This window comes from Panthera pardus, unplaced genomic scaffold (genome assembly GCF_024362965.1).
Source record: "Panthera pardus isolate Hobbes unplaced genomic scaffold, ASM2436296v1 HiC_scaffold_16, whole genome shotgun sequence".
NCBI classification, from domain to species: Eukaryota; Metazoa; Chordata; class Mammalia; order Carnivora; family Felidae; genus Panthera; species Panthera pardus.
In genome coordinates this window covers 110,798,964-110,859,911 of record NW_026526721.1, presented here as the reverse complement: position 1 = coordinate 110,859,911, position 60,948 = coordinate 110,798,964, and the positions used below count along the sequence as shown (strand labels likewise).

At 38.6% G+C, this 60,948-nt stretch overlaps 1 pseudogene; it reads right to left on the bottom strand.

Annotated features, from left to right (window-relative positions):
- Positions 1-565: 565 nt before the first annotated feature.
- On the bottom strand, positions 566-33,273 carry LOC109258023 (peptidyl-prolyl cis-trans isomerase FKBP8-like; annotated as a pseudogene).
- Between the last annotated feature and the right edge of the window lie 27,675 nt (positions 33,274-60,948).

Here is a 60,948-nt window from a genome sequence, read left to right as displayed (position 1 = left end):
CATGATAGACGAAACCTGCAAAAGCAGATGCCATGATGGATGAAACCTGCAAAAAAACGTGTGGGGAGAAAGCTAGAGAAGGTGGGTAGGCCCGCAGATTGTTCTGTTATCTGACACCTGTGGAGAAAAAGGGGAGGGAAGGGGGAGAGGGTAAGAAGAGTTTCAGACTACAGCACAGTTACTGGAAAGTTTCAGCCAGGTTAACCAAGAGACTCCAAACCAAAGGGACCTATTAAAGAAGCCCCGTATTTTGCTATTATGCATCTGCATTTTGTGTGGGGGGCAGGGAGTGTGGGAGAGAGAGGCTTTATTTTACTATTTGGTGGGGGTGGGGTCGGGTGGGGGAACCTGGTCAGAAGGTAGAAGGAGACCCAGGAGGGATTGGCATTTATACTGGGACTGGGCAGGGGAAGGGCTGCCTCAGGGCCTGTTGGGAAGAGAAACTGAGGCCAGCCCCTACTGAGACCTACCTAGAGAGGTGGGGATGGGAATTGGGCCTGGAGGAATGAGGGGCCACCCTGTCTCCAGGCTGAACATGAGGCCCTGGCCCTGCCTCATTTTCCCCTTACAGGACCTCAATCCTGCCTGCTCCCTGGGCCCTATGGACTCCAAACCTTCGTGCCCTGTTGCAGAGGAGAGGGCTAGGCATGTGAAGGCAGTGGACAGGGAGCCTAGGGAAGTTAGGGAGCACAGGGTAGGACCCAAGGTGTGGAGAAGGTGGCAGCCACCTGGGCAGTTGGTTCCTGGAAGCGAAGACCACAGACAGAGCCACACCTCCCAGGGCACCCGCAGGGCCCCAAACGGCCACTTCCAGCAGATGGGCCGGGCACCCCTGCAAGGCATTCACTGGGCACTGGGCTGGGGAGGGGGCAGCATTTTCCAGCACAGGGCAGTCTCCGAGCTCTGCTGGTCCATGTGCTTCTTCCTCAGCCTGGAGGACTCTCTCTGTTCACTGTCCTGTTGGAACGTTCCGGCTTTGAGACCACCCTCAGATGCCAAGCTGCCAGTTTGTTCATACGCTTCACCCCGAGCTGCAAGAGCTGTTCTTCCTCCTCAAATGTCACATCTACTTTGGCACTGGAGGTCATGGCCTTGATGGTGGGGTCATAAGAGTTGGCTGCCAGCACCAAGTTGGCCCGTAGGTAGTTGACATCGCTCCTCTTCTTCCAGTTTGCCAGGGCGACGCGCTGCTCCGTGAGCATCTCCTTGTCAGGCTCGACAATGGAATCCTCAGGATTATCTCTAGGCACAGGGCCACTTTGGGGGGAACGGTTGTGGAGGATGGTGTCTGAGGCCTTGGAGTCCCAGTGACCACTTGGAGTCCGCAGTGACCATAACCATCTCTCCCACATCCGTGACTTGTACACTGTGGTCGAGGGCCTCGATGACATCATAAGAGCTCAGTTTAACACCAGCTCTGGCTCCTCCTGAACCTGCCTGCTGTTCTCCAGTGAGGGCTGCAGTTGCAGTGACTGGGCCCTTGGCTGGGTGGCTCCAGCAGGGTGGGCCTGGGACCAATGTCTGCTTCCTAAATAGCAGATTCCCCAGGATGTCCAGGCATTCCTCCAGGCCAAGTTGGGCTTGGGCTCAGGCTCCAGGGTGACCAGGAACTCTCCAGTTGGGGCCAGGGTCTGATAAGCCTCCTCCAGAGGGGGCTTCCCAGGAACCGGAATGGTGGTAATTTGCTCAGGTCTTCTTATCCTACTGGTCTTTGTGCCCCCCTTCCCCTCCCCCTCCCATCCCCCTCCTCCTCCTCCTCCTTCCCCTCTGTCACTTTGCATCTTCCACCCTCCTCAGCATCTTGAAGTCCTCAAGTGTCAAGATGCCGTTAGATAAGGGGTTAATTCATATCCAGAAATACATAAAGAACCCATACAACTTGACAAAAAAATCCAGCTAAAAAGTGAGCAGAGGATCTGAATAGGCATGCTTCCAAAGAAAGCACAGATGGCCAACAGGTACATGAAAAGGTGCCCAACATCACTAGTCATCAGGGAAATGCAAATCAAGACCACAGGGAGATAACATCACACAGGTGTTACAATGGCTATTATCAAAAAGAGAAGGAATAACAAACGTTGTGAGGATGTGGAGGAAAGGGAATCGTTGTGCCCTGCTGCTGAGGGTACAAATTGGCACAACCCCTGCAGAAAACATTATGGAGTTTCCTGAAAAAATTGAAAATAGAACTACCACACAATATAGCAAAATGAGTGAAGGTGGTCAAAAGATAGAAACTTCCACTTATAAAAAAAATAAATCCTGGGGAGACAATGTACAACACAGTGACTATGGTTAATAGCCAGTAACCATTCTGTAAGTTTTGCCTGTGTTGTTACTTGTGGCTATGACTTAACTTCACTGATCAATATTATTCCGTTTTATGAATATATCACCATTTGTTCATCTGACCTATCACTGATGGCTATTGAGGTCACTTCTAGTCTTGTGCTGTTTATAGTTCTAATGCATATTTTTGAAAGTTAAAGAGTAGATCTTAAAAGTTCTTATAACACGAAAAAATATAATTCTGTGTGGTGATGGATGGTAACTAGATTTGTTATGGTGATCACTTTACATTGTATGCAAATGTTGAATCATTATGTTGTTCATCTGAAACTAATGTTATATGTCAATTATATCTCCATTAAAAACAGTGATAAAAAGAATAAAAATTAAAAGATCTTTATTTTCCCATTAGTCTGTGGTTCCCCAAAAAAGTGAAGAAGCTCAGAGGAAACATAGCCTTGGCATGAATGCGGCAGGGGATTGAGAGAGGAAGAAACTAGGATTGTCAGGCAACTGTGATACCTGCACAGCTGGAGATCTAAGAGGTACATATTCATGGCTGCTACAGGGATAGGAAAGAACATATAAAGTATAGAAGTCTGGAGAAGTGTGGTTTGTGATTGGATATGGAAGGAAAAGAAAAAGAGGAAGGACTCAGGGTGGCTCTGAAGTTTCCGTGCGACCTAGTGCAAAACAATACAATTGATGGCAAAAGAATGGGGTATTTAATAGGGATGGAGATAAACGCCTTATCAGATTGAATCTTAAGTGTTTATGGAATATCTATGTGGACACAACTGGGAAAATATGTCTGAAGACACATGGGTTCCCAATGGGCCTTATGTTTATTCTCATCCTCAACTCTGTCTCTGTCTCTGTCTCTCTCTCTATTTATGTATATATATATATATGTATATATATGTGTGTGTGTGTGTGTGTGTGTACATATACATATATATGTATACATGTATATATATATATGTATATGTATATATATATTATATATACAGATGCCCATAAAGATGAAGCTATTTGCTTCCCAGAATATCAGATTTAACAAGCATTCAGTCTGGGGTGTCTGAGTGGCTCAGGTGGTTGTTGAGTGGCCAACTCTTGATTTCAGCTCAGGTCATGATTCTGGCTGGGGTCATGGGACCCAGTGCTGCATCTGGATCTGTGCTGAGCGTGGAAACTGCCTGGGAATCTCTCTCTCTCTCTCTCTCTCTCCTGCTGGGATTCTTTCTCTCTCCCTCTGCTTTTCCCCCTGTTTGTGTGCTCTCTCCTCTCTCTAAAAATGAAAAAAAAAATTTTAATAAAAAAAACCCTTTCAGTCTGAAGTCATTTATGTAATGCAACTTTATAAAACTGTATTAAAGCAATTCTGTTCAACAAAAGATAATATTAAGAAACTGAATAGGCAAGCTCAAAAAAGTCAGATACATGGATTTTTTTTAATTTTAGAAATTAATAAGAAAAAGACTGACAACCCATTAGGAAAATGAGCAAGTGACTTTCTTGGGTACCTTATAAAAGAGGATATTCAATGCAAGATAAAAACACAATGAGATATTACCACAAATCCACCCCATTTTCTGAAATGAAAAAGTGTGACCATACCAGGTGTTGGCAAGGATGTGAAGTAAATGAAACACTCACATAGGACTGCAGAGAGTACAATTGGTACAACCTCGTCATGACAAGTTTGGTGACCTTGAAAGCCCATATAACTGATGGCCCAGTGTGAGCTTATATCTAACAGAAATGCCTGTAAATGTGCCAGAAGACGTGCACAGAATGCTTGTAGAAGCATTAGAACTATAAACAGCACAAGACTGGAAGTGACCTGAATAGCCATCAGTGATAGATCAGATGAACAAATGGTGATATATTCATAAAATGGAATAATATTGATCAGTGAAGATAAGTCACAGCCACAAGTAACAATACAGACAAAATTTACAGAATGGTTACTGAATGAAGCCAAATCTAAAAGAAAACATGCACTATGATCCCATCGATCTAAAATTAAAATTCCAGCAACACTATAGTATTTCGATATGTATACTTACAGGTTAAAATGCAAGGAAAGCAAGGGTGTGGATTGTCACTGAGAATGAGCAACGAGGGCTTTTGTGAGCACACCTGCCATGTTTTCTTTCTCGATCTGAGTGATGGTTACGGAGTGGCGGTTATAACATGGTGCTCGTGTTATTAAAATACATTAAGCTGTCCATTTGTGTTTGAGATATAGGCATGCCACATTTTATTGTACTTCACGGATACTTTTTATTTATTTATTTTTTTTAACAAACTGACATTTTGTAATAAGCCTGCATGAAACAGGTTTATCAATCAATGCCATTTTTCCAAAAGTATCTGCTCACTTTGTGTCTTTATGTCACCTTTTGGGTAATTTTCATAATATGTCAAACTTCTTCATGATTATCGCATTTGTTACAGTCATCTATGGTCAGCAATTATGACTCATTGAAAACTCAGGTGATGGTGAGTATTTTTTAGCAACACTTTAAAATTAAGGTATACACATTGTGTTTTTAGATATAATGCTATTGCATACTCCTTGACCTACAGTATTGTATAAACATAATTTTTATATGCACTGGGAAAGCAAAGAATTCATTTGACTCACTTTATTGTGATATATGCTTTATTTCAGTGTGCTCGAACAAAACCTACAAAACCTCCGAGGTATATGTCTACTTTTCTGCTTACTTGTTGTGTTTAACAATAAAGATAAAAAACTGAAAAGCAAAAAGAGAAAACCATAAATACCTTATTTCTTCAAGAAAGAAAACTTATGAGGTAAGTTTAGAAGAAAATAGGAACATCTCTTAACAAATGAAGAGTTACGATAGGAAGGTAGGAGCTGATGTTTACAGGTAACAATTTTATTTTATTATTATTTTATTTTTAATTTTTTAATGTTTATTTATTTTTGAGAGAGAGACAGAGTGCAAGCAGGGGAGGAGCAGAGAGAGGGAGACAAAGGATCTGAAGCAGGCCATTCACTGTCAGTGCAGAGCCTGATGCGGGGCTGGAACTCACTGTGAGATCATGACCTGAGCCGAAGTCAGACGCTCAGCAGACTGAGTCACCCAAGTGACTCAGTACCCCTAAAAATAACAATTTTAAATATACAAGTTTGGTAGATTTGTTTTAAAAAATAAAATAGTTTCCGTGAGTCACAGAATTTTTCTCTTTTACCAAAAGTTTCAGTAACTAGGAGAAATAAATGTAGAAAATATATTTTACATCTGATTATCCTTAACATTTATAAATAAACAAATGGAGGAAAGTATATTCTTCAGTTTGACTATTTCCCAAATACCTAAGTAGTATCACAAGTGAGACAGCAGAAGGTAAACATAGGAAAATGGGAGAATACAAGTCACAGAAACACACCATTTCATTTGTCAAGACTCTGTCCTTCATACCCGTAAAAACTTCAGCCCAAAAATGAGTTAGTGGTTTCTAAAAACCAGAGAGCACAACCCATGCTATTTATGAAATGTGCAGTAGAGATTAACTGAATCCCTCATATACAGAGATACGTATCTTATTTTGCTTTTGAAAAACAGCAAATATATTTTGGGGGCCATGCTAAGGGTTACTTACAAAAGAATTAGTGATTCAGAATCCTAAATCTATGGCCATGCTTATCACCAAAAGCATGATATTGTTTGCCAAGATTATATTCTCAATGAAAGAAATGCCCCGGATTGCTCAAGCTCACATTCCCTTGATATATTAGTTCTTGGTTTGGGCTCAGAAATAGTTTTTAGGTAGTTTCTTATCATCTTGCACTTTTTTTTCCCCCTTTTTAACCAAGTGCAGAAAATGTGGCCAGTGTGCATTTCCAGCAGATGTCAGTGTTGGTGTTTGATGTGATCTAGGAAGGCCTCAAACCGGGGGCCCTACCTTGAGGATGAACAGGGTTCTGTGCAGATCCTCACTTCTTGTGAAGTGTGGAAAGATAGAGAATTCTGTTCTTTTGCAGGATATTTTCTTCAGAAGTCTATTGCTGTGAGTTGGGAAATAGAGTTTCGACAGATTTGTCCATCTCTTTCAGACTTAGCTTGTTCTAGTTGTACATAAATTGTATGAATTTATTCTTCCTCTTGCTCCAAAAAGGATATTTGCTATCTATTTCTCTCTCTGAATTTCTTCCCAGAATGATGATTTTTTGGCTTGAGGAATTTCAATGTGTTTGTCTCAGAAAAATATATTTAGCACCTACCAGGTACCCAGGAAATAGAACATTCTAGCTGGCTTGAAGGAAGACTTTTAATTATGGCAGTAAGTTCTATCACAAGATATGAACAAGTTATTAAGAGAGGACAGAAGACAGGGTAACAAATACTGCCTAGAGGAGAGAGGTAGACTTCATTGAAGAAGGGATCTGGAGCCTTGAAGGATGAATATGTGCTTCAGAAATGAAGAAATGAAATGATGTGCAAAATCCTGACGAATGCTGTTCATGCCGATAACTTCCATACAAGTTATTTTAGATCATAGTCCTGATTCTTTGGAGGCTACTTGAAGTATATTCAAGTATTTAATAGTTTGAGACTGGAGGCCATTTACAAAGTAGTTAAAAACACAGAGTTTAGATTCTACCTAGATTCAAATTCTTGCTTTCCAATTATTAGATCCTGATATGGGGGTAAAAAAGTAATTTTCTTGTGCATCAGTTTCTTTATCTGAAAAGGAGATGGAAACGACATCAAGACTTTATAAGATTGTCAAGAAGACTAAGTGAAATAAATATAAAGTGCTTAGTACGGTGTGTGGTGCATAGTAAGTACTCAAAATGATAGCTATTATTTATAGCTATTTTATCTCATTAGGAATCATGAAGAAACATTCAAGAAAGTTGACACTGAGTAGAGGTACTCAGATTTTAATGAGGAAAATACGTGAACCAACCATTTTTTTAACTGATAGTTCACCAGTGTTTGGTATTTATGCCGAATTTGCTCTGTCCTTTAAGAAAGAGATCACATCGAGACAGGCACTTTAAGCATTTGTCTGTTCTGCACGTCTTGCTGTGTGGTTTTGGATCATATTCACATGCTGTCAGTGAAGGACCTACTCAGGTTCAAGAGCACACCCAGAAAAAGACAGGCTTAAAGAGCAGAACATGAGAAATCTCTTCAGTGCAACAACTGTGCTCAAGCAGAGAAAATCAGGGTTATTGAGGACTTTGTCAATAGGATCTTGGAAGCCAACATTCTACGTGAAAGTCTGATCACCCAGCAGTCTGCTTTCCCTCTTGTCCTATGAAGAATCATGACTTGTTTCATTAGTCACAACTAAGAATGAAATGCATTAGTTGGAAGAGAGAATGGGAATGATATCCTTATCTTCCAGATTTATTGATGAGATCTCCATCTCTGTGAGGCAGGTGAATGGTGGGCTCATTCAATTTGGATTGACTGTTTATGAATGGTTCATGTTTAGATTTACTTTATCCAAGGGATATGATTCAGAAGATGAAATTAAATAAAAGTGGAGAAAACAAGACTTAAAAAAGAGAATCAAATTTGGGGCACCTGGGTTGCTCAGTTGCTTAACCAACTGACTTTGGCTTAGGTCATGATGTCATGGTTCATGAATTTGAGCCCTGACAGGGCAGAGCCTGCCTGGGATTCTCTCTCTCCCTCTCTTTCCACTTCTCCCTTACTTGCTGTCTTTCTTTCTCTCTCTCAAAATAAAGAAATACTTAAAAAAGAGAAAGAAAATAAAAATTCCCAACTATAAGCACGAACAGCATTCCAGTGCCTGGGCAGATACATCTCACACTGATTTTGCAGGGAGCCAAAGTGAGAAAACATTGACTGAGTTGAACCTCTCACAGGAAAAGAGAAATATATATTGACAACCTGATTTAAAGTTTTATGGAGAAACAAACATCCCAGAATTGCCAGCATGAGATTGGAGGAGAAGAGCAAGGTGGAAGACTGGTGCTGCCCAACTTCAAGACTTACCATGAAGCTACAGTCAAGACAGAGAAATAGACCAATGGAAGAGGATAGAGAGCCCAGACATAGGCCCACATAAATATAGCCAAGTGGCCCTTGGTAATACAATGGAGCAAAGATAATTTCGTCAATAAGTGGCACTGAAACTGGACATCTACATACAAAAAAAAAAAAAAAAAATCTAGGCACAGAGCTTATACCCTCCACAAAAATTAACTAAAGATGGATCATAAACCTAAATATAAGATATGAAACCATAAAACACCTAGAAATAGGGCGCCTGGGTGGCTCAGTTGGTTGAGCATCTAACTTCGGCTCAGGTCATGATCTCACAGTTTGTGGGTTCGAACCCCATGTCAGGCTCTGTGATGCCTGGAGCCTGCTTTGGATTTTGGATTCTCTCTCTCTCTCTTTCTCTCTCTCTCCCTCTCTCAAAAGTAAATAAACATTAAAAAGTTAAAAAAAAAAAAAAGAGTGCCCAAAGTCCAGAAAGGTGACAACACCAAATTCTACTGAGGCTATGGAACAACAGCAACTCCCATACACTGCTGATGGGACTGCAAAATGTTACATCTGTACATTTTGGAAGATGGTTTGGAGGTTTCTTACAAAACTAACTATACCCTTACTATATGATCCAGTGATCATGTCTCTTGGTATTTATCCAAAATGAAATGACAAACTTATATCCACACAAACACCTGCACACGGATGTATATGGCTTTGCTCAAAATTGCCAAAACTCCAAAGCAACCAAGGTGTCCTTCGGGAGGTGAAGGGGTAGATAAACTGTGGTACATCCATACATTAGAATATTATTCAACATGAGGGGCGCCTGGGTGGCGCAGTCGGTTAAGCGTCCGACTTCAGCCAGGTCACGATCTCGCGGTCCGTGAGTTCGAGCCCCGCGTCAGGCTCTGGGCTGATGGCTCAGAGCCTGGAGCCTGTTTCCGATTCTGTGTCTCCCTCTCTCTCTGCCCCTCCCCCGTTCATGCTCTGTCTCTCTCTGTCCCAAAAATAAATAAACGTTGAAAAAAAAAATTAAAAAAAAAAAAAAAGAATATTATTCAACATGAAAAATAAATGAGCTATCGAGCCACGAAAAGTCAAAGAAGACATTACTAGTAAAAGAAGCCAATCTGAAAAGGCTACATACTATATTATTCCAATACATGACATTATGGAAAAGGCAAAAGTACGAAGATAATAAAAAGTTCAGTGATTACCAGGGATGGACTGTGGGGAAGGATGGATAAGCAGAGCACAGAGGATTTCTTTAGAGCAGCGAAAATACTCTGCATAACATTTAATGATGGATACATGCCATTATACATTTGTCCAAACCCAAAGAATATATAACATCAAGAGTGAGCCCTCAAATAAACTCTGGACTTTGGTGATTGTGATGTGTCATTGTGGGTTCATCTATAGTAACAAATGTAACACTCTCTGGTAAATAAGGTTGATAATGGGAAGGCGAGGCATGTGTGGGGTAGAGGGCATATGGGGAATCTCTGTACCTTTCTCTCAATTTTGTTGTGAACCTCCAACTGCGCTAAAGAATTCAAGTCTTAAAAAGCGAGAGAAACATCAAGCCACCTGGGTGGCTCACTTGGTTAAGCGTCTGACTCTTGGTTTCAGCTCAGATCATGATCTCATGGTTTGTGGGTTCGAGCCCCACATTGGGCTCCATGCTGACAGAGTAGAGCCTGCTGGAGATTCTCTCCCTCTCTGTCTGCTTCTCCCCCTGCTCACTCTCTCTCTCTCTCAAAAATAAACTTAGAGAGAGAGAGAAACATATCAGTCTCTCAAAGAAATCCAAGTTTTTACCAAAGAGAAATTTTGTCTCACCAAGGAACTGCATTCACAACCAGCCCCGGGCAAGGACAGAGCAGCACATCTGTTGCCACATTTGTTGCTCGTCTCAGCTGAAGGAACCAACTCCAGGCTTGCCCTAACCATTCCCTCTCTCATCCAAATTCTGTACCCTTTCTTTTGGACAGTGAGAAGTCTTGGCTGCCCTTGCACAGCCCTCTATGGTGCCTAGAAGCTACAATTCATGTTTCTAACACCCCCTACAGGCTTTTTGAGGCTAGCTTTCACACCATTTGGTGGGAGGACCTCAGCAAGGCTGGTAATCACTGGAATACAGAGGCGCTGGTGGTCTTCTCCGTTCCTGAACCATCCTCAAAATTGTTCTGAGGAGTTCTACTGTTACTCCAAAGTCCACCCAGATGCATTGTGGGGTGAAGGTAAGATACAGGACAGAGAAAAACCAATGCCGAGATACTCTCAGTTCGCTCCTTGAATTTATAGGAGGTTTACCTGGTTTGGAGCTGAGTGGAAGTAGGAAAAACTAGTTCTGGCTAACTGATCACTCCTAAATTACCCTGTCTTAAACCTTGATGGTGGGTTGAATCAAAAAGCTAAGAAGTTTCTGGGGCACCTGGGTGGCTCAGTCAGTTAAGCATCTGACTCTTGGTTTTAGCTCAGGTCATGATCTCGTTTGTGGGTTCAAGGCTTGCATCGGACTCTGTGTTCGCAGTGAGGAGCCTGCTTGGGATTCTCTCTCTCACTCTCTCCCTGCCTCTCTCCCCACTCAAGCTTTGTCTGGCTCTCTCAAACAAATAAATAAACTTAAAAAAAAATCTGGGAAGTTTCTATCTTTTATCTCTCCTCTTTCTCTGACGCCTCTTAGCCCAAAAGAGCATCTCAAATTATTATCCCATCACATTATTTTTTTTAAAAAAATGGGCCTAGAAACCGGTGAAGTTGTAAGAATAACCTCTGTCACATTAGCCAGTTAAACATTTGCAGGTGCTTTTGTAAGAAGGAAGCTTTCTTCAGCTCAATTGTATTTGGCATAAAGCTTGGGATAAAAGCTTTGTATTTTATACATAAAAGAAAGTCTTCATACAATATTGTATTTCCTGCAGTATAAACATCTTCAGAACAGGAAGAAGAGAGATAATTTTCCGTGTGTGTGTGTGTGTGTGTGTGTGTGTGTGACAGTTTCTTTGTATCATGTGCACCTGAGCAAGTATAAATGATACACTTGAGACATGCACAGGCCAGACAGACTTAAAACTCACCTTGCTGTGGAGCTGACATACTAGTTCAGAGGAATATATATTTTCAGAAGGGAAGAAAAAAATATTCAGAATATGCAGTATGAAATTAGTTACTCTAATCCTAGGTGCCACTCTGAACAAGTCCCCAGGCTCTGCTTTTTTTCTGAAAAGCATTTCATTTACATCAGTTCTCACAACTAGCCTATTGAGGCAGGTAGTTTTATCTCCATTTGGAAGATGCAGAAACTGAGGCACAAAGAGGACAAGTGCCTTGCCAAAAACAGCATGATTAGTTAACTGAGAACTCAAATGAGGCTTTTCTGGCTCCAGAGAGCTTGGTAAAACCTTGGTATTTTCAAGAGAAATATCACTGGTCTTGATCACTTTCAAATTCTAATTAGCCTGATTTAAAACTGTTTGATTATTAATATAAATTTGTTCACAAAGATTTAAATCCAAAAATAGATTATAGAAATTATACAGCTGATTTCCTCAGTCAGCATTAGTTTGGGCCAAAGGCTATATCAGGATGTATCATCTGTTTTAAAACCAATTTCTCTGTTTTAGAGAGAAAGCAAGTGAAATGTTTAAGTATAAAGATTCATTGATTCATTTGGATCCTTGAGAACATTTTATAAGAAACCACTTTGAGTCATTTGAATTATATCAATCAAGAAAATTACTTGCAAAAAAAATAATTGAATGAGAAAATAGGTACATTATTAATTGTAGGTATCTAATATCATAAGCTTAACGTAATAGTTTTGATTTTTATATTTGACATATGTAGAACTGAACATGTGTAATTTTTCCCCTATAAAATCACCTCCTAATATTTTAGCAAATTTGGGTGAGGCAAGCGTCTCTTAATCTTGAATATTTTCTAGTATTGGGTAGCCCTATGGAACTCTTCATTATGCAAAATATTGATTTGCTTCCATAAAAGATGGATAAACTGTTTCTAAAACTATATGTCCCAGAACTGGGGAAAAATACACCTTGAAATTTATATTTGAATCATCCAAATTATTCGTATTCTAATACAAAGATCAAGCCAGTACATTCATCAGATTGTCCTCTCGAGGAGGAATCTTGCTGGGGGTTCGATTGGGAAGGAAGCAGCCCACGGTAGCTTGCAGACCCAACTCTCTCAGGAAATACCATGACGTCATTACAAGCGAGCAAAAGAGCCTTGACGTTCACACACAAATTCAACTCATGATGCCAAGTTGACCCTCAAAGTAATTCACCTCTAGTCCCACATTTCATTAGGGGAGGTGAGGTGTGACTATATATCTTAGGAAGAAACAGAAGTGGTTCTAGTCCTTTTTTTTTTCTGAGGAATATTTTCAGTGGAAGAAAAAGAGGAAAAATGAATTTGGATACTTTCTGTAAGAGTTCCACTTTATGAATTTTATACAAATGATACAATTTGATTTAAAAGCTCTTTTGTGATCTTCAGTTTCATTTTCCAGAGGGAATATCAGAATTTCTGAGTCTCCTGAGTCTAGGACAAGTTTGTGTGAAGTTTCCTCATTCAGTATCAAGGGAGTCACCGAGATCAACAAACCACATATCAGCATTCTTTTGCATTGGGTAGGGGTGTGTGTGTGTGTGTGTGTGTGTGTGTGTCAGTGCTCACACATGCACACTTGCTAGATTACTTAGATTTAAAATCTTATGTAATCACAGGGGAATGGCTTTATTTATGTCATAAATAAAAAAAACCACTTCTAATTATTTAAAGTTCAAACTTAAGTAGGCACTTCTGCCTTCTAAGAGATGTGGCAAATTCCTGTCGTTGGGGATAATAATCTCCCTATTGCGCTCTCCCCTTGGGTGATCAAACATTTAGAGTAGCCTGCCACAAATACAAGTGTCTTGTGTAAGTGAGATATTTTTGTTTTAGTTGATTTTTCAGTCACGTACCAGGACTGAATTCTGCATGTTGATCAACCCAAATGCAAAGACACAAGCCCCCTTGGGAGATGAAATGCAAGTGAGAGTCACAAAGGAGCAGGAATTAGGAGCCGGGGTGACAAGGAACCTAAGTCCTTGCACAGAAGTCTTATTGGAAGATTTGATAAAGGAGGCAGCATGGGTAGGTGGGTGTATTCAGGTGTGGTATTGTATTGAGAGTCTGACTCTGGTTTTTGATACTTGTTTACTGATAGTTTTTAAACCTCTCTGCTTCTTTTCCCCACATCTGGGCAAGCTGATAAGAAAGGCTGGTACTTCCTCCTTGGGCTCACACAGGAAGTTCAAGCCACATGCAGGAGCCTCGCTGCAGCCCCAGCCCTAAATAGAATAAAAAGCCCCAACCCTGAACTAGTCTCCTTTCCCTGCTCTCCCAAATCACTTTTGGACCTGCTGAGGAGGCAGCCTGCTCCCTCCAAAAGCCTCATTATATAACAAACCTTTTCCTACTCTCTTGGTGTGTGTGGCTTCAGGAGTCTTAACATTTTTTTTTTAATGTTTATTTCTTTATTTTGAGATTGAGGGAGAGAAAGCGTGTTCGCATGCAAGTGGGGAGGGGCAGAGAGAGAGGGAGAGAGAGAATCCTAAGCAGTCTCTGAGCTGTCAGTGCAGAGCCTGGTGTGGGGCTTGATCTCATAAACTGTGACATCATGACCTGAGCTGAAATCAAGGGTCGGACGCTCTACTGACTGAGCCACCCAGGCGGCCCAGCAGTCTTAACATTTAAACCAAATGCTGGGTATAGGTTCATCTACTTCTGTGGAGTGACCAAAACAAATATGCATGTACATTTGATATACATATAATTAGATTTTAGATTGAGATTGAATTTCTTGTAAACTTACTATCAGAAAGAAATGTCAAAACTCACAGAAGGAAAGAATAAAACTGAGCCATGCAAATATTTGTCCAACATCCATGTTCAAAACATACGCTGAGTGAACAGTACATAGTCAAGCCACTAAAAAGTCATTTTAGGAATTAAGGAGCTTCTGACAAGAGAGAGAATCACTATTAAAGCACCACCCAGCACACACATTTTTCTTCTAAAATTTCTTCTAAATGTCAGTGAGATTTTAAAACCCTACCCATAGTTACAGAGGATAAAGTGGAAACTTAGATGACTGTGGCAGGCAGAGATGTAGATTAATATAAGTTCTTACATTTGCATGGCTCTGGCCAGAATCAAATCAAGAACAGAAATAGATAAACCAAATGTGAACTATACACAGAAAGGAAACTTGGCATTATTACATAGAAATTGTAAGGATTACCCCTGTCAACTCTGGTGCATAGTAGCTAGGTTTTTATGTGCAAAATATTATGATCAGATGTGCTGAATGGCATTTAATCATACCATGGCCAAGAGAAGAGTCATGTATTTTGTGAAGTGGTAAGTGAGGAAATTCAGGGAAGTCAAACGTTTAATATATGGCAGTCAAGAAAGGAATATTCCAACCATATTCCAACCATATTTATGTTATTGGCCTCAATACAATTTCTTTAGAAAAGATGAAATTTTCAAAGCCTATCCAAAATGGCTTTTCTGGATCATTCTACTTCTAGAGAAGTCTCTGAGGTTGAAGACCCTGGATAGACTATCCAATTTAAATCTTGGGGCCTCTGAGAAATAATTGTTCCTTCTAAAATATAGTACAATCCAGCCAACTCTCTTAGGAGTTATTAACATTTCATTGCTATATAAATGTTCAGCAGCAGAAGAAAGAAGAACTGTATTCAGGGACTAGTTCTGACAGATTACAGTGTGAGGTCTTGATAAAGGTTGTGAAGGGTTATGTCCTCCAAATGATTTATCCATCATAGTAGGAATAGAAATACCACGCAGCCTGAATAAGAGTTAACAGTGTCATTTTAATTAGGTGAGCACTGGATTGTTAAAGCCCAAACAGACAATAATTATAATATAGGAGGTACTGCAAAGCAGTTTAAAACAATGAAACCTTTGTGTCATTCACAGTCAGACTTAAATATCTAGCTAACCTATTTATTCTCTGCATACTCCAAATATTCTTTCCACCGCCTTTACTGAGTGAAGGAAATTAGATACAGTGGCCCCAGCTCCTAAGTGAGACATACTTTGGAAATTGTACTTCTCTTGAATTTAATAAAGCCAATAACCCTAGTTATTCCAAGAGAAAGACTGTGATCGTGTGAGAAAGGCCAAATAGCTTACCATCCCCCTGCAGAAAGCAATATGATATGAGCAAACAGAAGAATAGAGCATGTTTCACTGAGAATCTCCTTAAACTAAATCATGAATCAGGAACAATTAGATTATAAAAGGCTCTACAAAATAAATTGCTTCCAAAGAAGTACTGATATCTTAGAGTGGTGCCTATATCAGTGTTGGATTAAAAAGTAGTGATCATGGGGCGCCTGGGTGGCTCAGTCGGTTGAGCGTCCGACTTCAGCTCAGGTCATGATCTCACGGCTGGTGGGTTCAAGCCCTGCTGACAGCTCAGAGCCTGGAGCCTGCTCCGGATTCTGTGTCTCCCTCTCTCTCTGCCCCTTCCCTGCTCATGCTCTCTCTTTCTGTCTCAAAATAAATAAATATTAACAAAAAAAAAAGTAGTGATCCACTATCCACACCTACTTCGAAGATAAAGACTATAGGTAATGAACAGAAACAAAAATCAAGACCGTGGCTAATTGTTTTAAGAGACAGGAGCCACAGTACAGAAGAGTACTTTTCAGGGAGGTAATCAGGCTTGTGGGAGTCAGAATTAAATCTTGTTAACGGTATGAGGTTCTTTATTCTTTCCCTCAATCAATTATTTAAACCTATTTCAGGAATTTACATGATGAATAGTCAAGGTACAGAGATTCTGGAGGACATGAAATTGTCCAGCAATGCGCTAAGTTAGTCTTCACTGGAAAGTTTCCAATGCGTAAGTACTTGTTAGAAGTTCTAAAATGGATCAGTTTCTTCCGATTAAAGTCTCGGCAAGAATTAAGTAGTTTAGTAACTCTCAGGAAAGATAGAGTCTGAGAAAATCATTTGGAGTCATTTGACACACTGCACACCCAAATCAAGTCTTGCAAACTAAGCACACACACACACAAAAACAAAAACAAAAACAAAAACAAAAACAAAAACCTGTCTACTGAGCACCTATCATGTACCAAGCATCCTGTCAGGTCCATTACATATATAATCTCATTTAATCCAAGGAAATCTTTGTGAATGATGTTTTTAAAGATGAGACCATTGTGACTCGAGAACTTAAATAACCTCCTGGGGTCACTCAATGGGCTAATGGAAGACTGAGGATTAGTGGAAGGCCAAGGTTTTATTCCATCCTGGTCTGCTCAACTCACACAGATAATGATGAAAATATCTCTACAATTCCAGCTCTTTGGTCATGCTGAGGGGTAAACTATATACCATTACTTGCATATTTTCTGGTTACAAGGCTAAGGCGAGAGCTCAGAAATGCCACAGTATGCATCAGATCATTCTCTGACAGCGTCTGTGTGACAGGATGTGTCAAAAACACATCCTCTATTTGGTGGCTTGTGGTGGTTAAAGTATGTGGGGTATGGGTCTAGTTTTGACTTCAGCAGTAGCCAGCTGTGTGATAGTTGGTAATTTTCCCTCTCTAAAAATCTCTCCAGTCACTTCTAAACTGACAGTATATAATAGTACCCACCTCACTGGATGGAAAAAAATATTTAAATGAGATAGCAAGTGTAAAGAGTCTAGTCTCTATTATATGCTCAGTTCATGTTCAGCAACTAGACGTATTAAAAACTGGTTTCCAGGGGTGCCTGGGTGGCTCAGTTGGTTAAGTGACCAACTTCAGCTCAGGTCATGATCTCGCAGTTTGTGAGTTCGAGCCCCGTGTCGGACTCTGTGCTGACAGCTCAGAGCCTGGAGCCTACTTCAGATTATGTGTTTACCCCTCTCTCTACCCCTCCCCTGCTCACACTCTCTGTCTCTCAATAATAAACATTAAAAAAAAATTAAAAAAAAAAACTGGTTTCCATGAGCCACAAGTAGCATTGGTGAAAATGAGATTACAAAGGCTTTAAATCGTTGTTCCCTTGATTATTAAAAAATGATTACAAACATTTCCTTGTTGCTTAGCATCAGAGAGATCTATAAGAAGCTCGTTCCTAAAAACAAAGGGCATAAAAACAATCTTCAAAAGATAATACAATAAAAACATGAAAACATTTAAGCCTAATTAGTAATCAAAGAAGTGCACAATAACACCAGCATGCCATTATTTGTTGAGTCAATCACCCTCAAAAAGATACCACTTGGGGCGCCTGGGTGGCTCAGTCAGTTAAGTGTCTGACTCTTGGTTTCCACTCAGGTCCTGATCTCACGGTTTGTGAGTTTCAGCCCTGCATTGAGCTGTAGGCTGACAGTGCAGAATCTGCTTGAGATTCTCTCTCTCCCTCTCTCTGTCCTTCCCCTGCTCATGCTCCCTCTCTCTCTCTCTCTCAAAATGAATAAACTTAAAAAAAAATAAAAGGAAAGATACCACTAAATGATTTAAAAAGTACAGTAAAGAGAGTAATTTTAGGGACACCTGGGTGGCTCAGTCCATTAAGCGTCCAATTTCAGCTCAGGTCATGATTTCATAGTTCGTGAGTTTGAGCCCAGCGTTGGGCTCTGTGCTGACAGCTCAGAGCCTGGAGCCTGCTTCAGATTCTGTGTCTCCCTCTCTCTGCCCCTTCCCCACTTGCACTCTGTCTCTCTCTCTCTCTCTCTCTCAAAAATAAATAAACATTAAAAAAATTAAAGTAAAAAGAAAGTAAATTTGTATATTGCTGATAAAAGAAAACATTTTGGAACACCAATTAAATAACAATTTTCAGAAATATAAAAAAATAATTTTAATTTTAGACCATCAATTCTACTTCTGAGAATTCCCACTAAGAAAAACATCAAAAAATAGAAAATCACATTGGATACAATTTTAAAACAGTATTATTTTTTAAAGTTTATTTATTTTGAGAGAGAGGGAGAGCATGCGCACGTGCACATGTGGGGAAGGGGCAGAGAGAGAGGGAGGGAGGGAATCCCAGCAGGCTCTGTTGGGCTCCATGCTAACAGAGCCCAACCCTGGGCTGGAGCTGGAGCTCACAAACTTAGAGATCACGACCTGAGGCAAAATCAAGAGTTGGACGCTTACCCGACTGAGCCACCCAGGTGCCCCTCTAACAGTATAATTTAATTAAGTAAAAAGTGGGATGGGCTTAATTACCTACCAAAAAACTGTTTGCAACAGCCATGGTGCCATCTCTTTTTAGCATAAGTACCAGTGAAAATTAAGGTGATGAAGACAATACGGCATCGTAGTAAGGCTTAGAAAAAGGGAAAGTGTGGTATAAATTGTGTAGACTCGTTAAAGCTAAATGAGAAACAGATGCCCAGAAAAAAAAAATGATTTCAAGAAAATTGAAAATGTTCATAGTTGTGTTAAGATGGCAGAATTTGAGATCATGATACTCTTTTTAAGAATTATAATTTCAGGGGCCCTGGGGTGGTTCAGTTGGTTAAGCAGCCAACTTTGGCTCAGGTCATGATCTCACGGCTCGTGGGTTCGAACCCCATGTCCGTCGCTGTGTTGATCACTCAGAGCTTGGAGCCTGCTTCAGTTTCTGTGTCTTCCTCTCTCTCTGCCCCTCCCTGGCTTGCACTCTGTCTCTCTCTCTCTCTCTCTCTCAAAAATAAACATTAAAAAAAATTATAATTTCAATATTAATTGCATATTAGAAAAAATAATTTTATTAAACCAGTGTGAGCGATGCAGTAGAATGGTGACTGTTCTCATTATTATGTAATATTAGCAACTCTTACAACTAATTCAATTATCTGAGTTCAGAACCTGATTTATTACTGTTTTCATACTAATAAAACAAACAAAAAAAATAAAATTCATCTCTTCATTGATTTTTGCTCATTATTTTTAGAAAAATTTTTGATCAAATAAGTACTTTCTCAAAATGAGTCAGATATGTGATCTAGGACTAATTATATGCAAGGTATCATTGTATCAGTCTTTTGATATGTTAAAATTTATCCCAAATGATCAATATCTTTAATTTCATATATCTATGGACATTGGTCATTTGTTTTCTCAAGGTCTAGACATAATCTCTTGTTTTTGGAAAGGTCCTTTAGAAGGGTCAGTAACAATAGGAATCTTGCTATTTTCTTGCAAAAATAATTTTTAAGTCCATTTGACATACCATTGACAGAAGTAATTTTTCTTCTTAAAGCTGTTATTATTAAATATTTAGAGTCTTGTTTTCAACTCAGCTCCTCTGTAAGTCACTATAGGATTTTGAATTAAATAGTGAAGGGTGGGGGTGGAAGAAGGGAGAAACAAAGCACATAGTCAGCTATTTACAGCAGATAGCCAGAGAGGACTTCACTTCACATAAACAGAGGAAGTTCTGAGCTATGATATCAGATAATCTAATCCAGAGCAATTTAACATCTACTGTGGGTTATATGCAGTGCTGAGCACGGTGGACAGAAACAAAGATGGGTAAGAGACAGTTTCTAACAACAGGCATATGTTGTAGTAAGAAGGCAAATACATATAAACAACAGAATCCTACAGAAGTGACAGTATTCCATTTCTTTCAATTATGCTGGGCTGAAATTCTGTAAAACAACTCCTATTACAAGCAGCTTTAGAAAACTTAATGCATAGACTTTTTGTATTGTTTTATGTTTGTTCCTAAATATATAAGTAATGCTTGTGCTTATCACAGAAAATTTGGAAAAAGGGGCAGATGAACAAGATCACCCCTAGATTTCTGGGGCTAATCAGCATGAAGTTAGCCCACTATTCTTTATCTTTCTCAGCGATTACAGCCAAATACTTTGGACAGAATGCCAAAACCAAACAACTACCTGAGACCTCGGAAAATTAACAACAGCAAATAAATCGGGGGAGAAAGACCAAACCGGAGAAATGACCCTTACAACGTTGAGTTTCCTGATTATTTCCCCCTCTTTTACCTTTGTGCCCTGATCAAAGGCAGCTTCACTGTGAAACTGTGCAGTTGGTGCAGGGAGAAAATTTCAGAGAGAAACCCTAGTCGGAGGAACAGGAAAAGGAGCCCTTGTTTGCTCCAAGGGCGACTCCAATTGCGCACAACTGCCCGGTGCAAGTAGCTAAAACTCCAAAAGCAAAGCAAAACAAAACAAAAACCAAAACATAAAACCAAACAAGACAACGTTCAAGCCAGAGGAATAGGAAAAGGGAAGCCTGGGAGTCAGAGAATATGTGGCAAGTTGCAGAGAGGAGAGAAGGGAAGGTGGGGGAGGCTCCAAGTGTGCCTATCAGTTGACACAAGTCCTGGCTTCGCTGGAGCTGTGCATCTGTAGGAAACACTAAAAGCAACATGGCAAAGGCTTTGAAAGTTCAGCTGACATTGGAACTCTATCCATGGAAGAGAAGCTAGAACTTCAGGTTTGAACTCAACTAGGTAAACGGCCTTCTGAAACCACCACCACCACCAATCAATATTCTCTAGTGGATTGTTACAGGACTCCATGTCTCATGTCTCACAATGTAATTTTCAAAATATCCATGATACAATCCCCAAATATTCACTATGCAAAGAGACAGGACACCATGAGAAATCCTCAAGGGAAAATAATCAAAAGATCAACAGATGGAAACTCTGAAATGAACCAGAGGTTGGACTTGAAAGCGATTATAACCAACCTTCCTTCCTTTCTTCTTCCCCTCCACCCTTTCTTCCTTCTTTCCTTTCCTCTGCTTAATTTTGTTCTACATTTACTATCTTCCTGAGGTGGACACTTAGATTTTTGGTTTTAGACCTTTTTCTTTTGTAATAGAAACATATATTGTTTTCCCTATTTCCGTTGAATTCCACATAGTTGATTTGCCGGTTTTAAAAAAAAATTTTTTTTTAATGTTATTTATTTTTGAGACAGAGAGAGACAGAGCATGAACAGGGGAGGAGCAGAGAGAGAGGGAGACACAGAATCCGAAACAGGCTCCAGGCTCTGAGCTGTCAGCACAGAGCCCGACGCAGGGCTCGAACTCACAGACCGTGAGATCATGACCTGAGCTGAAGTCGGACGCTTAACCGACCAAGCCACCCAGGCACCCCTGATTTGCTGTTTTTGAGACAGGGAACAAGCCCAAAGTGAAAAAACATTATGCAAGGGGGCACTTTCTGTTGGATGTTATCATTACACTGCCTTTCCCCCCCTTTATTTACATTTATTATTATTTTTTTTAAAGAGAGAGAGAGAGAGAGAGAGAGAGAGAGACGGAGCACAAGTGGGGGAGGGGCAGAGAGAGAAAAGGAGACAACAGAATCTGAAGCAGGCTTCAGGTTCTGAGCTGTCAGCACAGAGCCCCCCCGCGGGGCTCGAACTCATAAACCGTGAGATCATGACCTGAGCCGAAGTGGGACGCTTAACTGACCGAGCCACCAAGGCGCCCCTAAACTGATTTCTCTTACAAAGCGGAACCAGAATGTGGCCCCATAGACAAACAGGACTTAAAACAGAGGACTCATTCTCCGAAAAGTGTCAAAGAGCTGCCTGAATTACCTGCCAATATTGGTCAGTCAGCATGAGGCCCTTCCAACCAATCAGGATGGAGTATTTTTTCTCCTCCCTTTCCCTCATTAACGTATTAGACCAGAGTGGGAACCCGGGCTGGAGCTTTCTCCACTTAAGCAGAGCTCTCTTTTGAGGGTTTGAGTAACTACTCTGTTAACACTGTGTCTGCCTTCAGCTAGACCTGTAGTCTAGATCTAACACTTTGCCTGTGCCTTTGACCTTTGGCACTCCTTTCATGGTGTGGGGCCCAAGAACCCCACTCTCCTGTAAAGTTTTCGGTATCATTTGGTTCAAATGAATTTCTAACTTCTTTTGTGATTTCTTCTTTGACCCCTAGCTTGTGTAGAGCTGACTTGTTTAATTTATGTATCTTTGGGGCTTTTCTAGATGTATTGTATTCATTTGTAATTTCATTATCTTGCAGTCAGAGAACAATTCCTTTAGCCTATAGAACTTCCTTTAACACTTTTTTTTTTCTTTTATAGAGGAGATCAGCTGGAGATGAATTTCCTCATGGTGGGTTTATCTGAAAATATCCACCGTTTATTTTTTAAGGAAATTTTTCTGGAAAAAAATTCTTCAGCACTTTGAATATGTTTCTGGACTCCTTTTACTATGGTAAAAAGCCAGCTACTAATTGTATCATTTTTCTTGTATATGTTTTGTGTTCTTTCTCTCCAGGTGCTTTCAAGATTTTTTTTTTTTTAATTTTTTCAGCAGTTTGACTCAGTGTGGTTTTCTTTATATTTATCCTTTATGTATATGTGTAGTATTTGTTTTGATTTGTTGATCTGAAAGTTAAGATTGTCTACCAGTCTGTGAAGTGCTTAGGCATAATTTCTTAAAATATTTTTCTATACCTGTCTCTCTCTCCCCTCTCCTTCTGGAACTTTACTTACTTGTGTGTTAGGCTGCTTGGTATTATCCCAGGGGTTATTTTACTATTATTTTTCTATTTTATTTTTCTATTTATTTTTTTTAGTACTTTTCTCCCTCCCCCCCCCCCCCCCCCCCCCCGTTCTTGGGACTGAGCAATTTCTATTCATCTTCTTATACATCTCACCAGTTATTTCTTCTGCCACTTTCAATCTGATGTTGATCCATCTAGTAAATTTTTTTAATGTTTATTTATTTATTTTGAGAAAGAGAGAGAGGGGGGAAGGGGAGAGGGAGAGAGAAAGAGAGAGAGAATCCAAAACAGGCTCTGTTGTCAGTGCAGAGGCCAATGTGGAGCTCGAACCTACAAACTGTGAGATCATGACCTGATCCAAAATCAAGAATCAACTGACTGACTCACTCAGGCTCCCCAGTCCCATCTAGTGAATTTTTCGTTTCAATGTTTATAGTCTAGAATTTCTATTTTTATATATTTTCCACTTCTCTGTTGAGATATCTTTTCCATTCACTCTTTTAGACCTTTTTTTCCCTTTAATTCTTTTAAAATATTTTTTCTTAATTTTTGAACACATAAAAGCTGCTCTGAAGTAGCTATCTAACAGAGCCATCATCTGGCCAACTGAAAGTAAGGTCCCACTTGCCTTGTGTTATGTATTTTTTTCAGATTATCGATGACACTTTCCTCTTTCTTTGTGTATTTAATAATGTTTGGTGAAAAGCGGACATTGTAGATAATAAGTTGCAGCAACTCTGGACTCTGTTGTCTTCTTCTGGGAATTTGTTGTCACAGCAGTCGGTTAATTTTCTTGGATTCAAACTGTAACTTCGTTCTTTCCATTGGAAATGAAGCAGCTGATAATCCTTCTTATTCCTCACAGCAAACAGCTGCTGCTTTTTTTTTTTTTTTTTTTTTTTTTTTTTAAGCCTAATTCCCTGAAGGTTTTCACTGGGATGGCATAGTGATAAGCTGCCGACTCAGGCAAAACATATTTCACATTTTTAGACTCACCTATCATGGCTACTCTGCTTCTGAAGACTCCGATATTTTGCCAGCATCAGACTCTTTTCTTTGATGTTTCAAATCAGTAAGCCTGATTGGCAGGTGAGTCGGGGAATGCAGTTGGTTAAGAAAGCAGCAAACTCACAGATCTCACCTGATAAATCTGTCTTTCGCACTTTATTTCTATTTGGCCTCTCCCTGCTTTCTTTGCCAGATACCCAGGGCTCTGCTTTGCACATTTATAGTTTAGTGGGTGGTGAGGGACCTCTGCAGAATTTAATGTGCAAATATTGGGTCTTCGCACTTCTGCAGTTCTCTCACAGATTTGCCTTTTACATTCTTAGCTGTGACTCTAATGCTGAGCACTTTTCTCTGCATTTCTGAGCTGGATAGGCTGAATGTTTTCTCTATAGATGCTCTTTGGAGCATATTCAGGCATTTCTTAACCTGAATGACAAGTTTTTGAGATGACAATTTCCCTTGTCTTTTGTTTGCACTTACCTAGTTCCTTAGTACCTTTAAATAATTGTGGTTTGGGGGGCACCTGGTGGCTCAGTCAGTTAAGCATCTGACTTCAGCTCAGGTCATGATCTCCTGGTCTTGGGTTCAAGCCCCTCATCAGGTTCTTTGCTGACAACTCAGAGCCTGGAGCCTGCTTCAGTTTCTGTGTCTCACTTTCTGTCTGCCCAACCCCCATTGCACGCTCTCTCTCTCTCTCTCTCTCTCTCTCTCTCTCTCTCTCAAAAATAAACATTAAAAGAAACAGTTGTGGTTTTATTTTAATGTTAATTTAATTTTCAGAAAGGGAGAGCAAATGCACACTAGTGGGGAGGGGCAGAGAGAGAGAGGGAGACAGAGAATCCAAAGCAGGCTCCAGGCTCTGAGCTGTCAGCACAGAGCCTGACATGGGGCTCAAACTCGTGAACTGTGAGATCATGACTGGAGCTGAAGCCGGACACTTAACGCACTGAGTCACTCAGGTGCCCCAAATGTTTGTTTGTTTGTTTGTTTAATGAATCTTTGGGAAGATTCATATGACATCATTTGCTACCATTTCAGAAATCTGTCCATGCCCATCCCAGTCCATTGATCTGCACTTCCTTTGTGGGCAGGTTTCCCTGGCCGCCCTTGCCTTTCTCTACCATAATGGTATTGAAGCTGGAAGTCCAATCATTTAAAAAAAAAAAAAAACACCATCAAATAAATCTTGAAAAGACCATCTCTCTAGAAGTCAGTAGGTACAGGTTCTAGTTTCACTTGGGCAGGTGGCTTGACTCTGCTGTGCATTGTCACTTTTTCCTTGGACACTTAAGGAATTGAATGAGGTGCACAGTACTTCTGACAGTAAAGTTCTGTTTCCCCTCTGTGGTCAAAAAGTAAATAAGACCTCTACTAATTTATAGGCATAGTGATTGTGTAAACTATTTTCCTTCTGTTTGCATTTTCCCAGAAAATAAGCCACTGGTCAAATGGAATGTTCTTGATAGTTAAATGAAACATTTTATCTATTATCTCTGTGGCTTTCTAAATCCTGTTTCAATTTCAATACCAAAATAGTCCATAGACGTTACTCTCAAGGTGAATTTTGCAACATTTTCTAATTTCCCTACCAGAGTGGTCTTTTGTTTTCTTCTTCCTGTTTGCTGTCACTTTTCTCCCTTTCTTAGTATATCTGCTGTCACTCAAGTCTAACTTCCAATTCCTTTTCAGGATTTTTATATCCAGTTGCCTGGTTGTCTTGGCCCAGAGTGTTTTCACTCTCTGCAATTCAAAAGAGGGATGCTGAGCTGTATTTTCTCTTCTGAATGACAAAGTCAACAAAATAAGAAACATGTCAATAAGATGTCAGATGTTAGCAAGAAATTGCAAATAACAAGGTGAACAAAGGATAGGAAGAGTTCTTCCCCCAAAGTCTCCTACAAATAGTAGTTTTAGTTACCTTTATTTATCTTTTATTTTTGTTTATCTTGTTAAGTCTGCTGTGCTTACTGCATTCATTATATTTTCATTCAGTTACTTATTTATCAAATATTTTTAAAATTACTACCATATGCCATTGAGCAGGGAACAAAAGAGTCTCCCCTGTTCATTGTTGCCACCCAAAGCCGTAGGATGATGAAAAGCTGTACTTGGAGTTGACAGTGGCCATGACATTCAGAGTCTGGGTAAGCTACCACACAGAGAGCAGAACTAGGTAATTCAAGTGTCAGCATCTTTTAAAGGTGACAGTATGGGAGATGAAGCAGGAAAGGAAAGATCAGAGAATGTCAAATAATTTGTTTTTCTATTTTTCCCACTGAATTAACCAAATTATTTCTAATGAAATTGTTATAAGCCTATCACATTATGAAAGAAATACTTCTCAGTGTGACGGTTCAAACAAGAGTTAGGTCTGAGGTCACCTTTCACCCTTATGTTAAGAAACCAATTGTTTTAATGTGTTATCAGGAAGTCAACACCATAATGCATTTTCTTGTCATTTATGAAGTACACAACCAGAATATATTAATCCAATTAATATAAAATTGATATACCGAGTCTCTTAAAACTTGCTCACCTGAGTTTATTTGTTATAGACATTATAGACATTGAAATTAATACACATGAAGTTTTCACATATACAGTTACATTGTGTGTGAATCTGTGATCAACTCATTAAAGAATTGAGAACATTTATTTAGACAGATTACTCTGTCTCATAAAGTAAATGATGTCTTTCAAATTAGCTTGTTGGAAAAAATCTTACAAGTTGGTTTCCTGTTAGCACTTATTCTAGAACACTTTGATTTTTGGAGATGCCATATTTCTGAAGCTAGATTTAAAAACAAAATAAATGCTAAGTCTCACATACAAAATTTTATAGAAATTACTTAAATCCTCAGATATTAAAAGTAGGTATTGTAGTTCGATTTAATATGAAATATGAGAATGTTGGAGTTTATTTATTTATGTTTATTTGTTTATTGTGAGACAGAGAGAGAGAGAGAGTGATCTGGGGAGGGGCAGAGAGAGAGGCAGACAGAGGATCTGAAGCAGGCTCTGTGTTGACAGTAGAGAGCCTGATGTGGGCTTGAACTCACTAACTGTGAGACCATTCCCTGAGCCAAAGTCAGACACTTAACCGACTGAGCCATCGAGGTACCCCAAGAATGTTAGAATCTTGTTAAAGGATGGCTTACCTATTTGATAGTTATGAGTATCAGGCTGAAAGCTAAGCAGAATCCAAGACTGTCTTTCAAAGTTCCTATCATCCAATCCTTTTTTTTTTTTTTTTCCCTAATGGTGGGGATAAAAAAAAGAGATAAGAATTTCAATACAGCAGAATAACGTGGGAAATGAGGAAAAGAGATGTATTTTTTTAGTGAGAAAGTGTAGGTGTTTTTTAAAACATATATGTAGTCTACACTTACATAGTGTATATATTTCAGCCAAGTCACCTTTTATATTTTTGATCTTTACTCTTACCAATAACAAGTAGTGTGCTAAAGTATATTGATACCCACTATGTTGACATTAAATAGATCTGATGACTATATTGCTACAGCTTGAGGCTATTTCACTGCCTCTGTAAGTATAAATATCTCAGTAAAATGCTTTCGTGGAATTGTTTATTTCAAAAGTATATGCTGTACTTTCAATACTTACATTCTGACCTCTTCTGAGCAATGATACAAATTCTTTCTGTTAAAGGTGACAGAACAGGTGTGTGCATTTGCCCCTCTGCCCCTTAAGATTTTGCTGAACGAAAGGAAGAAAGATGTGTGAATAAACATAAACTCATATAATAGAAAAAAGAATTGTGAGGGTGCCTGGGTAGCTCAGTCAGTTGAACGTCCGACTCTGCATTTCAGCTCAGATCATGATCCCAGGGTCTCGGGATTTAGCCCTACCTGGGGCTCCAGCCTGAGCCTGGAGCGTGCTTGGGATTCTTTCTCTCTCTTCCCCTCCCCCACTTGTGCGCTCACTCTCTCTCCCTAAAAGAGAAAGAGAGAAAAAAAAGAATTGTGGAGATTAGGGTCGAGAGAAGTCATCATTTATGAGAAATTTCACTTTGTTTCTGCACATCAGAAAGACAATGGGAAATCACAGAGAGCAGAAGCTAACTGGACAATGAAATCCTGAGGTCCAGAGTGAGCTTTATCCCTGTGAAAAACTGAAGACCCACGGTAAAGAAATTGAGGAAAGTCTCAGAGGAAAGCTCAACTCCCAGCAGGTGTCACTGTGTCATTTGGCCAGGACTGAGTCAGGAAGAAGAATGACACAGCAAGTCAGTCTGCTGGACCCCACCCCCACCCTGGGTTGCCTAATGTGACTGGTCAGCATTTCCTCTCCTGGAGGGTCCATGTAACAGAATGGTTTTACTTACACAAACCCACTCTGCTTACTAAATTATTTTAAGGAAATAGCTCTTTGACAAATTACTTCTATGGTTATTCAATTAAAAACAACTTCCCACTGTAGAGGTCACTTTGAGTAATACATATCTTTCTAGGAAATTAATTACTATATTTTCATGGAGTTTGATCAAGTGGTACATTTTGATGATTTTAATTTTTTCCAATATCTGTGATTATTTCCCCATATTTATTTTTCATTTTCTCATTTCTTTTTCTTCTTCCCTTTGGATTAAATAAAAGTTATAACTTTTTCAATTAAACAGCTATTTAACTTAGTTATTACTTCAAGTACTTTTTCATTTTCTTACTTCATTAATTTCTGTCTTTATTAAATTCTCTTATTTTTTTTTACTTATATTGAATTTGGCAATTTTCCAGTTTCTTGCATTTCTACAAGTTTATTTTTATTTTTTCATCTTGGCCTATGTACGTATTTAAAACTATGAAACTTCCTCTGAGTGCAGCTTTAGACAGTATACCATAGTAATAAGTGACCTTTTCTCAACCAAATATTTGATTAAAAGTTTGATATTCTAAGAAAAAGTTTGATATTCTAAGAACTTGAGAGATGAAAATAAATTCAATTTTTTTTATCCACTTGATATTTCATAGTTAAAGGAGGTAAGTCAAAACCTTTCTACTATGTTTTGTTTTTGTGTTTATTTTCCTTTATAAATTTTGATGCTAAATCCTGCATTGATCAGTGGAAAATAAAATGAGTAACATATAAAATTCTTTTGTATTATTAAAATAATTATTGCTAATCTTAATAATTATACCCAACATTTATAGTATTATATCATTTCCAAGTACAAGGTATTGTTCCAAGCTCAATGTATTCATTAATTCAATCATTTTCATTTTACAGATGAGAAGTGAGAAAACAGAGTCTTAGTTTATATAAATTATGCTGATCAAATTAGAAAATGTAGATGCTAATCCAGTTCCCTGAATCCAGAGCTAAAGCTTGTACCTCACAATTATGCATGGGGAAAGAGCATAGATACAAGAGTCAGTCTGCTTAGTATTCTAGACCAGTCTCTGCTACAGTAATACGTACAGTATACGTTGATCATGTTCTATGGTACTCAACTGGGGTTGTACTAAATGTGTTCAAATTCTACTAAGTTAGCATACATGTTATCCTTGATTTGCTATTCCAGGAGTGAAGATTAATTTATGCACTCCAAATGTTGCTGGTGGTCAGTGGCATTATCTATAATATGGCTAGCTTGACTAAGGGTACATTCCAGAGTCATAAACTAGAGAAAGGTAAGTGGCCTTATTATACTGATCTTATTAAACCTCTACTGTAACCAGTTGCATTAAGTAGTAGTGACCTAAGATCCCATTCAGGTGTAGAACCAATGCTGAATCTCAGAAGTCCTAGGAGTTAGCTGATGTCAGCACTGTCTAAAAATTGTATAAAATATGACAACTTCAGTGGGCATGAGCTCTGAGTTTAATTAATACCAAGTATTGGGCCAACTTTAGTCATGTGTTAGGTACAATTTGGAATAAAAAAACCCATTTTTGTTTACATAAGCAAAAAGAAAAGAAAATATAGCCCCTTCCCTTAAAGAAAGCAAAGATGAAATAAGAATGTTGAAATGGTATTAGTAGCTCATAATTTACAGTACTCTCCCTGCTTTATGTGCAGTTTCAGTTACCTGTGTCAATGGTGGTCCAGAAGAGGATGATCCTCCTTCAGATGTATTGTCAGAATGTTAATAGTAGCCTAATGCTGCTATGACAATGCCTGTGTCATTGGCCTCACTCCATTTTATCACATAGGCACTTTATCATCTCACGTCATGACAAGAAGGGTGAGTACAGTACAATATGATATTTTGAGAGAGACCACATTCACATAACTTTAATGATAATACATTATTATAATTATTTTCTTAGTTATGTTTAATCTCTTACTGTGCCTAATTTATAAATTAAACTTTATCATAGGTATACATAGAAAAAAACCATACTATGCAGGGTTTGGTACTATCCATGATTTCAGGCATCAACTGAAGGTCTTAGAATATATCCTCCTTGGATAAGGGAGGACTACTGTATTGAAGAAAAAGACATATAACTAGAGTTAATAAAGGACAGTGATTAGGACACTAATAAAGGACAGTTAATATTAGGACAGTTAATAAAGGACAGTGTCTAGTTGGCTAGAAACCAAGAGTTGCCCCTTTGGGATGATGGTGGAAGAATCTGCTCCCAAGTCCATCTTCTATGTCGCTCAAGGTTCAAGATTAGGGCATATGGAATCCAATCATTCAAGGTTGGCTAATGGATCTACCTCCTGCTCAGGAGAGAGGATATCTTGTTCTACGGTCTCAGCAGAATAATTTCCAATGATGGAGAGATGGCTCTACAAAAGCTGAGATACTGTTATAGCAGAGGAAGCAATCCTGGGCAAAAGATTATGACAGATAACCGGTAACTACTGGACTCACTGCATTTTTTCTTTGTTGTGCTCTAGAGAGTAAGTCCACTGGACTCAGTATAATGTCATGCATCAGAGCATTATCCTCTTCAGTTTGGCTGTCTGTTTCTGAAAAGTCAAAACAATGGCAAGATTGAAGTTTATTTCCTTCTCACATAAGAGAGGTAGTTGTCCAGGGCCATTCCACCATTAACTGGCTACCCTCTTTAGAATCACATTTAAGATGACTTCTGTAGCATCATCCATCAAATTTGATCTTCAGGCAGGAGGAAGGGAGAAGGCAAAATAACATATCTCTCTGCTGAGTCAACTCTTGAAAAACAGTCAGAAAATATAGCCCCTTCTCCTCAGAAGTTCCCCATCACTTTAAGTTACAACCCATTCTCCAGAATTTTGTCACCTAACCATAAAGGCAGATCGCTAGAAATGTGGCCCATTCCATGTGTGCATTGTAGTGTCAGATATAATTGGGGTTCTAAACTAAGGAAGGAGAGAATGAATGCTGTATAGTATATTTAGAAATTACTCTCTTAGTCTCCATAGTGCAGGATCAATTCAGGGCAACTATAACAAACTGAAAGTTTTAAACAACTCAATTTTTAGCAATCAATGGAGTCATTATGTCTAAGATTTTAAAGTTCTCTCTTTCCTTCTTGCCAATCATTTGTACTTTTTTTTCTTAATTGGCTGTTATTTTCAATCAAGTACAATTGCCCCAAAGTAAAGTTAGAGTCACATTCCACTGATTAGAGTTGTCTTCTAATGATTAATGAGCCAGTCTGAAATTCACACTGTGCTTATTTAGAACATGATAGCATCATTCAGTAATGAACTTTCAAGAGATTATTTATTTCCCGTTGCCATATTTCTAATCAAGTACTCATATGCATAATGAATGCTTCAAAAAAGTCTGCTGCTTTTTACCTTATTTACAAAAGAGTCATCTTAATGGCAAACCATGAGCATGTTGAGATAGATTGTCTAGTGAAATCTGACCATGAATTAAAATATCTTGGGGTTCAAAAAATAGTAAAAAAACAAAAAAAAAGGTCTTTAAAATTCTAATAAAATCATATGAACTCAGATGTGTAAGATAACCTGAGATTCATTTGGCCAATCCGTAATCCAAGCCCATGAATATAATCACCAGCAGGTGATTCTCTAGCACCTTGTGGACCCCCTTTGGACATTGGAGACCACCTTTGTGTCAGTCCCCTCCATATGGCAGTAATTGTTAGAACATTCTTTTTTTGAGCAAAACTGCAAAATTACTTTCTCCATCATCATCTTTACCTTTTCTATTTTTCTACTGTGCTCGTTGCTTATGTGCTAGGTATTTCAACAAAGTAAGCTACCATCAATACTAACAGCCATATTAGAACAAAGTTGAATTTCAAGATCACAAAAGCTGTGAAAAGATCACCAGTGAACCACAGAAGTGAGGGAAACATCCATGCAGATATCTAACTCTCTGCCCAGAGTTCAAGGCAGATCAAGCCAAGTGAAAAAGGCCGTTGGGGTTGGACATGAGTTTGGTGGGTGTGTTCTAGGAATAGCACGACTAGTGTAGGCAGGGCAAAGGGAGTGAGGGGAATTTGGCAGGTGGTTAAGATAGATAGTAAGTGGGGCTGTGTGGGAATTACGAAGTGTTTGGAATATTTTATGCAAAGGAGTGACATGGTCTTTCTCAGTTGTAAAAGAATCACTCTGATATGTGGAAAATAGATTACAAGGCAAGGGAGAGGTGGAGAGACCACTTAGGAAGCTGCTGCAATAGTCAAGCAGAGATAGAGGCTTATGCTAAAGGAGTGACTGTGTTCATGCTCGGATTCTACTTGTGTTTGTAGGAAGAGCCTACATGATGTACTAACGCATTGGATGCACAACAGGGAGTGAGGTATACTGAGTCAGATGATTTTAATTTGAGCACCTGGAAGAATGACTGTACCGCTTGCTGAAGCGAGGTGTCTTGGGAGAGAAGCACACTTATGCAGGGAAAGTCAAATGGTTGATTTTTATTTTAATATGCCATTTAGGCATCCAAGTGAGGAACCTGAGGAGGAATATATAGAATATGGATAAACAGGAGTTGAAATTGAGCTGAACGGCATTAGTCCAGTGTCTTTCAAAGTTGTTTGATTTGTAGAGTGTATCTGTATGGTTTCCCCCTTAATGCTCCGAGAGGGTTGGTGCTTGATGATGACCTATATTCTTTTCAGGTCTCAATTTCAGTATTAATGATATCATGGTCAGAATGCCAATGGTATACTGGAAGACTTTTTTTTTTTTTTTTTTTTTTTTTTTTTTTTAAATTTGTAGCACTTACTGTTGTGTACCCACCACCTTCAGGAGGGAGGTAGTTATTTCTGCACTGCTTTGGAGCATTGGGTGGTTAGAGCTCACAGTTGCATCATACTTGGGGAACTGCTCTTCCTTTGAAGGAGGCTGCCTTGCACATCCTCTCCGCTGTGGGCAGCTCACATCCGGTGGGCTGGTCAGTGAAGGAAGGGTAATAAGGCCTGGATCCTTTGCCTCAATCTGAGAAAATTTGCACACGTGCATCACATTACTCCCTAGCAGTATTCCTGAGGGCATTCCCTAATAAACCTGACACCCAAATATCCATCTCAGAATCTATTTTTTATGAAGCCCACCTTAAGCCACAAGTGTCTCACCAAAGTGAATATTCATGAATAAAGATTTAATTTTTTTTAAAGTAATAGACCTACTATGATCCAATGGAATTTGGTGTTATTTACATAACTTAATGTAACTCTCCAACAACACTAAAGAAGAACATTCAATTAATTAATTCAATTAATTAGAATTTTTTCAACTACTGTTCATCTAGGTAGAATCAGAGTCTAATGGCAAATACGTATTTCATTTGCCTTGCATTCCATTTTAAAGTTAAATTTTAGATTAAACCATAGAGCATGTTTTAGGACATTCTAATAGCAATTATATTTAACAAAAACAGGAAAAAAAATGGAACTGAATAAGACTTAAATTGCAAAAATACCTCAGAACAACATGGTATGTTCATTATTTTTGTAATTCAAAAACTTCACAAAAGACCGGGATCTAACTCTCAAAGCTTTTGTGCAGATTATCATCTGTCAATCAAATGCTTGAACACGTTGCTTTTCATCATGTCAAAAAGTTGACATTTCTGTGATTAAGATCATCCCCTCACTTAAAAATCTCTCCCCCTAACTTCCTGTGTTTTTCAGTATTATTTATTTTAAACACTAATAAACGGTCTCTTTTATTTATTTGCTTTAAACCAGTAAACTGTAAGAATCAGAAAGAATGTTTCTTTTTAAATCTTGAAGCAGAAAAGCCAGTTTAATACTTCTATTTGTTGAGTAAAATTTTTTAGCTTTTAGTGTATATTTATTGATTTAAAAAAGTTTTAAAATACAGGAGGAAAGCATGATGAAAAATGAGAGATATACTAGAAAACTCATTACTTAATGGCTTTTCAAGAATCATATCTATGAATTCAGAAGCATCTGTTTAACAGCCACCTTGGAATCGCCGACCCGTATCTCTTCTGTTCCTTTAGAATTTCAACCTTAAAGTTCTTTTTGCTGATAGAGTAAAATTATATCTTAAGAGAAAATAAAGGCAATGTTATTTAGATGATTTTAAGGTGAGTTAAAAACTAAGGCAAAATATTGTAATTTTAAATTATATTTCATAAAGAAAGTGAGCAATTGAGGTGATTTTTAATATTTTGGAGATAAATTTCAAGTTTAATCTGCCTGGCTGAAAGTCTCCTGTGGAATTATTTTCCCTTGTAACAAATCTGACTAAGGAGATTATAATAGATTAAAAGCAACTTAATGCACCTATGATGTCATATCTCTCCTAACTGTTCTTACAAATGATTCCTTACTGCATCAGCTCAATTGTTTTTTTTTTTCATTTTCTTGATTCTAATTTTAAAATAGGAAAATTTTATTGGTTCCTTTAACTCTTCTATATGGTGGTCTAGAATGGCTCTAAATGCCTCCCTCAAAAGCCATTCAGCAAGTAGGAGCTGAATTAAAATTTTGCTTGTGTGGTTCCAAAAAGGAGAACGGAGAGCCATATGTGAACATGACAGATGGGCTTATCTCAGCATAGTGGTGGGAAGAACTTTCAAACCATTACAACTGTGCAAAATTCAAATGAGCAGTGAATTACCATCCTCTGCTATGCTTAGATATCATTCATTGGTCAGAAGCTTTGCAGAGACGACTACGGCATTGGACAATAAAGGTGATGTCTCATTCTCATTCTGGAATGGAATTGATGGCTTATTTGTATATACCCCTCCCCTCGAGTCAGGACTGTTTTAAATTTATATTGGAAGATATTCCTGTTGAATCAAAGCCACTTTGTCCAATTTTATCCCTCTCAGTGCTAGAAAAATTGCTCCCAGCTAGAGTCTACCGGCAAGTTTTAATTGTTTTTGAACTTGATATCACTGAGGCTGTTATGAGAGGATTAATCTTTGAGTCACTCTGAGGTGAGGCCCTGCCAGGCTGTCTCTGCGATGACCTTCCTTGGTTGCCCCAAGGGGAATGGCCATTGCAATGCTACTCAAAATAGTTCCAGTTCGGCCATCTATGAAAGAATAATGGCCCCCAAAGATGCCAATGCCCTAATATATGGAATCTACGAGTATGTCCCCTTACTCGGCAAAAAGAGACTTTTCAGGTGTGATGTTAACTGCCTTAAGATGGGGAGGTTATCCAGGTGGGTCCAATCTAATCAAGTGTCATTAAAAGCCGAGCACATTTCTCCACTACAGTCAGAGAATGTCGGGACGGAAGACAGGCTGGAGGGATGCAGCGTGATAGTCTTTGAAGAAAGTGGAAGGGGGCCATGAGCCAAGAAATGTGGGGACCTCTAGAAGCTGGGAAAGGTAAGGAAATGGGTTTCCATCTAGAGCTCCTAGGAAAGAAAGCAGCCCTGCCGATATTTTGACTTTAACTCACTGAAACCCGTGTCAGTCTTCTGACTTACAGAGCTGGTTATAAATTTGTGTCGTTTTAAACCCCTGCGTTTGCGGTCGTGTGTAATGGGGGCAACAGGAAAGCAGTACAGCATCCGTGGAGCTGTTGACGTTGCCTCTGACAGAAAGAGGCCTGCGAGAAGGGCTCTTGTGTCACTATGCACAAATGTCAGTGTCTAGAGTAGCATTGTCCTGCAGAAGATGTGCAGTGGGATTGCTTCCCTGTCCTTCTGTTGTGCAGTTTTGAGGCTCTGCACACAACCAAAAGCATATGTAACGAGAATGACTTTCTGGATTTCTGGAATGGTGACTTTGGTTTCCAAGCAAGATCTGAAAGGGCTTTTTGAATCGACTTCAAAATAGGATCTTCAGCACTGCGTCTTGTTGAGCATATACAGGGTTATCACTGCATTTTAACTATTTTAACTAATCCTTTGCATCAAGGCCCGGAACAAATATTAGTAATGTGTTTGCTGAAAAGCCAGATGTGACAAGCAGTGGCCTGTGGGTCTGTTTCAGCCAAAAGGGCCTCAGGCACGTTTACAAAGTAAAATAAATATCCTTTCAATGCCTTCTGGCTTTCTCTTCTGAATCCCTCAGTGCCTCTGGGCTATTTCACAGCTCGGCGTAGGCCTGCCATTGCAGAGCCGATGCTACTCTAAATTCTTCCATTCTTCACTCACTTTCTTCTTTTCCCTAAGATCAACACAGCTAGGACCTTGAAGTGCTTATCTTTTGCAGGTAGGAAACCAACAGATGAAAGTAATTCACTCTCAGGGTAAAGGTCTCAAGCAGTGCTACGTGAGGTTTGATGAATTCAGTTCAGCTGCAATTAATGGACTAAGCAGGGGAAATAATTTTGAGCCAGAGTACATAGAAAGGGACGTGTGCATGGCAGGCTGTTAGCTCCACTATGAAATCTTCATGCCTGCACTGAGCATCTGCTGAGGTTCACATGGTGGCACCGAGGTGAAAGTTCCCAGACCCTGGAGGCAGACAAAGCTGATCCTCAGGTTTTGCCATTTTGTTGCTTCACCCGAGGAACAAGGATAATGACAATGACCAGCCCTTAGGTTTATTGTGAGGTCTGCGTGAAGTCACATCCGTTCAACTGCTCAGCACAGCGCCTGGAATCAAGACTCAATACACCTTATCTGTCATTGATGGCAGAAATGGAGCCGTTCACTTTATTTGTGTTTTCTTAAGCTCAGTGAGATTAATAGCATTACGTGAGTTTCAGGTGTACAATATAGTGATTGAGCAATGCTCTGCATCACTCGGTGCTCATCGTGGTAAATGCAGTCTTAATCCCCTTAACCCATTTCATCCATTCCCCACACCTGCTCTCTGGTAACCATAAGTTTGTACTCCATAGGTGAGTCTGTTTTTTGATTTCTTTTTTCCCTTTGTTTTGTTTCTTCAGTACACATATATTCCTCTCATGTTTGTCTTTATCCGACTGATTTGCTTAGCATAATACTCTGTAGCTCCATCCGTGTTGTTCCAAAGGCAAGATTTCATTCTTTTGAGTGGCTGAATAGTATTCCATTATGTATAATATCGGTTCGTTTTAAAAGTAGTTAACTCCCACATGTCTAGAACTTGGAAATTTTTATCACCACCAACAAAACCTCATAGCCTAAATCCTTGTGTGTACATGGGTATTATTTCCTTAAAGTTCTAACAGTTCAGTGGGGGGGGGGGGAAATACAGAGGAGAAAAATGTGCAATAAACTCACAGATTTTTTCCCCCTTTAATTATAATACACTGAGGAATAAATGGATGTTATTTAGGAAAGATTATCTTCAAAATACATTTCATGGTAGTCCCCCAAAAAAGGGTGGGGTGGGGTGGGGTGGGGTGTGAGTCTTGGAACATGTCCCTAACATCTTCTGCAGAAATTCTGGCTTGGTTCAGGATACTTTGATCACCGCTATAAAATCGAGAGATGGTGCTGAATGAAGGTGAAGAGGTCAGGAATAATTTGGGGAAGGCTGATGGGTGCCAATAACGATCATTGGCTCCATTCTGAGGACTTAAAAACCCAGACTGAGCAAACCCCAAAATCCTTCCATTTTCATTTTAGAGTTAAAAAAATAAGAGATGGACTATAGCCTGAACAATCCAAAAAGGGCGCTCTGAGTATTTCAGAAAAGAACAATTAAGATGTTTTTCACAAATTCTATTTAGGGGAAAGCCTTATTATAATAAAAGCAGGTTTTCTTCTTAGGAGGTACTATTCAGAATTGATTACCCTCCTTCACAGGATGCAACAATAGAAATGATTGACAGGCATGCCAAGGGCTTCATTCTTCTGATTATCGAATGTTCTTCCCAGGAGCCAGTTTCAATGAGTTGTTATATTTTGAGGTGCTGTCATAGACTCCTAGGAAGGAACTAGAACTAGAAATGTAAGTTTCTTATGTCTACATTTTCAGGGATTCCATGTTGGAATATTATGTCTAATTTAATAATAAAATTTTTAGAAGTTTGTGAAACTGGAAAAATGGAACAGTCACCTCAGCTAAATCTTCATGGGAAACTATAAAACATCACAGCAGTACTTTGTAAATTCACTTCTCTTTTTTCTTAATGTTTATTTTGGGGGCACCTGGGTGGATCAGTCGTTTAAGCCTCCAACATCGGCTCAGGTCATGATCTCACAGTTTGTGAGTTTGAGTCCCATGTTGGGCTCTGTGCTAACAACCAGAAGCCTGCCTCAGATTTTCTCGCCTCTCTCTGCCTCTCTCTGCCTCTCTCTGCCTCTCTCTGCCTCTCTCTGCCTCTCTCTGCCTCTCTCTGCCTCTCTCTGCCTCTCTCTGCCTCTCTCTGCCTCTCTCTGCCTCTCTCTGCCTCTCTCTGCCTCTCTCTGCCTCTCTCTGCCTCTCTCTGCCTCTCTCTGCCTCTCTCTGCCTCTCTCTGCCTCTCTCTGCCTCTCTCTGCCTCTCTCTGCCTCTCTCTGCCTCTCTCTGCCTCTCTCTGCCTCTCTCTGCCTCTCTCTGCCTCTCTCTGCCTCTCTCTGCCTCTCTCTGCCTCTCTCTGCCTCAAAATAAATACTAAAAAGTTTTTTTTTTAAAGTAAATATTCATTTTTGAGAGAGAGAGAAAGCGTGCCCGGCATGAGTGGGGGGCAGAGAGCAATGGGGACGGAAGATCCGAAGCGGGCTCCATCCTGACAGCAGAGAGCCAGATGAGGGGCTCGAACCCTCCAACTGTGAGATCAAGAATTGAGCTGAAATCAGATGCTCAATCGAGTGCCACACAGGCGCTCCTATATTCACTTTACTTCTTGTCATTGTGAATAGATATTTACTGTTGCAAATAGGGAATTGGGTATTTAGCATGTAAAATTCAAATACACCACTCTTAATTATATTGTTGATACTTCTTTGAGCAGAAATGGAGTTAGTACCCCTTATTGCATGAAAAGATAACCCTAACTCTTAGAACTATTTTCTGCTGAAGGGAAGGTATGGATATTTATAAATTTAATCCTTCCTAGGACAAACAAAGCTATAAAAATCACAAACTAGGTATGTCGAATGCACAGAAAGGTGTTAATCTTTTTGGGAGTAACATTTATTACGTAGAATGGTATCTAACACATGACAGACACTCAATACATCTTAACTATATTATTTAGAAGTGGTATATGATTGTGAGTTTCAAAGACCAAAAAAATTAATGGCTTAAAAATACATGAACTTTTGTCTCATGTACAATGGGGTCCAGAGATAGGCTGTTAGGGGCTGGCATATTGGCTCTTTCATATTACCAGTATCGTAGCATACTTTTCTTTTCTGCTTTGCTATCCTTAGCAGAAGCTTACATCCTCAGAACACCTAATGCTTACAATATGGCTGCCATAATCCTACCTGTCACATACAGGTAGAAAAGAAAAATAGAATTTGCAGAATGGTGAAGGCCAGTTGAAATATCTGCCATTTCAATGAAATCTTTCCAGAGTCCCAGCCAACAACTTTTGCTCAGATGTCATCGTCCTGAACCCAGTCACATGCCTGCCCTTTTCCTTCAGGGAAGATGTATAATGTATTTTTACCGGATACATTGCCAAACCTAATAGAATCAAAATTCTGTCCTTAAGAAAGGAAGGAAAGGCTAGGATAGGCGACTGTCTTTCACACTCTTATGATGATCATAATTATTGGCAGGTCCACGAATAAATGAGTCCTTTTCCAGTAGTTTGCTTCTCTGTGTGTCTCTAATGTTTCCATTCAGCAATGTGGTGAAGGCAGCTTATACCAGCTTACAAAGAGCCAACTGGTAAGTTTTCAAGAATTTCACAAGCTGGTAATTCAATATACACACCTAAAAATTAAATAATGTAAACAGAATTGAATAAATTATATTAGAAACAAAAATAGTAAATAATGAAAACCGTTAAGTCCTTAATTTGCTATAATTTGCTATTATTCTCACCCTTGAAGTTATGTACATCTAATGTATCCATATGATAAAAATATCATCTGATGGAAACTTGTATATTGAGTTCCTGGTGTACATTCTTCTCAGTTCCCATTTAGTGACGTCACATTGGTGGCTTACAACTGGTCATGGAGGGTAATTGACAAATACTAAAATGTGGGCCCTTTTGTCTGGAGAGTAGGTTGTCAACATTTAGGAGCACACTTCTGCCTTTTAGTAACTAAAATATTTTTAAGAGTTAGCTATATTAATGCTGACCAGCAAAGAAATCAGGATAGGGACAAATTCAGTATGCCTTGCTAACGTTTTAATCACATCCAGAAGGTTAACTAGTGAACACATTAGAAGAAGGAAGGAATTGCTCTTTTTCTGTTCTTGCCTTGTGACAACTATCAGGGGACCACCTGTACTCCAGCCAGGAACTTCAGCTCTGAGCTAGAAAAATGAAGCTTTAGTGACCAGTCTCTTGGAGAGATAAGCAAGGAAAGGAATGGTTCGATGTTTCCGCAAGGACTAATAATTTTGTTTATGTCCCTTTGAGACTGGAACGCTCATCAGAAAAGAAAAAGGCACTTAAAAAAAAATTCTGCCTCACTGATTGTCACTCTTTGGAGGGAATAAAAAGTTAGACATTTTGGGGGAATAAAGATGCAACGCTGAGCAGAAAATTCAAGAGATGATGTGGGGACCATTCAAAAGGGTGATTTATGACTCCTTTTCTACACCTGGCATTTAAGTTAGGCCTACTAAAGCTAATTTTGCATTTTCACCTTGGGTGCTTTTACTTTTGCTCTCTACAATTGGGTGCAAACCACCCGCCCCACTGTCCGGAGTTTGAGATGGTACCGGAGAGATCTATAGGGGAAAGCAGTTCACACCCTACTTCTTGGGCGGTTCTGTAGGGACACTCGTTATTGCTGAGGGGAGTGTGAGTTAATATGACATTTATGAAGGACAATTTGGCAATACTTATCAAAATTGAAAATGCATATAGCCTTTGACCCAGCAATTTTACTTCCCGGAATATATTCTACAGATACACTTGTACATATGTTAAGCGCTGTAGGTTCAAATTTATTCATTGTAACATTTTCATATCCTAGCAAATGGTTAGAATCAACTCAAAGTCCGATAAAGAGTGGCTGAATAAATTATGACTTATTTTTATAGTGGTGTTCTATGTGTCTGTTACAAAATACTCCTAGGAATTACATAGTGGGGAAAATGTATCTGAGCAGTGTATGTAATATACCTTTGGTGTAAAATACGTGAAAATAAAAATCTAAATTTAGATCTTGAATATGCATGACTCTGGAAAGATCCATAGAATCTAAGAATAAACATGTATATGTGGAAGGGAGGGAGGTTCTGGCTAGATGAGGGACAGTGTTGGAAGGAAAAGAACTTCTTTACTTTTTAATGTTTACAGTTACTCATTTTTTGAGCCATGCGAACATACTCTCTATTTAAATTTTTTAAAAAATCGACTCAACTGTATATGCAGCATACAGTGCTTAAAGAATCAGAAGCTTGCCCTTTGTCAGCAGAGACATTATTTAACCCGATATTGAGACCGAGTTCTAGCTTTGAGATGGCTCACTCAAAGGTTTAGGGGAGGAGAGTTCAGTGAGGGAGCATATGTAGAGATGTGTTGATTTCAGGGAATCAGTGTAGGAGAGTGAGGTACTCAGGGACTAGCAAACACAGGATGACAGAACCACTGCTAGGTCACAAGAGAAGGGCAGATAGGGCAAAATTGTCATGAAGGCATAGCAGGGGCAAGAGCTGTCACGCAAAGCAGCTACTACCAAAAACAGTGGGGCCATGAGGAACTAGAAGAATCCATATCCCAACCTTCCTGGTGTTCCACCCTACTCTCCTGATAGTACCAAACAGAAGCTCGAACCAGGAAGCCTAGGGGAGTATGCGGTCAACTTCTTGGAAGACAAAGGAAGGCTGGGAAGGGAGAAAATGAATCTAGGTAACAAATGAAAAATAACCTGTATGGGATATCAGGATGACCATTTGCCTCTTGGCCATGTGTGTAGGTCCACTCCCATGTGTTACATAAATGAGTTTAAAATGGCACCTGGATATTGGCCCCTGGGTTGTTGATTTCTTTATGGCAAGCCAGGATCATTAGCTCAAATCCTGCCAGCATCAGACTCCAATGTTTACACATACGGTTGTTCTCAATATAGACCAAGGGAGCATAGTTTTAGCTGTTCAGTGACTGCCTGCTTTGTATGCCTTGGGAAAATGCACCCATCATCTGCTAGCCATAGACGGACAGACTTTGGGGCTGTAGGACACTGCAAGCGCTGGCTGCCCCTTGCAACTTTCTCACCAAGAGGTCATCCACCTTGGGGCTGAATGGCCTCACCTGGACATGTGAGCACCCCCATCCTGCCCCCGCGATTCCTTTCCCCAGGGATTTAGTTGCCTTCTTCCCTCTGGGTGATGACTCTGTCCTTTCTTTGGACAGTCCGCTTCTGTGAAAGACTTTGCCTCTTATGCACCCTGTCAAACACCACCCACTAAAGATACTACTGTATCACTGCCATCTCATGGTTGTGTTTTTCCCCCCTCTATTAGCCCTCTGATTCGTCACAGTGTGCTCACACATGAAGAACTATTAGCTCAGTTTCATATAAGTGAGTAGCTTGTATTCAGATAATTTTTCATAAATTACTCAATTTAGGGGTGACTGGGTGGCTCAGTCAGTTAAGCATCCAACTTTGGCTCAGGTCATGATCTTGTAGTTTGTAAGTTCGAGCCCTGGGTTGAGCTCTGTGCTGACAGCTCAGAGCCTGGAACCTGCTTCAGATTCCATCTCCCTCTCTCTCTGCCCCTCCCCCCCCAAAGATAAATAAATATTAAAATATATTCCATTTAGTTCTTAATGTTATGGATTAAGATCTGTTGTCACCATTCGAAGGTTAAATGGTCTGAAGGCCATGGTGAAGTGAGAATGCAAACTTGGGCAGCCTTCTGACTTCAAATTCTAATTCTTCCTCAATACCATACATGAAATTCTTCTTCAGTTGCTGAAAACTCTCATATTCCCTACCCCCCATTGTTTAGTATACAGTATTGATTATTTATCATTCTTCCTTTCAAGGAGCACAGTAAGATGGTATGTTCAAAGCTTCATCTGATACCCAGAACTCAACAGATTCATGCAAAAAGCAGACTGGAGACTTTTTGAATCTTATATTTCTAGGCATGTTATATAACTGTATTACTTTAAAATTTTTCCCCACTCTAAAATCCCTTACATATGTGGTGCAAAATATAACATGCTTCTTTTTAAATGCAAAGCTTGGCTCAGGAGATGGAGAAGTACAAGTCTAGGGAATGGGAAAGAAAGCAAAAGACTCTAACAGCTGAAATCATCCCTGTCAAATTTGTCTGATGTCTGTTTCCCGAAGCCTTAGCTTTTTACAGCTATGCATGGGACAGGAAATTAGCTCTGAGGGCACTCAAAACAGATTTTGAATTGAAACTCCATATAAACCTGAAAGCCAAGAAAGGCCGCATTCCCAGGGAATGATAGATTTGTAAAATCCACTTATCAGCTAAGAGAAAAAACTAAGAAAATTCATCTGTCTTATTGCAGGCTCTAGGTAGAAGTAATTGGGGGATTGGGATTCGTTTTTCACTTGCCTGCATGGTCTAGGGAACTCCAAATTATGCAAGTAACTGTTATGTAGTTCCAGATTGGTAGCAAAAGCAAATCCTGTGGAGAGATGCCCAGTTATCAGAGGTCTCATTGAATTACACTTATAAAGCCTGGTCATTCAACATGAGTCCATGATCCAAAAATTACAAAATGTATGAGAAATACTTTCTAACAAGCAAGAGCCAGTGAAACCAAGAAACAGTCTAATTTGTTCCCGCATGGCCTTAGTTATTTAAATTTTGGGGTATAGAATCAATCTCTCTCTCTCTCTGCCTGCCTCTCTCTCTCTCTCTCTCTCTCTCTCTCTCTCTCTCTCTCTCTCTCACACACACACACACACACACACACACACACACATACACACACACAGTTATTGGATACAAAATAATACATTGTGTTTAAGATTTCTGGAAGATTGGTGCTGAGCTTGGCATTCCAATTTTCAAAAAATTTTTTAGCATTTATTTATTTTTGAGAGAAAGGGAGCATGAACAGGGGAGGGGAAGAGAGAGGGGGAGACACAGAATCCAAAGCAGGCTCTCGGCTCTGAGCTGTCAGCCCAGAGCCCGACCAGGGGCTCAAACTCATGAACTGCAAGATCATGACCTGAGCCAAAGTCAGACAGTTAACAGACTGAGCAATCCAGGTCCCCTCCACTTTTTGATTTGTTGCCGACAGGATAAAGGGAATATTTGTTATTTACCCTTCTGGTGACTGATTGGAATGTGCCTTTTTAATGTCATAAGTGAAGGATAAAAAAGCAACATGTTCATAAAACAAATGGAAGTCTTTAAAACTAAAAATTGGAATATTATCCCTCAGAAATAATTTCAATGTAAGAAATAGCAGACTTCTACCTAGTCTCTTGGGTTTCCTGGCCTCATCATTCTCTCTGAAAAATGAAAATTTAAAACCCATACTGTGGGAAAGGGAGAAAATTTTTTCCTCCTCTTATTTTCTTTGGCAGTCTGAAAAGAAGGGGCTGCTACTTCTAAGAATTCTGCTGGTTCTCATGGTGATAAGTTAATAAGTTTGTAAGTAAAGACAAATAAACCTCGATCTATTGTGCTGATATGAAGCACTCTTTCAGACACACTGGTAAGTAAGAAAACTCAAGATGCAGACAGTGTGTAAATGCCCCATTGTGTAAAGGAATATATATAACACATCCTTGTTTATATGTGCACAGAATATTCATGTGGGAATACGCATGATAGGGAGGAAGCAATGAATTTGGGGGAGCTGGAGTAGGAGTACAGCCTGCTATTTTCAGTCATGTGAATATGTTAGTTCAATTTTATAAACCTGGTTCATTAAAAAATAGGCTAATTCCTGGGGCACCTGGGTGGCTCAGTCAGTTGAGCATCCAACTCTTGGTCACGATTTCAAGGGTTTGTGAGATCGAGCCCCACATCAGGCTCCATGCTGACCGTGCAGAGCCTTCTTGGGATTCTCTCTCTCCTCTTTGCCCCCCCGGGCTTGTGTTCTCTCTTGCTCTCTCTTTCTATCAAAATAAACTTAAAAAAATAGTCAAATCCCTTCATTAGACAATAGATACCACCTTACTTATTGATTATACATTATGTATCATACATTTAATCAATATAATATCTAGCATGTCTGGTGTATTTTGTAGCTGGGATATATTTGCTTAGATTTGACTCCTGGCTCCATGGTTTTTTAGCTCTACAAATTTGGGCAGGTTAGTGAATCTCTCTATTCCTTGGTTTCCTCTTCCATTTAATGGCTAAGATCATAAAGTTGTTTGGGGGAGTAAGCAAACAATTCCATAGAAAATGCTTTCCATAGCACCTGACACATGGAAAAATCAGTCCGTGTTATCTTAGGTTGAGATTTTAACCTTGCTGATCATTTTTCAGTTCTTATATTTCAAACACATAAGTCCATTTATGGACTTAAAGCCCAAAACCTAATCACCAAGAGGACAGAAGGTTCTAATATATTGCCAGAAGATACTACTGTTTGACAATTATTACACATTGACTTGCAAAACATTGGCTTGTCAGGCATACTTTGCTCAAACTATGCTGAAATATCAGAACAAAAAGATCAATATTGTTGCCTTATGGAAGTGTTTGGCCCCTGGCCTACATATCACCTGATAAAAACCTGCTTAGAAAAATTACATTGCACAGTTTGCCAAATATTGTATATTAGTATTGGGGAAGTGCATATCCTGGACAAGAAAATAAAATGTGTGCTTTGTTTCTTAAACCACATTGTGACTTTATTTAAAATTGCAACTGAATGAAATCCTTTGGTAATATGTGCAGAGAGAAGGCTTGGCTTTCAGAGAATTCTAATTTATTCTTTTATAATGAAAAATATGACTAATTATCAAATAGACCAAAATACCAGACTTGACCATAATTTCTTCCCAGAACACTGATGTATACTGAAGCCAAATTCTAACAGAGTGTTCAGTTTGCAAAGTACTTCTTCTGAACCCAGTAAGTTGGGTGATGTTCAGCCACGTCACTACCTTCCTTGTCCGCGGTAGAGAATATACCGAGACTTTTCTTAACTATTCATCAGCATTGGAAGCCAACGCATCAAGTTTAAGTGTAGGGTTTTTATTGTTGTTTTACCATTTGGCCTTAGCTAAACATTGTTTCTTTTGCATGTTAATGATACTTTGTCCAGGTTAAACTTGTTAATGCCGTCATGTATTTTCTACCATTACCCTGAATTTCTAGATGGATAACTACTTTTTGTTTATGTATCTGTGCTAGTTGACTATTACTGCATAACAACTGAAGTGGTTAAAACAGCACAAATTTACCATCTTGCAGTCTCTGTTTTGCCGGAAGCCAGGTATGGTGGAGTAAGGACTTAGGCTCAGATCACTATGTTGAAATCAAGGTGTCTCCTCGGAAGCTCAGGGGATCCTCTTCATAGCTCACTGGTTGTTGCAGAGTCTGGTCCCTTAGGCATGTAGGACCAAGGCCCGGGCTCCTAAAGCCTGCCTACCATTCCCTGCCATGTGGCTCTTTCCACAAGATGGTACTTTGTTTCTTCAAGCAGCATCTGCTGCTGCTTGGAATAGCTCTCTCCCGTCTGTCACAACAGAGTCTTGTGTAACTTAATCTAAACAAAGGCCTGGCTACCCTTCACATTCATAGGTCCTGCCCACACTCGAAGGGTAAGGATTATACAGGGCTGTACACACTAATGTGGGAGTGTTGGTGCCATTTTAGAATTCTGCCTGCCACGCCATTTACTGGCTATTATGAGAGTAGGGGTTGCAGAAGGTGTATTTAACTTGAGCTGTGAATGCACTGAAGTATAATATCAGCCCAGATTCTGATGTGTCCAGCTGCTATTATCCCCAAGGTTTTCCTACCGCAATTTGGGCCTTCATGGTGGTTAAAACAGGACTTTAAACTTGGATTTGTAGAATCAGAATTGAGGGATACAGTGAATTTACCTGGGGGTTAAAATAATGCTGAAGGGTCCTAGTATGCTGCCTTTCAAGGGGGGAAAAAAAAGTTGTCTAAATGAATTCTTTTTATCAGGATTCAGAAAAAAATTATGGTGTGAGTACGAAATAACAATAGTCACCTGTTGAATGCCTGTTATATCAGGGGCTCTATACACATCCTTTTCCAGTTTTCCCTACGAGGAAATTTAAGTTAAATTAATACTAATAGGAATAAATTTTAAAATGTAAATACTAACTGTTGTCAGTTTATTGTTTTATACAGCTAGTCTCAAGCTAGGGTTTCAAATGTCATTCCATTTGAGTTCGAAGACTATATTCACTAAATTCCACACTGTTCTGGAAACCAGGAGCCTGATAGATTGCCATTCAGATAGTCCCATATTGGGGGCCTACTGTGTGCCAGGCACAGTGCTAACCATATGGGATATAACGGTGAACAAGGCAGACATAGTCTCTACCCTTCAGAATAAGAGCTCAAGTTTGTGCCAGAGTCTGAGATCCTATGTTTTTTTTTTTTCTTATATCAAATAAAGTTCTTATCTATGTTATTAGTATGATCAATACTAGTTAGTAACATTAGTAATACTGTTCTACATTGCATATGATGTGTTTTGGGATGTAGTCACAGTGAAAATAATTTTTTGCTAACTATAATCAAGTACTATGACATTTTTATTTGCAGTTACTATTTAAAAAGGAATAAGAAATTATGTGTGTGATGCACATGCTTAGCGTTGAGAAAAAAAATGTCTTTGGTTAAAGAGTAACATTAACCACGAAAGAATTAAAAACGAGTAAGCCTTGAATTACTAAGTTGTCTTATCCTTCCATAGTGTGTCTCTTTAGGTTGGAACAGAGCTATCCAGTTGTCAGACTGAGTATGTGCTCTGGGCATGAACAAAGAGGGAACACCAAGATATAAACCAATCCCAAGAAACAGACTCTTAACTAGAGAGAACAAACTGATGGTTACCAGAGGAGAGGTAGGCAGGGGGATGGGTTAAATGGGTGATAGGGACTAAGGCAGGCACTTGTGATGAGCACCGAGTGTTTGATAAGTGATGAGTCACTAAATTCTGAAACTAATGTTGCATTGTATGATAATTTGCTGGAATTTAAATCAAAACTTGGGAGGGGGGACACAAATAAATAGATAAATAGGAGAGATTGAGATTGATTTAGCATCAGAGAATTTACCAGGATTTGGAAAACACAATCTAAGAAAATTTTACTATCTCTGTGCATCTAAGTCTTATTTAACTGTTGTGACTTTGTATTTTGTATGGGCAGAAAACTGAGCGCACCACAATGTTTTCAGTGACTTGGGGCTTCTAAAAACCCTAATCCAGTCGATCTTGGTTGGAATCAACTACTTAACACCTTTGCTTTTCTTTTTGCAAGCTGCCATTAAAACAGAATGACTTTTGAAGGGAATTGATGCATATCCTTTCCACACTACAGAAGCGAAAGTGTTCCAAGTAAACAAACTCTTTTGTGGATAATGGAGAAACAACTATTGCCATCTAATGGTGGCAATGCAAACTGCAGTGGGTTTTTATTTCCTGCATCTGGACTTTGGCAGCCCATTAGACTATGTAAAAATAGTACCAGTTTAATATGCAAATTAAATCAGTTTAATATGACAAATTTAAAAATTTGTCAGTGATAAATACGGAAACATGTATTAACATCAGGAATGCATTATTAGATAATTACAGGACTTGGAAAAATTTTATACCTCACGTTAATACCTGCCGTTAATGACAGTTCTAATGAATTTTTGCGTGATGCTACTTCTGTTATAATAAAAGCATAATTTAACATGATAAAATTGGGGCACCTGGGTGGCTCAGTCGATTAAGCCACCGACTTTTGATTTGTGCTCAGGTAATGATCTAATTAATGGTTTGTGAGTTTGAGCCCCGCATCAGCGCAGAGCCTGCTTGGGATCCTCTCTCTCTCTGCTCCTTCAGCGGGTGTGCACTTCTCTCTCTCGCTCAAAATAAATAAACTTGAAAAAATTATTAACATGAGAAAATTATTTTTTATAACTTCAACCATGTTTTTAAATTACGTTGGAAAAATCTAATACACAGGTTAGTTAATTTGAGTTTACCATGAATTAAAAATCTAAATATTTGATACCTTTGTAATTTTTGTACATTTAAATGTTTGACGAATTTAATTTCCTCATAGGAAAAATATTTAAAATGTTAATACTCATGTTCATTATATAATCTAAGAATAATTACTGTAATATGAGGGTTAGGTAGTATAATTATTTAATGGGAATATGATAATCATTAATATTCAGGGTATGCCCTCTAAAGAGAGAGCACCGATAACTGCTTACCTAGTAGGATTTGTAGGTTGCTCAAATTATCACACTGTTATAAGGCCAAATTCTACTCTGTAAGAATGTTGAGTCAGTGTTTCTTAAAGTGAAATTTGCTCTTGAAAATGACTGACTGTATTACGCTTTTGTTAGTGCACTTGTATTTGTTGTGTCTTATTCACATCAGTGCTCTTTAGAAGAGGAACGTGGACAGAAAATTTTGATTAGTCAGAGTAGATAGCTATTCCTGACCATGGGGCACTATAGGGTAGGGCAGGTTTGAAAGGAAGTGCCCAGTGTGAGGCACCTCTCTCTCGAGTATTGAACCCCTAGAGGAACCCAATTGAAAGGGGAAAATTTGAAGGCATTAAGAGCATAGAGAGATGGGGACACCTGGGTGGCCAGGTGACTTCGGCTCGAGTCATGATCTCACAGTTCATGAGTTTGAGCCCTGTGTTGGGCTCTGTGCTGACAGCTCAGAGCCTGGAGCCTGCTTTGGATTCTGTCTCCCTCTCTCTGCCCCTCGCTTGATTGCGCTCTCTGTCAAAAGTAAATAAATGTTAAAAATAAAATAGCATAGACCATTTACCTACTATGCTATGTTGATGGTAGAAGGCTAGGAATTGAAGTCAAAAGACCTCCATGTGTTGGTTCTGTAGTCCATCTGGGTTATTGATTAAAATTCTAAGCCTTTATTTATAAAATGGATATAAAAATATTTGAACGCACAATTGAAAACTGACATAATAGGCAATCCTTCCCCTTAGTTGATAATGAGATTAAATGTCTTAGCTAATTATATCCCGCTGGTGTTGGTGGGACAATAACTGGAGAATTAAGTGGTTGGAGAGAGAGAGTTTAATTTTTTTTAAGGTAGAAACTTTCACGTTTAAATGTTGAGAAGACTACTGACGAGAGGAGGACACTGCCATTTACTCCACAGAAGTCAACAGTGACTTCTGAGGACAACTTAGCTGATAAGTAACAAGCTGGAAAGGCACTCAAAGTCAGTTTCATCTTTTAAACCAAGAGTAGATCTGTAGGAGACTGAGACTTTAGTAGTGTTCACCAAACACCCATTATATCCTCAATAGCTACCCCCGACGTTCAGTTGGGGTGTGTCCACATGACTGGCTCTTCAGTGATGGATCTGTAAGTGACATGTATTCTTCCAGACAAAGGAAATGAAGAGCCAGTGTGATACCAACATTGTTCTCCTCCCTTGTCACAGGGACTTTGTATTCCCAGTGGTATAATAAGGCTAATATAAATATAATGTAATATAATTAATATAATAAATATATTATTCATAACAATATATAATGCATATAATATATACTTATATTTTATATAGTTGATACCTTTTATATAATTTATAATCATAATGAATACAGATAGTATGGCTATTATATTTTTATATAAATTATCTAACGAGAAAGACTACCTGATAGACATTGGACCATGACTGTGACACAGGAGAGAAATAAATCTTTAAGTCCTCGAGGTGTTGATTTTTGTTTGTTTGCTTTGGCAGTTAGTGTTAATTACTCTGACTAGTGCAGTATTTTAGGGTCAGAACAAAGTATTTAGCAAATATTTCACAATTTCTTGTCTGTTCCATCATGGATGGAAGATCTATTAAAAAAGGGAAAGAAAACTTTTATTAGAATAAATAAGTGGATAGGGGAGATCTCATCCTCGATTAGAGAAAATGAAAACCCAGTGACACTAGTGATCAAAGTAATGGGCTTCCCATGGCGAAAGAAGACATCAGGGCTTAAACACTGACTTCTTTGTAATTTTATAATTATTCTCTTCTTCGGGTCTAAAAGGAAACATTTTGGCAAATATAAGGGTGGGCTGGTGGGCTGGCCATCCAGAATTCTACCAGCTGGTCTGGGTGAAGTGTCTGAGTTACTGAGGGAAAGGGACACAAAAAAGTTCTTGACGACAAAAACTTTGAGTTCCCTGGAATCTATGGTTAGAATCTTTTACTTCGTTTCTGATTTAGTCTGCCCAGGTTGCTATAGTAAATTACCATAGACTTAGCGCCTTCAACAGCATTTCTCACAGTTCTGGAGGCTGGGAAGTCCAAGATCAACATATTGGCAGACTAGTTTCTTGGTAAGGGACCTCTTCCTGGTTTACCGACTGCTATTTTCTCACTGCATCCACACATGGCAAAGTGCTAGTTCTCTGGCCTCTTTACAGAAGGACACTAATGCCATCATGGGGCTCCATCCTCCTGAACTCCTCTAACCCTAATTACCTTCTAAAGGCCCCACCTCCTAATGCCAAAACATTGAGGATTTGGATTTCAGCATATGAATTTGATGGAGGCTGGGTGGGTGGGTGAGGGAGGCAGACATTTAGCCATAACACAAGTTAAATTGGATTTGTTTCTGCAATAATGCACTTTCTGCCAGGCTCAGATGATCTATTTAGATCCAGTTATATTATGGTAATCTTTGAGAATTTTCACTCTCTATGCCATTGGTCTTAATTATGTTTGGGCACCTGAATGGCACAATTTCCCATTTCAGATTGAGAGGTAGTTGCTTTTCTGTTGGTAATTGTGTACATATGGGAGAGTGATGAATATGTGTTCATTTCTCTCCATATATACGTTTATATACAAATGTATATTCCTATGAATATATGCATAAGGGATACCTATATCCCCATATCCTCTGTTGAACAATTAACTTCAAAATACATAGAATTTTGTCAAGTTTCAATATTTTTGGATATTGTCATTCTAAATTTTATTTAGTATAAAGTTATAGCAATAGATTTCTTAGAAATTAATCATCTTTACACTGATAGAATAAACTTGATTTATGTGATATATATTATTTTTAATAAATTAGTGCATTATTTGATGTAATATTTGAGACTGGTCTACACTTTTCCTATTTAAGTACTATTTTTATTGGAGTTTGAAATAAATGTTCCACTAGCTTTTAGTAAAAAATCTAAATTTTTTCATTCCTTTTCTGTGCCTGGAAGCAGTTTTAATAATGTTGAAGTCATAACTAATCTCATTCTTTCCTAATATGTATTAGTATCATTTAAGGCTATGGATTCTCCTCATAACATTGTTTTAGCCTTTTCACACAGATTCTAATATTTTTCTTATAATCTTAAATGAGTACTTGTGTTTAAACTTTAAAATTATTTCCCCTCTCTGTTTTTTTTCTCTACACGGTCTTGTGCCGTATACAGATGGATGATAGGTAGGTAGATAGGTGACAGATTTGTGTGTGTTTTTTTAATTTTTTTAACGTTTGTTTATTTTTGAGACAGAGAGACAGAGCATGAACAGGGGAGGGTCATAAAGAGAGGGAGACACAGAATCCGAAACAGGCTCCAGGCTCTGAGCTGTCAGCACAGAGCCCGATGCGGGGCTCGAACTCACAGACCACGAGATCAGGACCTGAGCCAAAGTCAGACGCTCAACCAACTGAGCCACCCAGGCACCCCGGTGACAGATTTGTTAGAGATTCCCATGTTTTTAAATCCTGTGAGAACTTGCTCATTGGAATAGAAGCTAGGAACCCTAATCACACATTTTGTCTGCGTATTAGTATGACCAAAAAATTGTTTCTAAAAAAAAAAAGAAAATAAAAATTAGCTTTCTTTTATTAAGCAGTGTGTCCTGATGAAGCATTTCAGTTTTTACTGACAGAACTCAAACTTTCCAATGTTGTTTGTTCATCAACCTCATAATTATGCCTTTATATTTTTTACGATTATAACCTCAAATGTCTTTTCAAATGTAGCAGATTCCAGTATGAGAACAGTTGACCTCTTCCTCTAAGTCTTAACTTCACTTGATGCGGATCACATTAAGACATTACCACATTAACTTCACACAAATGATCAAAGTAACAACTCAGAGGTATTTGTAGAGAGGTTGTTATTTATAAAGTTCACCACATCACATGGCACTTGGTTTGTGATCTACAGAAAATTTTCTTCCAGGGCTTAGTAACGAGAGAACCTGCATTCTTTTTCCCGAGTAACTACTATGTTTTATGTTGTAGGCCTTAATACATATTTAAAATGATCTAGCTTTCTTCTTTATTCCAGCACCAAGAAACAATAGAGCTAAATTTGGGAAGATCTTCAGGAATTGTGCGTGGCATCAAAGTTTTAATTTTGTATTATTTCTTGCTTTTGTTTTACTCTGTTTTAGTTTATAAGTTGAAAGAAACCTCCTTTAGTTCCAGGTGACCCATATCCTGCTCTATCTAGTCAAGGAGCAGAATTTATCATAAGATAGCAATTTTTATGGAGCCAAAGAAGAGAATTCATTGCATCTGAGGAACTCAGGAATTAATAGAACTGTAGACTAGAACACCGTCTGGATTCTGTCTTCATTGGATCTTTGCAGAACTATTTTACATTTCTTTTCACTTAGAGTATTGACTTAGAGTCCAAATGATGGTTTGTGGTCAATCTGAGCAATGGGAAAAGATTATAATCAGAATTAAAGCAATCAGAAGTCCTTATTATTCAGTAGATGTGTGCAATTATTAATTTAGAGCTTGGTCAAGTATGCATATTTTTTTAAAACTTAAAACCATAGAAATAAGGATATTCATCCATTTAATAGAATCAAGGAAAAAAGGAAAATGATAAGGAAAGGAAAAATGTTAACAGCACATAATAATATGATAGGAATACATGTACCTTAAGGTAATACATCTAACATAAGGAACCACAATACACACACAGAAATCACAGGGTTAAAGATAGAAATTTTCTGTTTTCTACACAAACTCCAACATTCAGCAATACCTTGTTTATAAGAAACACACTAATAACAGTGTTCCAGAAAGATGATTATCAAACAAAATAGATTTTGAGTTAAATACATTATAATGAAAAATAGGGCATTACATCATAAGAAGTTATTGTGATTTTGATAATGTATGACCTTAACATGTCTTTAATATACATGAAGCAAAAATTAGAAATAGAAACTTACAAATAGGCAATTATAAAGATTTATAATTTTACTTAATATAATTTTTAAAAAATGAGTTGCTTGAGCCAACAAAAACTTAGTACCAATATAGAGGATTTGAACAGTACAGTTTATAAGCTTGACATAATAGCTGTACATGGAATGTGCATTAAAAAAATTAGAGAACACATTGTTTTAAGCACATGAAATACTTTTAAAAATGAAAATGCATGGACCACAAACTGTCAACAAAAATAGGCATAAGTAGTGGTGGTACAATGAGATACCAACAGAGTATAGGCATTTGGAAATTTAAAAATGCATATTAATGTATTGGTTAAAGAATAAATATTCATATATCAAAATAGTCTAATAGATACACTACCAAATGAGAAAGGAACTTGCAGATGCATAGAATAATAGCATTTATTTAAGTTTAAACCTATAAAGCATTACTGCATGTAAATACATAGACACTAGATACCATAACATGCATAGCAGTGACATAAAGCATCTTTAGCGTAGTGGATATTCCTAGGCAATCAGGAAGGGAAGGAATGGAGTTAGAGTTATGCCTGGATCTGTAACACACACACACACACACACACACACACACACACACACACACAAAATCTGAAGCGAAAGCATGAAGTGTTAACTTCTCTTAAATCTGGTTGTTGGATGCCAAGTTATTTTTATTATTTTTAAATATATAAGCTATGTTGTGATTAAAAGAATGTCTTTAAAGAAATCAGCAAAGTAGAAAACAAATATCCTTATGGTCTGCAGGGACTGTCTGTCCTGGCTCTTCTGTGTATGGCTTTGGATAAACTGCTTAATTTCATTGGGCCCCCATTTTCCATGCCATAGAATTACTCTGAGAATTATATAAGGCTTGTATATATTGTTTAGCTAATTTAGAACTACTGTATGGTAGATGCCCAACAAATATTTATTCCCACATTTGTTGAATAAATGAAGGAATAAAGGAGCAATCGTGACCTTGAGTCTACAATCCTAATGAGTGATCAGTACTCACCGATTCCTCAATTTAGAATCCAAGAAGATGTCTGACAGGGTAAACCAGAGATAATCATTTCTGTATCCGTCAAGAGGTAGCAGTGAGTCTTAGGTTCTGACCCTTATCTTTGGGCTGTTGTAAATAAAACATTACTTTCTGCCATGTGGGAAAATTGCATCTTTGGTCATCCTTTTTATTCTTGTCCTGAGTTGAAGATGTTTTTCAGTATATAGTTCAAAGAGTAATTCTTGGGTGTTCTCAGCAATATCTCTTTTCCTTATAAGAATGTTCCTCAGATTTTGGATATGATTTTACTTGTGAAAATGTTGAACATATATTACTTGGCATTATTTATCTTGGTAGTCCTTAAAAGCATGCCTCCCTGTCCTCTTCTCCAAAAGGCATGTCTCTGTGAAGTACAGTAATCTCAGACCCTTCTCCAAGGGGAGTATGTTTCAAGACCCCCCAGTAGATGCCTGAAACCACAGATAGTTCTGAACCCTATAGATGGTGTTTTTCTTCTATACGTATACATCCCTATGATAAAGTTTAACTTACAAATTAGGCATCGTAAGAGATTAACCATGATAACTAATAAAATAGAACAATTATAACATTATATCTTAATGAAAGTTAGGGAACTGTGGCCTCTGTCTCTCTCTCAAAATACTGTATTGTACTCATGCTTCTTGTGATGGTGTGTGATGATAAAATGCCTATGTGGTGAGATGAAGTCAAGTGAATGACATGAGCATTGTGACATACTTCATGTTAGGCTACTATTGACCTTCTAACAATATGTCAGAAAGAGGACCATCTGCTTCCAGATTGCAGATGACCGTGGGTAATTGAAACAGTGGAAAGTGAAACCATGGAGAGGGGAGTGGGGGGACTAGTATATCTCTGTGCTAAATATTAAATTCCCACCATTAAACTCCCAAAGTGGAGCTTCTGAACTACCTATCGACAAAATAACCAGTTGAAATAGGAATAATTCAATCAAGATGATTCTGTGGAATTCTTTAAAAGAAAATGTTTAGTTGAAAAAAAAATAATTAGCCATTTTCCTGAACTCAGCCTCTTTTTCAAATTTATCAAAACCATCTGTATGTCTAGACATGGCCCAAGATGAAGTATTCCCAATAGTATACTAAGTAATGAAAGTGAACAAGTTAGGAAGTGAATAGTTCTTTAGGGAATACTAGTAATTCTGGTGAAAGAATTTAAGGGATCATTTAAATTTGAAATCTACTTAAAAGCCAACAGGCTAGGTACTCCGAGGTGAGTAATTTATTAAAATATTCTGTTTTAAACAGGCCCATAAACAGACCCATGAATACAGGGAACAAACTGGTGGTTGCCAGAGGGAAGAGGGGATGGATAAAAAGGGGGGGAAGGAAAGTAGAGGTCACAAGCTTCCAGTGAATAAGCCTCTGAAATAAAAGTAGCATGAGGACTGTAGGTGATGAATAATATTCTCCAATGTGTGGGGGCAGATGGTAGCCAGCATAACATGTAACACGATGACAGTATCGTTATTACAATAACCTATAAAATGGTCCTATCACTATGTCGTATATCTGAAACTAACGGAACATTGTGTGTTAACTATCTCTCGATAAAAAAAAATATGTATATTAACTTCCAAAACACAGTTTGGCTATCATTGGGAGGCACTGTTTTGCAAGGTATATCTTATTTACCCAAGACCATCTAATGCAGCTCCAAGAAATAAATTGAAAAAAAAATTTTACAAAATTTTTCTTGGAGGAACTGATAGGTGAGAGTCCTTACTAAAATTTGACATAATTTAATACGCATGTTTTTACATGTATTTGTTGTAAGTCTTAGGGAATTATCAACCATAGCCAGGTAAAGTAATTTTGATTTGTATAAAAAATAGGCTATATGGATAGGCTGTTCTTCCAGACCTAGTAACATTCTGAGTTAGGACTCTTGTAATTTTTCTCAAGATCTAAACAGATATTCCCCATTAAAGTTTACTAGAAAAGCAGATACTCTTGGTTTCTCCTCTTTCATCATTGTTCTCCCACTATACCGATAGAGAGAGGTCGAAGTATCAGAATCAATGAGGAAAGTGAGACCACGACTTGACGCTAAAGGATCTGAGATCCCATACAAAATGCACCACAGCTCCTGGATCATTCTCTCTTAAAAAGTTATTTTCTTTCTTCTTTCTTTCTTTCTTTCTTTCTTTCTTTCTTTCTTTCTTTCTTTCTTTTTCTTTCTTTCTTTCTTTCTTTCTTTCTTTATTTTTGCTTTTTAAATTTATTTTTTGGGAGAGGGAAAGCAAGCTTGGGAGGGGCAGAGAGAGAGGGAGACAGAATCTCAAGTGGGCTCCACGCTGTCAGCACAGACCCCAGCGTGAGGCTCGAAGCCACAAACCATGGGATCAAGACCTGAGCTGAAGTAGCAAGTCAGATGCTTAACCGACTGAGCCACCCGGACACCCCTTAATTTTTTAAAAAAATGTTTATTTCTTTTTAGAGAAAGAGAGCGCCCGTCGGGGAGGGACAGAGGGAAAGAGAGGAAAAAAATCCCAGGCAGGTTCTCTGTTGCCAGTGCAGAGCCCGATGCGGGACTCGAACCCACGAACCGTGAGATCATGACCTGAGCCCATATGAAGAGTCAGGTGCTTAACTGCCTAAGCCACCGAGGCTCCCCTTCTTTACTGAGGTATAATTCATTTTCCATTTTGTAGATTGTCTTTTCACTCTCTTGATGCCATCATTTCAAACACAAATATTTTTTATTCTGGTGACCTCAGACTTACTTTTCCTTCTGTTGCTTATGCTTTTGGTGGCATACCTGAGAGTGTGTGCCTGTCAAAGTTATGAAAGTTAATCTTGTGGTTTTTTTCAGTGAGTTTTCTGGAATTAGCTCTTCATCTATACCTATCTTCTGGGAATTATTTTTTGTGTATGGTACATATGGAAGGGGTACAGCTTAGTTCTTCCTGAGGGAATCCAGTGTCCCAGTGTCATACGTAGAAAAGACTATTGTTCATTGAATTGTCTTGGCCCTCTTGTCAAATCAATTGATCATAAATGTTAGGGTGTATTTTTGGATTCTCCATTCTATTCCACTGATCTCTAGGTCTACCCTCATGCCAGCACCACATTCTCTTGATGACTGTACTAAGTTTTAACCCCGGGAAGTGTGGATCCTACACCTTTGTTCTTTTTCTTCAAGAATCTTTTGGCTATAGAAAAGGTGAAGGTAAACACCTTTGTCTTGTTTCTGATACTGGGAAGACATTCGGATTTTCACTATAGTGTGTGGTGTTAGCTGTAGGTTTTTATATAGAAGCTTCCTTTAGGGCTAATGAAGTCCCTTTCTGTTTCTAGTTCAGAGTGCTTTTTTTAATCAGAAAGATGCTATTTCTGCATCTGAGATAGTCCCATACTTTTCAGCCTTTCATCTATTGTTGTAGTGTATTACCTTAAGTGTTTTTTGTATGTCAAACCAACTTTGCCATCCTGAAATAAATTGTTCTGTGTCATTTAAGTGTATGATCCTTTATACACTGCTAATTTCAATTTGCTATATCTTGTTGAAGATCTTTGTGTTTATATTCATGAGGGATATTGGTCCATACACTTCTTGTGATGCTTTTGTCCTATTTTCGTATGTCAGTAAACACTGGCTTCATAAAATAAGTTGAGAATTGTTCTATTTTTTGAAAGAGTTTGTGAAGAATTGGTGTTTATTTTTCTTTAAAATATTTTGTAGAGTTTACCAGTGAAGCCGTCTGGTCCCAGGCTCTTTTTTTTTGTGGGAAGTTTTTGATGAATGAATTCATTCTTTTTATTTATTGCAGGTCTAGTCACATCTATTTCTTTTGTCAGTTTTGATAGTTTACTTCCTTCTGGGAATTTGTTCATTTCATCTAAATTACCAGATTTGTTCATATGCAATTGCTTATAGTATTACTTTAAAATCCTTCTTACTTCTATAAGTTTAGTAGTTATGGTTCCTTCTTAATTCATATAAAATCTTTTTTTCTCAACTAGCTAATGATTTGTCAGTTATGTTGATGATTTTACCATCTTGTTCCATTGTTTTTTTTTTCTGTTTTTTTTTTCTATCCTTTATTTCATTAATCTCCATTCTAATTTTTGTTTCCTTTCTTCTGTTTGTTTTAGGGTTAGTGTGCTCTTCTTTTTCCAGTGTTTTTTTTTTTTTTAAGTTTATTATTTATTTTGAGAGAGAGTATGCACGAGCAGGCGAGGGACAAAGAGAGAGGGAGAGAGAGAATCCCAGGCTTCCAGCATGGAGCCTGATGTGGGGCTCGAGCCCTCGAACTGCGAAATCATGATCTGAGCTGAAACCAAGAGTTGGTCACTTAACTGACTAAGCCACCCAGGTGTTCCTCCAGTATTTTGAGGTGAAAGGTCAGATTATTGATTTAAGATAGTCATTCGTTTAAAGTATTTATGCTGTAGGGGAACCTGGATGGCGCAGTCAGTTAAGCATCCAACTTTGACTCAGGTCATGATCTTGTGGTTCGTGGGTTCAAGTCCCACGTCAGGCTCTGTGCTGACAGCTCAGAGCCTGGAGCCTGTTGTGGATGCTGTGTCTCCCTTTCTCTCTGCCCCTCTCCCACTTGTGCGCGCTCTCTCTCTCTCTCTCTCTCTCTCTCTCTCTCAAAAATAATAAACATTAAAAAAAATAAAAAACAAAGTCCTTATGCTGTAAATTTCTCTCTAAGCACTGCTCTAGCTGCGTTCCATTAGTTTTGGTATGTTGTGTTCTCTGAAGCTCTGTTCATTTTCCTCACTTTTTTTTTCTGTGTATTCACATTGCATAAAGTATATCAATCATCTTCATGTTTACGGACTCTCACTTTGGTCAGCTAAAATTTACTGTGAGTGCTTCTAGTAAATTTTTGTTTCCGTTAATTTACTTTTCAGCTCCAGAATTTCCATTTAGTGTTCTTCTATGGTTGGCATTTCATTTTTGACATTTTCTATTTGATGAGACATTGTCATAATACCTGCTTTTACTTCTTTATGCATGGTTTTATTCAGTTATTTGAATATATTTATAGCAACTGCTTTAGAATCTTGGTCTGCAGAATTTGATCACTGAGCCCTCTCAAAGTCCGTTTCTATTGTCTACAATCTTTTTTCTGTATATAGATCATACTCTCCTGTTTCTTTATATCTCCTAATTTTAGTGAAATCTATTTCCCCATAGCATGTGTCCTCTGATAAGAGTCCTCACAGGGCTCAGTCTTGGGTATACACACAGACACTCAGGACAACATTTATTTTATATCTTTTTTTTTTTTTTAATATTCAGGGCCCTCTTTATCTCTTTCTC